This window comes from Chiloscyllium plagiosum, unplaced genomic scaffold (genome assembly GCF_037043375.1).
Source record: "Chiloscyllium plagiosum isolate Xiang-an unplaced genomic scaffold, Cpla_swu_hap1 HiC_scaffold_3, whole genome shotgun sequence".
In the NCBI taxonomy this organism is placed as follows: Eukaryota; Metazoa; Chordata; class Chondrichthyes; order Orectolobiformes; family Hemiscylliidae; genus Chiloscyllium; species Chiloscyllium plagiosum.
In genome coordinates this window covers 7,577,208-7,649,296 of record NW_028270141.1, presented here as the reverse complement: position 1 = coordinate 7,649,296, position 72,089 = coordinate 7,577,208, and the positions used below count along the sequence as shown (strand labels likewise).

The following is a 72,089-nucleotide window of genomic DNA, read 5'->3' as shown; positions in this document are numbered from 1 at the left end:
ACTCGCTCAAACCGCGCGGGGCGACAAGCAAGGAATCAGGGACTGCTGAACTCAGCAGGGTGTACCTTCTCCGATATCCTTCCTCAACTCCCCTCGCGGCTGGAGTGTTGATCCCGGATGACGAGCCCCCAAGTTGTTAGAAACGAAAATCGCTTCTCAATAATCGCTCTAAACAAATTCAGGAAAACAAAGTTTTATTAACAAGTCAAGTCTGCAGAGTCGGGCACCCTTAAAGAAAAGGCGCGCTGAGGCTTACAAAGTCTCCCATTATATACAGCACAAGTCCCTCCTCTCCTTGGCTCCAACAAGCCATGAGGTACACATTCTTAAAAACATCATTATTTTTATCACAAAGTCTGCAACAAATGTCTTCAGAGTCTCTAAAGTTGTTGTTTTTCTCACCCTGTAGTCTTATCAGTCAAAGACTTATTCTTCTCTGTCTGTGCTAGCAGTCTTATCAGTCAAGGACTTATCCTTCCCTGCTGTGTGAATGGCTTCATCAATCAAGAGCCTGCTTGTTTTTACTATCGCTCACAAATTGTCAGCATTCTGCACAATTTAAACTATTCTACTTTTGAGTATATAAAATGGTTGTTAGAAAAGAAACAAAAGTTTTGTCTTTTATTATAGATCAGTCTGTGGTCCAGGCACATCTTAAAGTTTAAACCAAAATTACCTCTCACACTACCCTAACACAATTGATCTTTTGGAAACCAACATACCCCTCGTTGCATTAGAGCCAGTCTCAATACCAGAAACTTGGCTGTTCGTGCTACTTTCCCCTGAGAATCCATCACCCCCTACATTCTCCCAAACAGCATACCTGTCTGAAATGGATATATCCACGAAAGACTCCTGCACTAGCTGCCTACCTCTCTTACCTATCCTGAAGGTAACCCATCTATGTGACTGTATCTGAGACTTTCCCCCCTTCCTATAACTGCCATCCATCACATACTGTTGCTGTTGCAATTTCCTCATTGTTTCTAACTGTCTCTCCAACCGATCCATTCAATCTGATAAGATTTGCAGCCAACAGCATTTGTGGCAGATATAATCCGCAGTAACCCTTAAACTCTCGTTAAACTCCCATATCTGACAAGAAGTACATATCACTCTATTAAAGGTCATTGTTGCTCCTTCACAATCTACAAACCCAGAAAATAACACCATCTTATTCCTCTACAAACACTGCCCCGGGTTAAATTAATAGTTATGGCTTATATTTTAAGTTTAATCAAGAGACATATCTCCAAAAACATATAATCAAGAAAGAACCCACTCTACTTGCTACTGCAGATTCTCTGTAGGCCACACTTAGAACAACAATTAACTTATCTGATTCTGTGCTGTGAACTTCACCCAACAGTTCCTCCAAGATCAATTCTGAATTTCACTGTTAATTTTCCCAGATGCACTCCGATGTCCAACGATACATGAATTCAAACAGCAAAGGCAGTAACTGTGCACGCTTTCTCTCTCTCTCCTGCAATGACCTCACCATGTGCTTCCTTTGTCCCTTTTAAAACTGCAGATGTTTTGGCATTTTTTTCTTTTTTTTTTCTTCCTCTTCAATAAAGAAACACAACATTAATTCAAATGTATCCACTGAAATGCATATATTCATGTGTTAAATTTCATCTCACATGCCACTTGGACTGTGGAATAGTTGGGTATTTAGAGGAAAATGATGACACCTCAGAAGAGGTTTTCTTGGCAGGAAAATCACAAATTATGGTTAATTCATGGTCACTACTGGGACATCCACAGTTTGCTGCAATAATAGGATGAATTCAAACAGAAAGGGAGCAGTCTAACAAGCAGCAGAAACACTGTTGGGCAAGAAGACCTGTTAGTGTGTTATATGCTCCACATAATTCCAATTAATTAACTGACCTTAAGTTGAAATAGGTTCAAACTGTATCTATTTGTTGGGTGTTAGTTCCTGTTAGGTTAATGATGTGTACAAGTTTGGCAAAAATGGAAGATTTGGGTTACAGTAAAAATTCAAGTAGAATAGCTTTGGATGGTTGCTGTTAATTCAAAATTAAGTTTGCAAATCAGTACAAAATGCACTTTGTTTAAAATTCATCTTTATTTATAGAGAGTGATTTATATGATAATGGATAGTTTAAACATTAATTTACACTTCAATGTTGTTTTGTGTGGGTGAGTGAAAAAGAATTCAACCTTTGCAAAAATCCCAGGTGAATCATTCTCAGTTTGTTTTGTGAGTAACCAGATTACCTGCATGTTACTTGAATCAGAATGAATTCGCGGATTATGATTTACTTGGGCAACGTTGAAAAGAAAGTGAATGTTTATCTTAAAGCAAGTTAATGGGGCAAAAAAAACTAAATACAGGGGCTTTTGAAAGGAATCCTGACAGGAACCACTGATACTACAGGACATATGAAAATCATAAAACAAAGAAGTGGGTGTTGTTCAAAATATATAGCTCTCACTTTCTCCCAGTTGTTCAAAATACGCTGATCTTGTTATGCAATACAATGAGCAGCAATACCATAAAGTTAATGCCTTTTCTTTCAATGATTTTAATATGTTGTTATCCTATTTCGAGTGCTCACCTCATAGACCGTAGACCATAGACATTGAAGCAGAAACAGATCATTCAACCAATGCGAATTCTCAGCCATTCAATGAGATCTTGGCTGATCTGATAGTCCTCAGTTCCAATTTCCTGCCTCTTCCCCATAACTCATGATTCCCCTACTGATTAAAAACCTGTCCAACTCAAAGCCTTAAATATTCTTAATGACCCAACATCTACAGCCCTCTGCAGTAAATAATGGCACAGATTTGCTACCCTTTGAGAGAAGAAGTTTCTCATCTCTGTCTTAAGTGGGTGACCCCTTACTCTGAGATTGTGATCACTGGTCCTGGACTCGCCCACATGGGGAAGCTTCCTCTATATATTGATCCTGTCAAGCCCCGTAAGGATTTTGTATGTTTCATTCAGGACAACTCTCATTCTTCTAAACACCAATATAAGGAAATCCCTCCATACTCCCATTCACGATCTTATCTTTCAACCAAACCATTCTTCTAAACTTCAATGGAAATGCTCAGCTTGTTCCACCTAACCTCATAATATTCCTAACCATTACAGATGACTACAACTGCTCAAACACATTGGCATCCTTTCTTGAATAAGCAGACCAAAACTGCCCCCAGTTGCTCATCTCAAATGCCTGGATTCAATCTCCACCTCAGCCTTCTCTCCACTGGTCACAGCTTCTCTCAGTCTCTCTGTACAAACTGCAAACCTTTGGGGAGAGAGAACAGAGATTTACAATGATTGGATTGTTGTCAGATACAGTTTTTCGATGTTTACACCATCTAAAAGGTGTATTATTATGGAAAGGACATGATGGATTTCCTCTCTGCCTTTGAAATGATTTTCAGGCACTCTCTGTGATCTTACTCAAGAGATATATGTTATATTTAATATAATTAAATATAATTATATTTATGTCTGAGCCTTGACATTGAATCAAGGATACAGAAATGTCACTAAGTCTTGAAAAAGTTTTGAGTCACAAAGTCAAAACCATGCTTGACTGTGTCATAAACAAATGTCAACTGAGAAACATTTGGAATAATGTTTGGCTTTGTCCTCAGTCATGCACTTTCTGTAAAGTTGATTAAGGGACTGCATACAATTTCTTTCATTTTAAAGCAAGAATGTTGAAGCTATCCTGTCAGAAATCTGTTAATTCACCACAAACACCAAGGACCTTCTGGGCTAAACTATTCATTGCAAAAATACATTGAACTCACCAAACAAGTTGAAGGTGCATTTGTATATTCTACATGGCTTCATAATTTGAAACCATAAAATGATACAAGCCAAAGGAATCCATTCAGCTTATTGTGTCAGAGAGTCATAGTCATAGAGATGTACAGCTCAGAAACAGACCCTTCGGTCCAACTCTTCCATGCCAACCAGATATACTGACCTAATCTAGTCCCATTTGACAGCATTTGGCCCATATCCCTCCAAAACCTTCCTATTCATATACCCATCCAGATGCCTTTTAAATGTTGCAATTGTACCAGCCTCCACCACTTCCTCTGGCAGCTCATTCAATACACATACCATCCTCTGCGTGAAAAAGTTGCCACTTAGGTCTCTTTTATATCTTTCCACTCTCACCCTAAACCTATGCCCTCTAATTCTGGACTCCCCCACCCCAGGGAAAAGACTTTGTCTATTTATCCTACCCATGCCCCTCATGATTTTATAAATCTCTATATGGCCACCCTTAGCCTCTGATGCTCCAGCCCCAGCCTATTCAGCCTCTCCCTGTAGCTCAAGTCCTCCAACCCTGGCAACATCCTTGTAAATCTTTTCTGAACCCTTTCAAGTTTCATGACATCCTTCTGAATAGGAGGGAGTCAAGAATTGCACACAATATTTCAAAAATCGTCTAACCAATGTCCTGTACAGCTGCAACACAACCTCCCAAATTCTGTACTCAAAGCTCTGACCAATATAGGAAAACATACCTTCTTCACTATCCTGTGTAGCTGCGACTCCATTTTCAAGGAACTATGAACCTGCACTCTAAGGTCTCCTTATTCAGCAACACTCCCCAGGACCTTACTATTAAATGTTTAAGTGCTCCCCTGATTTATCTTTCCAAAATGCAGCATCTCACATTTATCTAAATTAAGTTCCATCTGCCACTCCTCAGCCCATTGGCCCATTTGATCAAGATCCCATTGTACTCTGAGGTAACCTTCTTTGCTGTCCACTACAGCTCCAATTTTGGTTTCATCTGCTTTCCTAACTATACCACCTATGTTCACATCCAAATTATTTACATAAATGGTGAAAAGCAGTAGACCCAGCACCGATCCTTGTGGCACACCACTGGTCACAGGCCTCCAGTCTGAAAAGCAACCCTTCACCACCACCCTCTGTATTCTACCTTTGAGCCAATTCTGTCTCCAAATGGCTAGTTTTCCCTGTGTTCCATGTGACCTAACCTTGTTATTCAGTCTACCATGAGGAACCTTTTGGAATGCGATACTGAAGTCCATATTAATCACATCCACCGCTCTGTCCTTATCAATCCTCTTTGTTACTTCTTCAAAAAGCTCAATCAGGCCGTAAGACATGATTTCCCACATGCAAAGCCATGTTGATTATCCGTAATCAGTGTTTGCCTTTCCAAATACACGGAAATCTTGTCCCTCAGGATTTCTTCCAACAACTTGTCCACCACTAATATCAGTGTCACCAGTCTATAGTTCCCTAGCTTTTCCTCACCATCTTTCTTAATTAATGGCACCACGGTAGCCAACCTCCAGTCTTCCAGCACCTCACCTGTGACTATTGATGATACAAATATCTCAGCAAAGGGCCCAGCAATCACTTCCCTAGCTTCCCACAGAGTTCTAGGGTACAGCTGGCCAGGTCCTGGGGATTTATCCAACCTCATGTGTTTTAAGACAGTATCAGTGATGTCCCTTTTAAAAAAAGGCTATGCAATAGTGCTACACCCCTGTTCGTTTCCCTTGGCTCTGCAAATCTTTCCCTTTTTAAATGTTTGTCCAATTGCCATTTCAAAATCTAAGGTTGAATCTGCAAAGTTTGTAGTGGACATTGGTTACGTCACTTTTAAAATATTGTGTTAAGTTCTGGTCTCCCTGTTATAGGGAAGATGTTGTAAAACTTGAAAAGGTTCAGAAAACATCTTACAAGGATGCTGTCACTGTTGGTGCATTTGAGTTAAAGGGAGAGGCTGAACAGGCTAGGGCTATTTTCCCTGGAGGGACATGAATAAGGTGAATAACCAAAGTGTTTTTCCTGAGGTAGGGGAGTCCAAAACTAGAGTACATTGGTTTGAAGTGTGAGGGGGAAACATTTAAAAGGACCTAAGGGGCAACGTTTCTACGCAGAGGCTGGGGTGTGTGTATGGAATGAGCTGCCAGAGGAAGTTGTGGAGGCTGATACAATTACAGCATTTAAAAGGCATCAAATGAATACACGGAGTTGAAAGTTTCAGAGGGATATGGGCTAAATGCTGACAAATGGGACCAGATTAATTTAGGATATCTAGTTGGCATGGATGAGTTGGACTGAAAGGTCTGTTTCCATGCTTTACATCTCTCTGACTCTATGACTCTATGAAAAACATGCAACAGCACACTGCACTTGAGTCAATTAATGAATCAATAACAGATATAACTTGGAGTGTAAAACAGATCAGTGAACAAATAGGTTTGACAGATTCAAGAATGTTCTGAGGTGCTTTAGGTGACTGAGAAAGGTCAAGGTCAAGCAGAATACTGGATTTTTCCTTCGTTGCAGTAACTGTGACAGAGATCATATCAAGCAAATCATGAAACGGGCAAGTGAACGTGTTGTCTTCACCAATAATGCATTTGCTGAGCATAAATGAGAGACTCCAAACAAACAACAAATCTGCAGGTGGAGTTATAATGAAGACCTGCTGGCACAGGTTGAGGATGTGGTTGATACAACTCCATGGAAGCCACCAATGAGAAAAGTGAACAATTGTCCAATATTTCAGAATGCTACAAACAATAAATTGTCTGGTTCAGGTATTCAAGATCCTTCACTCTAGACATATCTACAGATCTCAAACGATCAAGAAGAGAATTAAAGACAGTGGTCTTCACCCAACAACTAGTCTTCCAAGTCCGAAGAGAATATGTTCCAGGAGTACAATGAAACCTCCAGGTAACCTGAATTTGTAAAGTAAAATTCTTGGGTAAGCTGGGGTAGTGGTCAAGGATAATAATATAAAAGAATGTATAAAAAGAGGAAAAGCATGATGGAAGATGTTGTGTATGTGATTGAAAGGGGTAATACTGAGGGATGGTATATGCATTATCCGCTACGATGACGCCATATGGAACTTGTCAGCAGAACAACTTAGGATCTCGAAGGTGTGAGACCTAACATCTGGTCCTCATTAAAGTCAGCTTAACAATGTTTACTATGTCAACATAACATGTAACTAGTTGTGAACATGTAATAAATTTAATCTTGACAATAAGGCTCTCTGATAGTTGACCAGGAAATAGATTTCCTCTTCCAGACCAAACAAAGCAGGCCTTGTAGTTTCTTACATTTAAAGTAACCTCCATCACGAGCAGCAGCTGTTTAGCGCAGAGAGCTGGCATACCCATACAACAGGAAGGTCAATAATTAGCAAGTTCTCCCGAGTCCTCAACCACTGTCACTAAAAAAGCAGATATATGGTCATTATTCTAATTGTTGTTTCAGAGATCTTTTCATCTACGGTACAGACTGATTTCCACATTCCCTACATTGCAACAATTTCTTCATCTTAGACGTTTTAAGTTGGCTGTAAGGAGCTGGTGAAAGATCCTGTATAAAGGAAAAAAGAAAAGGCATGTATGGTATGATATCTTATTTTCATATCATTACAGTTATGTGGAAATTCAGTGGACTACTCTTTGCCACTTAATTATAGAGTTGCAGCCAATTTTGCATCTAATTGCTGTCATTGATAAAAATATCTCTGCAAGAGGCCCCACAACCTCTCCCTCAGCTTCCCAAAATGTTCAGGGATACACCTGAATTGAATGGAATTGAATTGATTTGAATTAATTTTATTGTCACATGTACTCAAATGAGTACAGTGAAAAGTCTATAAGTCGACCGCTTTTAGCACCATCTTGGGAGAAAGGTACCTAGGTGCAACTTCTTCAGTTACAGATTAGTTTCAGTCTAACAATGTCACCAACACAGTGCCATCTTAGGTACAGAGTACCCAGGTACAGTCCTTAGTTACAGAATAGAGAAATGAAGAAAAAAAGTTACATTCCAGCTATACACAGTATAACCAAAGAACACTTGATCAGCTCATGTGGATTTATGTACCTTTATGCATTTTAAAACTGAAAATGTGTTGCTGGAAAAGCGCAGCAGGTCAGGCAGCATCCAAGGAGCAGGAGAATCGACGTTTCGGGCATGAGTCCTTCTTCAGGAATGAGGAAAGTGTGCCAAGCAGGCTAAGATAAAAGGTAGGGAGGAGGGAGTTGGTGGAGAGGCATTGGAAATGCGATAGGTGGAAGGAGGTTAAGGTGAGGGTGATAGGGTGGGAGGATGTGTAATCTAGGTAGCTGTGGGAGTCGGTCGGTTTATAGTAAATGTCCATGTTGATTCAGTCGCCCGAGATAGAAATGGAGAGGTCTAGGAAGGGGAGGGAGGAGTCTGAGACGGTCCAGGTAAATTTGAGGTCGGGGTGGAAGGTGTTGGTAAAGTGGATGAACTGTTCAACCTCCTCGTGGGAGCACGAGACAGCACCGATACAGTCATCGATGTAGCGGAGGAAAAGGTGGGGAGTGGTGCCAGTGTAGCTGTGGAAGATGGACTGTTCCACATATCCTAGGAAGAGGCAGGCTTAGCTGAGGCCCATGTGGGTGCCCCGTCTACTCCTTTGGTTTGGAGGAAGTGGGAGGACTGGAAAGAGAGGTTGTTCAGAGTGAGGACCATATTCCCAATTCTTTCGTCTCCGCCGCATCTGCTCCCAGGAAGACCAGTTCCAATACCGAACAACCCAGATGGCCTCCTTCTTCAAAGACCGTAATTTCCCCCCAGACGTGATCAACGATGCTCTCCACCGCATCTCCTCCATTTACCACTCCTCTGCCCTTGAGCCCTGTCCCTCCAATCGCCACCAGGACAGAACCCCACTGGTCCTCACCTACCACCCCACCAACCTCCATATACATCGTATCATCCGTCATCATTTCTGCAATCTCCAAACGGACCCCACCACCAGGGATATATTTCCCTCCCCTATCAGGGTTCCGAAAAGACCACTCCCTCCATGACTCCCTCGTCAGGTCCACACCCCCCACCAACCCAACCTCCACTCCCGGCACCTTCCCCTGCAACCGCAAGAAATGCAAAACTTGCGCCCACATCTCCCCCCTTACTTCCCTCCAAGGCCCCAAGGGATCCTTCCATATCCGCCACAAATTCACCTGCACCTCCACACACATGATTTACTGCACCATCTGCACCCGATGTGGCCTCCCCTATCTTGGGGAGACAGACCGCCTACTTGAAGAACGTTTCAGAGAACACCTCTGGGACACCCGGACCAATCAACCAAACCACCCCGTGGCACAACACTTCAACACCCCCTCCCACTCCACCAAGGACATGCAGGTCCTTGGACTCCTCCATCGCCAGACCATAGCAACATGACGGCTGGAGGAAGAGCGCCTCATCTTCCGCCTAGGAACCCTCCAATCACAAGGGATGAATGCAGATTTCTCCAGTTTCCTCATTTCCCCTCCCCCCACCTTGTCTCAGTCCCCACCCTCAAACTCAGCACCACCTTCCTAACCTGCAATCTTCTTCCTGACCTCTCCGCCCCCACCCCCACTCTGGCCTATCACCCTCACCTTAACCTCCTTCCACCTATCGCATTTCCAATGCCTCTCCACCAACTCCCTCCTCCCTACCTTTTATCTTAGCCTGCTTGGCACACTTTCCTCATTCCTGAAGAAGGGCTCATGCCCGAAACGTCGATTCTCCTGTTCCTTGAATGCTGCCTGACCTGCTGCGCTTTTCCAGCAACACATTTTCAGCTCTGATCTCCAGCATCTGCAGTCCTCACTTTCTCCTGCATTTTAAAACTTCCAGCACCTCCTCTTCTATCATGTGAAGACATCACTATTTATTTCTCCAATTCAGCTAGCTTCCATGTTTTTCTCCATGGTAAATACTGAGGGGAAATAGTCATTTAGTATCTCTCCCATTTCCTGTGGTTCCACACATTGATGGCCATGTTGATCTTTAAGAGGCTCCATTCCCTCCCTACTTACTCTTTTCCCTTTAATGTACTTGTAGGATCTCAGGAAAATTATCATGAATGCACATACTGTTTCATGGAAATTCTTTTGAAGTTAACAAATAAAATAGACAGGGCTAGAATTTTAACAACGTTCCATTAATGTGCTTGGGGATCATGGTGTGTCATTATCTGACACCTGATTGAAGTAATATATGCTGCCTGTCCACCTACATGATTGTAGCATGTTGCACAGTGCTGCTCAAAGCTGAGTACTTCAAGCCTATGCTTCTTAAAGGGAGCTGCATATGCGGACTGCAGCAGTGACTGGAAGCTAATTGTGAGCAGGGTAAAGTCAGAGTGATGGAGCAAGAGATCAGACAGAAGACTCATATGGTCACTGATTCAGCCAATGTGGCATAAAATTGAAGGTACATTAATTTTGACAGTGCTGTCTTGGTCTTGCTCTTTGGCTTTAAGTTCAGTTGGAGGGACTGGCACAGGTGACTGAAACCAGTAAAACCAGAACAAATTGTGTTGAGGAGGGACAAGGACAAATGCTCTTTTCTCCTCCTCCACCCTCTGTCACCTCTGTTCCATCTTTAGAGCTCCGATGACTGAGAGCAAACTGTTTGCTCGAGGTCCTTGAAATTCACTCATTCCTTCCAAAATTTCAGCATCCCTCCTGTTGGACTAAAGAGGCTCCTTTTATCTCCCTCAGGGATGCACTAATTCCATTAGCTCTGCAACAGTGAAAGACAGGCAGAGCGGCCTCAATTAAACACTGAACTCTGATGCCTTAAAATAGCACTTGCAAGGAAGTGTAGAGGAGGGCGAGCAGGGAGCGATGGGTGAGTTCCTCATGCAGATCTTTTCATTTTCAGTTGCAAATTTCAGACAATGTTAACAGGTTCTGTAAAGTCTAAAATGACAGGGGAGGTGTCAAGTCAATATGAGATACTGACTACCTATCTGTAAAGTGTTAAAAATCACACAACACCAGGTTATAGTCCAACAGGTTTAATTGGAAGCACACCAGCTTTTGAAGCGTCGCTCCTTCATCAGGTTCTCCAAATCATATCTGTAAAATGCGCAGCATGTTTGTGCAAGTGGCTTTAAACACTGTGGTCATCCTGTGCCATGCTAGCAGTCACTGGGAGCAAGGTCCCATCATTCTGTTCACTTTTGGACTCCACTAATGCTGAACCCAGTGAAAATACAGAAACATATTTTACAATAGCCCACAATGCTTTAATACATCAGAGTTAAAGGTAAATTTAATTCTCCAGCTCTTATTTTCTATTTTGATATGAATCTAATCTCTGATTTATACTGCAACAAAATTGGCTGTCAGTGTTTTCCCATGCAGAATTACCTGGCTATATTTGTACATAATTATTACATTCCTCAGAAATCTTTTGCATGCTCTAACATAGTTGACTTAGCTCCGTAATAAGAAACCTGGTCATTTGCTGGAGTTGAACATCTGAGAAGTTCAATTGTAGTTTAGAAAAATCCTGCCACAAAAATAGAGCCATTACAAAGAGTGGATTCATGCTGATTATTGCCTGATGGCCTGTGCAATTTACGAGATGTATTTTACAGCAGTTTGAAAGAATCAATTTAAAAACAACACAAAAGGATCTTTTCTCTTAACATCCTGAATAAAAATGCTCTTTGCCGTATCAGTTTTACAGTATCGGAGCTATCAAGGTCCAACAATCTGTTCTGTAAGTTATGACCAAGAAGCATATTAGAGAAGGAAACTATTCAAATCACAAGAGCATGTTTGAGTGAAAAAAACTTGTCTTTCTATGACATTAATTTTATTCCAATGTGGAGCAACTTTTCACTGTTGATTTTCATTAAGTACTTAGATAATTCTGAAGTGATACATACTAGTGTACAGAATTTACCACTGCCTTCAATAATGTTCACTCTTTGTATGATGTTCATTTTGACTATCAAATCCTGACTTTCATGTTTCCCAAACAGAGCCTTGCACAACTTATTCCAATTAATACATTGTTCTGAGATTGTGACAAAAAAGTGCATTTTTTTACAATGAGGAATACTTCATCTTAATGAACCTATTTAGAGCAGCTATGTTATGGTAAAATTGAGAGAATTCTTCTCTTAACCTTCTAGCTACCCAGTTGTTACTGAATATTGAATTTTTGAGCCTTCAATAGATATTACAAAAATATCAATTAATGCTGTTGGATTCCTTGAGAGGACCATTTACTTCTCTTTCTAATTGTCCCTGAAAGTAAACAAGTCTAATTTGTTAGTTCTACTGTTTGTTAAGAGAATGTTAAGAAATGATTGAATGTAATTTCTACCTAAATCTCTAAGACCAGATTCTCAAAGGAGCAACTATTTTTAATGTTCTTCAGAGCTGACATCACAATGACAGGCACATAAAGTCATACAAAACAGCCAAAAGGACAGCACACTTGCCCCTTTTCTGTTGCTTGTAATGTAAGATAGTGACAAATTTACAACAGTATGTAACTGAGTGAGTTAAATATATGATGCTAAGTAACTAGTTCGATCAAAAATAAACAAATAATATGCCAGAAGTACAAAGTGGATCTGTTATCAACAATAAAAGCAGCAATATCCACAACTTGCCTTTATATAGCAGCTTCAATGAGATAAACCATTCCAAGAGACTTCGCAGGAACATTATCAAACAAAATTTGACACTGAACCAGATAAGGAGATAAAAGGGCAGATCAGACGAATTGGGTGCAGGATGTTTTGAGCTATATCCACCATCTTAGTCCAAGAGGGAGCTATTAAGGAATGCATTAAAGGACGAAAGCAAGGTGGAGACTTGTACGGAAAGAACTGTCGTACTGAGGGTCTTAGCAGGCATTGGCATGGTTACCAACAGTGGAGTGATTAATAGTAGGATGCCCCAGAAGTCAGTATTGGAAGAGCAATGTTATCTCAGAAGATTGTAATGCTGAAGATACAACAATTCTTTGGAAGAAGATGGCTGGCATAGACCAGAGTTCCTGAGAAGGACACTGTGAAGGATCCCTACCTAGAATTATGCTGTTCATTTTATACTGCATTTCCAATATATGACGTACAAGGATGTGACGCGTTGATCCTCGTACTGCCGGGTTTTATGATATTTCATCCTGCTGTATTACTTCTGGAATATTGCATACAATTCTGGTATCCCTCCTATAGGAAGGATGTTGTGAAACATGAAAGGGTTCAGAAATGATTTATAAGGATGTGGCCAGGGTTGGAGGATTTGAGCTACAGGGAAAGGGTGAAAAAGGCTGGGGCTGTATTTCCTGGAGTGTGGCAGACTGAGGGGTGACCTTATAGAGGTTTATAAAATCATGAGGGGCATGGATAGGGTAAATAGACAAGGTCAATTCCCTGGTGTGATGGAGTCCCAAAACTGGAGGGCATAGGGTTCAGGTGAGAGGGGAAAGGTTTTAAAAAAGACCTAAGGAGCAACTTTTTCACACAGAGTGAGGTGCATGTATGGAATGAGCTGCCAGAGGAAGTGGTGGAAGCTGGTACAATTACAGCATTTAACAGGCATCTGGGTGAATATATGATTAGGAAGGGGTTAGGGGGATATGAGCCAAATGCTGGTAAATGGGACTAGATTAGGTTAGAATATCTGGTCGGCATGGACAAGTTACACTGCAGGGTCTGTTTCCATGCTGTACTTCTTTATGACTTTGATTCTATGGTTCTCTGCTCAGATGTTGAGCATTTCCAGCAGTTTCTGTTTTATTTCACCTTCCCAGCGTCTGCTATATTTTGTTGTCATATTAGGGACATGTGTTACAAAGGGATGGTTTGCGACAGAGATTTTCTTGGTCTGTCTCCTGCATTATTGAGCTTTCGCCTAACCTGAATAAACCAAGGCGCTTGGTGTGCTTTATGGAGAGTTGCTCTGCAGGTTTCGGTAAAGTACATCCAGCTGCCTGGAGCAGTGATCTGCTCATTAGGCACCATTGTTCTTATTGTCTGTCATCAAGATGCTGTGGCACTTTGGGTGTGGTGGATCCTGGAGTCAATTCCATTGTGGTTTTTAAACTAATTGCAAGTTATGCAAGAAAAGGAACAGAAATTAATGTTCCCACAATAATTCTTTCAACCCAAGATTCTATTTCATCAGAATAGAAAGATATTGACATTGTAGACCAGGGCTGATTGCCTCATACCTTGAATTTCCTGCTGGAAAACATGAACCACAGAAGAGTAATTCTCTTGGAAGCGTAGGTCCTTTTTCTCCTTTAACTTGACTTAGATTGAAGGCTGCTTCTGCAGTTCAATGCAATCATGTTTGTAGCGAATAACATCTATGTAAAAAGTATTTTTTTTTCCAAAGATAATGCCCAGAATGTTTTCAGCACTGCTACAATGGTAGGAAATTCAGGAACACCAGAAGGAATGGAAAGTTGGACAAGGCTTATAATTGTTGGATGTCGCCTCCCCCTCCCCCTGAAAAGCTTCCAGAGCAATCAATCAATTCCGAGCCCAGACAAAGCTCTTAAGGTTCGAAAAAGCAAGGTTGGAGAGAGAATTCTCCCACATTCGAATGCCTATGGATTCCATCTCCTTTTAATGCAGTAGTCCAGATGACAGGAAGAATACTGCATTGAGGTCAGTCTCAGGGGAACGTAGCACAAATAGCCAAGTTTCTGGTATTGAGACTGGCTCTAATACAACGAGGGGTACGTCAGCTTCCGAGAGATCAATTGTGTTAGGGGATTCTGTAGTCCGAGGTACAGACAGATGTTTCTGTGGCCAGCAGCGAAGAATCAGAATGGTGTGTTGTTTCCCTGGTGCCAGGATCAAGGATGTCTCAGAGAGGGTGCAGAATGTTCTCAAGGGAGAGAGGGGCCAGCAAGAGGTCATTGTCCACATTGGAACCAACGATATAGGAAGGGAAAAGGTTGAGACTCTGAAGGGAGATTACAGAGAGTTAGGTAGAAATTTGAAAAGGAGGTCCTCAAGGGTAATAATATCTGGATTACTCCCAGTGCTACAAGCAAGTGAGGGCAGGAATAGGAGGATTGAGCAGGTGAATACATGGCTGAGGAGCTGGTGTATGGGAGAAGGATTCACATTTTTGGATCTTTGAAATCTTTTTTGGGGTAGGAGTGACCTGTACAAGAAGGACGAATTGCACCTAAATTGGAAGGGGACTAATATACTGGCAGGGAAATTTGCTAGAGCTGCTTGGGAGGATTTAAACTAGTAAGGTGGGGGGGGTGGGACCCAGGGAAGTAGTGAGGAAAGAGATCGATCTGAGACTGGTACAGTTGAGAACAGAAGTGAGTCAAACAGTCAGGGCAGGCAGGGACAAGGTAGGGCTAATAAATTAAACTGCATTTATTTCAATGCAAGGGCCTAACAGGGAAGGCAGATGAACTCAGGGCATGGTTAGGAACATGGGACTGGGACATCATAGCAATTATGGAAACATGGCTCAGGGATGGGCAGGACTGGCAGCTGAATGTTCCAGGATGCAAATGCTACAGGAAGGATAGAAAGGGAGGCAAAAGAGGAGGGGGAGTGGCATTTTTGATAAGGGATAGCATTACAGCTGTGCAGAGGGAGGATATTCCCGGAAAAACATCCAGGGAAGTTATTTGGGTGAAACTGAGAAATAAGAAAGGGATGATCACCTTATTGGGATTGTATTGTAGACCCCCCCAATAGTCAGAGGGAAATTGAGAAACAAACTTGTAAGGAGATCTCAGCTATCTGCAAGAATAATAGGGTGGTTATGGTAGGGGATTTTAACTTTCCAAACATCGACTGGGACTGCCATAGTGTTAAAGGTTTAGATGGAAAGGAATTTGTCAAGTGTGTACAAGACAATTTTCTGATTCAGTATGTGGATGTACCTACTAGAGAAGGTGCATAACTTGACCTACTCTTGGGAAATAAGGCAGGGCAGGTGACTGAGGTGAGGGAGCACTTTGGGGCCAGTGACCATAATTCTATTCGTTTTAAAATAGTGATGGAAAAGGATAGACCAGATCTAAAAGTTGAAGTTGTAAATTGGAGAAAGGCCAATTTTGACGGTATTAGGCAAGAACTTTCAAAAGCCGATTGTTCGCAGGTAACAGGACAGCTGGAAAATGGGAAGCCTTCAGAAATGAGATAACAAGAATCCAGAGAAAGTATATTCCTGTCAGGGTGAAAGGGAAGGCTGTAGCTATAAGGAATACTGGATGACTAAAGAAATTGAGGATTTGGTTAAGAAAAAGAAGGAAGGATATGTCAGGTATAAACAGGATAGATCGAGTGAATCCTTAGAAGAGTATAAAGAAAGTAGGAGTATACTTAAGAGGGAAATCAGGAGGGCAAAACGGGGACATGAGATAGCTTTGGCAAATAGAATTAAGGAGAATCCAAAGGGTTTTTACAAATATATTAAGGACAAAAGGGTAACTAGGGAGAAAATAGGGCCCCTCATAGATCAGCAAGGCGGCCTTTGTGTGGAGCCACAGAAAATGGAGGAGATGCTAAATGAATATTTTGCATCAGTATTTACTGTGGAAAAGCATATGGAAGATATAGACTGTAGGGAAATAAATGGTGACATCTTGCAAAAATGTCCAGATTGCAGAGGAGGAAGTGCTGGATGTCTTGAAACGGTTAAAGGTGGATAAATCCCCAGGACCTGATCAGGTGTACCTGAGAACTCTGTGGGAAGCTAGTGAAGTGATTGCTGGACCTCTTGCTGAGATATTTGTATCATTGATAGTCACAGGTGAGGTGCCGGAAGACTGGAGGGTGGCAAACATGAAGCCACTGTTTAAGAAGGGTGGTAAGGATAAGCCAGGGAACTATAGACCAGTGAGCCTGATGTTGGTGGTGGGCAAGTTGTTGGAGGGAATCCTGAGGGACAGGATCTACATGTATTTGGAAAGGCAAGGACTTATTCGGGATAGTCAGCATGGCTTTGTACGTGGGGAATCATGTCTCACAAACTTGATTGAGTTTTTCGATGAAGTAACAAAGAGGATTGATGAAGGCAGAGCAGTAGATGTGATCTATATGGACTTCAGAAAGGCATTTGACAAGGGAGACTGATTAGCAAGGTTAGATCTCATGGAATACAGGAGAACTAACCATTTGGATACAGACTGGCTCAAAGGTAGAAGACAGAGGGTGGTGGTGGAGGGTTGTTTTTCAGACTGGAGGCCTGTGACCAGTGGAGTGCCACAAGGATCAATGCTTGGCCCTCTACGTTTTGTCACTTACATAAATGATTTGGATACGAGCATAAGAGGTACAGTTAGTAAGTTTGCAGATGACACCAAACTTGGAGGTGTAGTGTACAGCGAAGAGGGTTACCTCAGATTACAACAGAATCTAGACCAGATGGGCCAATGGGCTGAGAAGTGGCAGATGGAGTTTAATTCAGATAAATGCGAGGTGCTGCATTTTGGGAAAGCAAATCTCAGCAGGACTTATACACTTAATGGTAAGGACCTTGGAGTGCAGGTTCATAGTTCCTTGAAAGTGGAGTCACATGTAGATAGGATAGTGAAGAAGGCATTTAGTATGCGTTCCTTTATTGGTCAGAGTATTGAGTACAGGAGTTGGGAGGTCATGCTGCGGCTGTACAGGACATTGGTTAGGCCACTGTTGGAATATTGCGTGCAATTCTGGTCTCCTTTCTGTCGGAAAGATGTTGTGAAACTTGAAAGGGTTCAGAAAAGATTTCCAAGGATGTTACCAGGGTTGGAGGATTTGAGCTACAGGGAGAGGCTGAACAGGCTGGGGCTGTTTTCCCTGGAGCGTCGGAGGCTGAGGGGTGACCTTATAGCTGTTTACAAAATTATGAGGGGCATGGATAGGATAAATAGGCAAAGTCTTTTCCCTGGGGTCGAGGAGTCCAGAAGTAGAGGCCATAGGTTTAGGGTGAGAGGGGAAAAATATAAAAGAGACCTAAGGGGCAACTTTTTCATGCAGAGGGTGGTATGTGTATTGAATGAGCTGCCAGAGGATGTGGTGGAGCTGCCAGAGGATGTGGTGGAGGCTCGTAAAATTGCAACATTTAAGAGGCATTTGGATGGGTATATGAATAGGAAGGGTTTGGAGGGATATGGGCCAGGTTCTGGCAGGTGGGACTAGATTGGGTTGGGATATCTGGTCGGCATGGACGGGTTTGACCGAAGGGTCTGTTTCCATGCTGTACATCTCTATGACTCTATGACTCTAGAACATGACTCCATAATGAAGGGGTTGGAGATGTCACTTACACCTGCTTGTAATGTTAATGGGGTAGTATAGCCTAATGACCATGGCATTGTAACAGCAAATCAGTGAGTTCAAATCCTACGGTGCATTGAAATGAAACTGAATTCAATTCATCTAATAATCTGTTCCTAGTTCAACGACTGCTACATTTCACCAACACTATTCAAGAGCATGAACCTGTCTTACATACAACTCCAGATCCACACATAATTCACTCTGTGAAATAACCTACCAACCGATTCATTTCTAAAACAAATTCTACCAAACAGGACATTAGAAAAACATTGGATGGATCCAATTGATCACAAAAGTTTCCTGAAAAATCAGCTGAATTTGCAGCACCTTCCTTATTTATTTATTAATAGAGACTGACACCCAAGTTGTGGAATGTCCTAAATATTAGGCAGGCAATGGTCATACTCATACAATCATATATTCTAAACAATACTAACTAACAGTGTCTTGTGTTTGGCATAGAATGACCATAAGATCATAGAGCATTGGAGCATTGGAGCAGAAGCTGACTAATCAGTCCATCAAGTTTGCTCAGTCATAAAATGAGATCATTGCTGCTCTGATGGTCCTCAAATCCACTTCCCTGCTTTTCTCCCCATGACCCTTGTCTCCTGTACTGATTAGAACTCTTTCGATCTCAATCTTAAATATACTCAATGACCCAGCCTCAACAACCCTCCGTGGTAAAGAATTCCATAGATTCACAACATGCTAAGAGAATGTCTGAGAGGAGGAATTCCTCCTTATCTGTGTCCTAAATGTATGACCTATTATTCTGGGATTGTGCCCTCTGGTCCTAGACTCTTCCACAAAGGGAAACAACCTTTCCACATCTGTTCCGTCAAGCCCTCTAAGAATCTTATGTAGTTCAATAAGGTCTTCTCTCTTTCTTCTATTTTCTGATGAGTTCAGAATCATCGGCGGCACAGTGGTTAGCACTGCTGCTTCACAGCGCCAGAGACTTGGGTTCAATTCCCACCTCAGGCGACTGTCTGTGTGGAATTTGCACATTCTCCCCGTGTCTGCGTGGGTTTCCTCCAGGTGTTCCGGTTTCCTCCCACAGTCTAAAAATGTGCAGATTAGGTGATTTAGCTGTGCTAAATTGCCCGTAGTGTTGGGTGAAATGTAGGGTCTGGGTGGGTTGCACTTTGGCGGGTCAGTGTGGACTTGTTGGGCCAAAAGGCCTGTTTCGACACTGTAAGTAATCTACTCAACCTCCTCTCATAAGGAACTTCTTCTACACCTAGCATCAGCCCAGTGAACCTTCTCTGGACTGTTCCCAATGTCAGTACATCTTTCCTTAGATAAAGGTCCCAAAAATGTTTGCAGTATTCCAGCTGTGATCTGACTAGAGCTTGTGCAGTTCTTGCAAAGCCTCTCTACTTCTATTATTCCCATTGAAATAAGTGCCAACATTCCTCATGCTGTCTCTACTAACCATTGAACTTGGATGTTGGCTTTTTATGATGAGGATACCCAAATCCCTCTGTGCAACAGCTTTCTGCAGTCTTTTTCCATTTAAATAATATTCAGCTCCTTCATTCTTCCTGCCAATATTCATGAACTCCCATTTCCCTGATAATAGATTAAGTTGCTGTCCATAATATTTTTCTAAGAAAATAGCAAGGTAATAAAAGCTGACTCTTTCTGTAAGTTTGAACTAAAAACTGCAAGGATTTGTAAACCTGAGACAAAAAAAATGTTGATATGCTGGGTAGGAGCTTGTAAAAGACTTTGAAATGGCTGACCTGAATCTTCAATTTATTGTCCAGTTGACAATCTATTTCCCGATTGCTCGTTAAGTTTATAAATATTTTGAATCAACCTGTTCAGACATTTCGTGACAACATTGAATCCAGACTTCCAGACGTAGGGATAGTTCCATTATTCGCAGTAGCCCTTAGATAAGATCATATTCTTCAGACACGTTATGATACAATTCAAGGACAAATGGGGCCTAAAAGTTTATAAATATTCTCTGGTAAACCTGTTCCAAAATGGTACTATATACCTCTGGAACTTGACTCTAGGCCTTTTAGTCTGAGACAAAAACAGAAATTGCTGGAAAAGCTCAGCAGGTCTGGCAGCATCTGTCGAGAAAAATCAGAGTTAACGTTTCAGGACCAGTGACCTTCCTCAGAACAGATTCAAAGATGAAGAAATTCCTCCTCATCTCTGTCCTAAATGCACCTCTCTCCTCCTGGTCAGGAGGTAGGGAATAATTATTTTTAATTAAATATGTTAGGAAATATTTACAGGGCAGATGGGACTTACACCTTGTTCTTCTGGCTCAGAAAAAGGGACATTACCACTCTGCCACAAGGGCCCTTGGCTAAGATTATGTTTTGAAAGCAGTATCACAAGTACCAAAATACGGCAAGTAAGGCAATGTGAAGTGTTAAGTTTTGTCTCAATATCATTGACAATGATGAGGTTTTTATTGAAAGCTTAGAAAGAATGAGGAGAAAGAAGAATAGATCAGATTGTGTTTAAGATTTACACTTTTATGAATGAGGCAAAAGTGAGGACTGCAGATGGTGGAGATCAGAGTCTAGATTAGAGTGGTGCTAGAAAAAACACAGCAGGTCAGGATTCCTGATGAAGGGCTTTTGCCTGAAATATCAATTTTCCTGCTCTTCGGATGCTGCCTGACCTGCTGTGCTTTTCCAGCACCACTCTAATCTAGACTTTTATGAATGAGTCTGATCGGCAAGTTAATAAGAGCATTTGGCAATGCTGACCCAACATAGGGAAGAAAACATCAAAATTATTGCCAGATCTAAAAGATTGTTTGGATGGGGTGAAATGCTACAAATAAATTAAAGACAGCAGACCATTTATAGACTTTTATGAATGAATGTTGTTCAGCTCATGCATTCCTCCAAAAAATGTATCTATCCAAGTACAAGCAGAAGGCTTCAGATTACATTACAGTGTGGAAACAGGCCCTTCGGCCCAACAAGTCCACACCGACCCGCTGAAGCGCAACCCACCCATACCCCTACATTTACCTCTTACCTAACATTACGGGCAATTTAGCATGGCCAATTCACCTGACCTACACATCTTTGGACTGTGAGAGGAAACCGGAGCGCCCGGAGGAAACCCACGCAGACACGGGGAGAATGTGCAAACTCCACACAGTCGGTCGCCTGAGGCGGGAATTGAACCTAGGTCTCTGGCGCTGTGAGGCAACAGTGCTAACCACTGTGCCACCATGCCCCTTCGAATTAAAAGGTTATATAAAAGGTTAAACACCTGAAAAAGGAGAGCACAGTGAGGACTGGAACATGCATTAACAGAAGAGGAGATTTCCATTGTCATTAATGAACAGTCACGTACAACTTTTTCTTCACTGTTCATGAAGAAGAAATGGGCTCCAGGGTATTTGGCTGCAAGAGCTTCAGGTTTCTCAACAAATAACTAAGACAATTAATAATTGAATTTTCAACAGGGTGGCATATTACTGCAAGTGCTCAGCTTTCAAGATTTTGGAAGTAAATATATTAAAATATTGTTTTTGGTGTATATTGTCCTCCCACAATAACAGTACAGAGGGACAGTCATAGAGTCATAGAGTTGTACACCACAGAAATAGACCCTTCAGTCCAACTTATTTGTGCCGCCCAGATGTCCTAAATAAATCTACTCCCATTTGCGAGCATTTGGCCCAATTCCCTCTAAACTCTTCCTATCCGTGTATCCATCCAGATGTCTTTTAAATTTTGTGATTGACCAGCCTCTACTACTTCCCCTGGCAGCTCTGGCCAAAATTTGATAACTTTTTGTCCAGCGTCCTCACTCAGACACAATTATAGAATCATTAGGATGTATATTTAATGAGAATAAGAATCTTAACTTTGCATTGCAAAAAAGAAAACAGTACATTTTGTGTATAAATTAAGCTAAATGAACAGTAGATGGAATTTTCCCAACCCTTAGTGAAAAATTTGGGAAATTTGATGAAACTGAAAAATCTGATTGCCGCTGTCGATTTTGATGCATTCCCATCTCATCAATAGCTAATGTTGTCTTATTTCGTTGCAGCTCATAGCTCTCTAAAACATCGTGAGAAAGGGAACTCTTGTGATGCAAAGCAAGTGTCCTTACCTCTGAGGCAAGAGACCGGGATACAAGTCCTGCCTGTTCTGCATGTGAGTCATAATGTTTCGAGCACATTGATTACAAATAACCAAGCTGTGAAATACTGGCTGGCCAATTTAAATGTCAGTCCCTTTACCCTGGCTGGTGCAGCTCTCTCCTTGCTTCACCAGAAATCAGTGTTGACATTCATTTCCGGAACATTCGGAGGGTGCTCTGTGGGCGGTGACTACCTCCATTCTTTATCCACATGTGTAGGTATTAGCAAAGCTCCAGTCACACTATATCATCATTACCAATCTCAGGTAATCTGAGAAGACACTTCAGAATTTTATTACCTCAGTTTAGAACTCACACCTTACCTCGCTATGCTTTTGCCAGTTTTCTGTGTGTACCTCATCCATCTGCGCAGGGTGCATTTTATTGATCTTAATTTGCTTTTTTGATGCCCACTGACTTTGTAATTGGATGAACACAGCATCTCTGGCTTGTCTTGTGTTGTGTTCTAACACAATTCAATAAGAACAGACTCACTGCTTCTCAGAGCTGCCTTGCTTTTAGTGTTGCCAAAAAGACAGGCAGCTTATCACTAACAGTCAGGGGTGTGGTCATCTCACTCTACAGCACTGTGCTACATCAATGTCCCAACAACATGTGTCAACAACGTATTCAGCAAATACACTGCATTTGTTTAAACCAAATGGTCATATGTGGTATGAAACATGGTACAGCATGAAACAGGTCCTTCTGTTCAACTCATCCATGCTGACCAGAAATCCTAAATTAATCTAGTCCCATTTGCCACCATTTAACCCGTATTCCTCTAAACCCTTCCTTTTCATATCTCCAACCAGATGCCTTTTAAATGTTGTAATTGTACCAGCCTTCACCACTTCCTCTGGCAGCTCTTTACACACACGCACCCACCCAATGCATGAAAAAGTTGCCCCTTTGGTCCCTTTTAAATCTTTCCCCTCGCACCCTAAACCTATGCCCTTTAGTTCTGGATTTCATTAAATCAGGGAAACGACATTGTCTATTTACCCTATCCATGCCCCTCATGATTTTATAAACCTTTGTAAGGTCATCCCACTAAAGGGGACCAAGTCCTTAATGGAGTTAAGAGTCACTCAGAAGGTACTGTTGTAGTCAATCAAGGACATTGTCCAGTCTCAGTCCAGAGATTTGGCCATGGTGAGTCCTGCAGCAATGTCAAACAGTAGCAGGGTCACAGGCAAGTCACAGGATATCTGAAGATATCAGTGCAATTGCTGGTCCATGCTTAGTTGGTGCCATATACACAGGTCTGTCCTTAGGGTGTGTCCTGGTCATTCCTGGTAGTTTGGGCAGTAAATGTCCAGGCATCATGCCAGTCCGTGATGTGTTGGGAAAAGGAAGAAACCAAAGTGTAGAATGAGTTGTTCGTCTATGATGGTGAGATAATAAGGACAGTTGGCGGGGGGGGGGGGAACTCCAAAAATAAGAATAGGATGTTACACAGTGATAAAAGGTGTGCGATGTATACATTAAATCACTGTTTTTAAGAGTTCTGATTTGCACTAGTGGCATATGGATGTTGATTTAATTTTGTGAAGGCATTTCAAGATTAGGTAGCTCAGCCTTTTCCAGAACCATGACTTTAAATCAATTTGTCCCAGAGATCAGGTGACTGCAAGCCTCCGGGAGCATTATTGGAGGTTCGTGTGGGGGATTATGACCGAGGAGAGAATCTAAGAGAATCTGGAGTGAGCAATTTTCTTTCAATTTACTTCAAACACTTTTGGGTACAGTTCAAAGGAAACCTGTCTGAAGTTAGACATGTGGTCAAAGAAAAAGAAAGCCTTCTGAGGAAACAGAGCTGACAGAGTGGCATTGTAGACAGATCTCACATCTGTAAACATGGGCACTTTGAATCCTCACTTGTCTGATTGAAGTCATTTTAACTGTCAGACCAAGTAAAGTGCAGACCATTTATATATTCCAAGGAGGATAGAAGTTATACTGGTGGAGCATTGCTTAGCTCCTAAAACATCCTAGATAGTTTCAGGTTTCACAATCCTTTAAAATCTTGCGAAAAATGTCTGCAGGCATGAACTAGTGCTCTGCTGAGGAGATTCTGATAGCAGTCTTAATGCTTTTTATAGGTCTTTTCCATTCATGCTCCACACTCTACAAAAAAAAAAGGATGCTGGAAATCAGAAACAAAAGCAAAAACAAGAATTGCTGGAGAAACTCAGCAGGTCTGGTAGCATCTGTGGAGAGAAAGCTGAGTTAACCTTTCAGGTTCACACTTCCTGTTTGTGTTTCTGTTCCACACTTAGTTCACTTTGTGTGTGTGAGTAAGTGCTCCTTGTGGCTGCACACTACTCAGCGTGAGAACGTTGAGTCTACCAAGGTTTCTTACAGAGACCACACACTCATTTAACAAAAGCAGAAACAGCTGGAGAAACTCAGTGGGCCTGGCAGCATCTGTGGGGTGAAAGCAGAGTCAACATTTCAGAACCAGTGACCTTTCCTCAGAATGCACTCATTTGGAGAGGGGTGATATCCAATACCTCATTAACTCTAACTCCGAACACATTGTTCTTGCTGTTTGTGATGGAAAAGAGTTTGTAAGCCCTAAATGTGGAAACTTAGACATTGAAGTGAACTGTGTTAGAGCGTTACATGCTCGTTTAACAGTGTATATGAATTCATTGATCCTGAAGGCTGAACCGTGATGGGTGAGTGAGAAGGGTCTACCTCAGGATGACTCTCAGACTGATAGTGGTGATGGCAGAACTCACTGCACAGCTCTCAAATCCCTGACCATGAAGGAAGTCTGGGAAGCTACTTTCCACAATGCTGGAACCCTGTGTGAATGAGTGTTAATCTTTCCCTAATGTCTGACAGAATGTTGTCGTTTTTGAAGTGGGAGCAGCAGATGTTGTGAAGCGTCGAAATAGCTGATAATGAGAGCTTTGATTGCACAACAGGAAAAGCATAGAAGAAGTAACAAAGAAGTTGCTTTTGTTTCTGTATGTGAACAGGGACTGCTTGGCCATGCGACAAAAGAAAATCTCCATTCAGTAAAAAATATGTCCACCCAATTTCTATTCACCTGGAAGTGGGATCCAATTAACTTCTGAAACAAAAACAGAAATAGCAGGAGAAATTCAGCCGATCTAGCAGCATCTGTGGAGAGAAAGCAGAGTTAATGTTCCCGGTCCAGGAAGCCTCGTTCAGAGCAGCTGTTAAAGATGGTACAGTAGATGGTGAAATCAGGGAGCGTGGGGCAAGGGTATAAAGGAATGAGTGAATAGGAGAAGGCAGAGCCCAGAGAGAGAGAGAGAGATAAAAAAATCAAAAGAACTGGGAATGCTGGAAATCAGAAACAAAAACAGAAACAGAAATTGCTGGAAAAGCTCAGCAGGCCTGGCAGCATCTGTGGAGTGCGTTAACATTTCAGGTCCAGTGACACTTCTTCAGTTCTGAATAAGCAATTTCTGTTTTTGTAGAGAGAAAGATAGAATAGATAATGGCAAGCTCGGGAGAAAGATGAGCTGATAATGGGGACCATTCTAGGAAGTTCTATGTGGTTTGTTGTGCTCAACAGAAGTTCATGGTGAATATGATGCTCCTCCCATTCATTGTCCTTACTTTCCTCTTTGGAAGACAACTGCCACTCTCCCAAGTCCTCAGCCTCCGTGACAACCCAGCTTTACCTGTTCCAGGTGTGCTGAGCACAGCGTTGCCAGGATTATGCAATGCATTCTTCCTGGAGAATGCAGCAAGACCCCACCAGATCAATCCAAGCAATTGACCCTTATGCTTGAGGAGTCCTAGTCTCTTTTCCATTATCACCCTGGTTGAACATTGGGAAGAAATATCAGAAATCTAGGTATCGTACCAACTTTCACAATACATAACCCTGATCTCTAACATGGGATAACGTTGATTGCAGATAACTTGGATATTGATTGATTGGAAGCCTTTTGTGTGTTATAATATGGTGCTAATGCCTTTGACCATCCTCAAGTTGTCCAAGTCATTTGTCTGGATTCATTCAGGAAGGAAATGCAATACTTTCTCACGTTTTCTATTCCTGAGTGGTCATATCAAACACAAGTAAGGCTTTAACACAGGCTGCTCTAGAGTTGGACACGGAATCCTCCTGGGAGGAAGGCAATGAAATGCCTCCAGATGGACATCTGCAATATTACTCCTCACACAGATGTATGCGTCACAAACTGTCTTGCACAAATACCTCAAGCTGTTGTAACATTGAAAGGGGAACTACTTCATGGTCATTCCCACCCACAGCATGAACAAAACACAACTCTGAATGTAAAGGCCATTTTAAGGGTCCTGATAAAATTACTCTTCCTTTTGGAAAGAAAGCAGCTCTGCACCTTCTTGCAGCTGTGATATTTTCAAAATGTGCTTGGGAATTAGAGAATGCAATGGCACACTGAGATTGGCTTGTAATCACTTCTGCTTTCATAAAGCTTAGTGAGAGGCTGAACAGGCTGGGGCTGTTTTTCCTGGAGTGTTGGAAGCTGAGGGGTGACCTTACGGAGGTTTATAAAATCATGAGGAGCATGGACAAGGTGAATAGCCAAGGTCATTCCCCCAGGATGGGTGAGTTCAAAACTAGAGGGTATGGGTGTAAGGTGAGAGGGGAAAGAATTTAAAGGGATCTAGGGGGCAAATGTTCACACAGAGGTGGTGCATCTATAGAAGGAGCTGCGAGAGGAAGTGGAGGAGGCTGGTACAATTACAACATTTAAAAGACATCCGGGTGGGTATATGAATAGGAAGGGTTTGGAGAGATATGGGCCAAATGCTGGCAAGTGGGACTAGATTAATTTTGGATATCTGGTTGGCATGGGAGAGTTGGACCAAAGGTTCTGTTTCCCTGCTATACATCTCAATGATGCTGTGACCTGTGGTCATGAACAATGACATTGCCATGAACTTTGTGTTCATAATTTGTAAAATGCCTTGTTGGTCACTCCATGAGCTGCATGAAGAGAGTACTTCGACACCAGATGTGTGTCACTATTGAATCAAGGGATGCCTGATTAGCGCAGGTGCTCCTCGAATGGCCTCACAGCACAAGCAATTGTACCTCACTCCCACAGAGAAAACAAAACAAACTTACTCCATCAAAGTGAGTATGCGGGCAGCTATTTCTCATCCTCATAATGCGAGCTGTAGTCCGTCAGGTAACTACTCTGACTTTCAAGTCAGGAATTGACATCATCTAGTTTCTGGTACATGTAATTCTGCTACAATGCGATAGTTGTGTTCTTGTGCGACCCTGCGCTATATAAAATTGTGCAAATAAAACACTTAAAGTGTTGGCAATGCAATTGCATTAAGAGCCAACGTATGTTTTAAAAAATTGTGCTTTACAAGCAGCATTCCCTATTCGTCAATCGCATTATAGCCAATTTGCGTTGATGGAACGCACGTTATAGGAGAATGACCTGTACTGGTAGAACCATGAACTGCAGAGAAATGGGATGCGATTAATAATGCGATGTTAATATGTGCAAATAGGTCTTTCCATTTACTGGTGAGATTTTTAATCTCATTTTTAATCTCAAGGGGAGAAAAAAAAATCTCTATTTCTCAATGTTGAAAATCTGATCTTCTCACTCTCACCATGTTCTTTCTAATTCTTCACTTTTGCCCACGCTGCTCAAGAGCTGGGAAAATTCTATCCTTTAACTCTGTCTCTCTCCACAGACGCTGCTCGACTTGCTGGGTTTTCTAGTTTTTGTGAAGTTATTATTTTGGAAATCCAGCACCCACCTGCTGGTGAAGTACAATTATTTTAATAACCAGTTCGACGTATTATGACACATCTCCAGGGCAGGTCGCTCAGTAGAAACCCTAGCACTGTACCAGGAAACCTCTAGAATACAGATGCTTTTGAAAAAAAATATTTGTTCATGGGATATGAACATCACTGGTTAGGCCAGCATTTATTACCCATCCCTTATTGTTCAGAGTGCAGTTAAGAGTCAACAACACTGCAGTAGGTCTGCAGTCACTTGCAGATCAGACCAGGTAAGGACAGCAGATTTCCTGCCTTGAAGAACATGAGTGAGCCAGATGGGTTGTTACACTGATCAATGGTTGCTATTGGGCAGTTATATATTCTAGATTTTCATTTAATTGCAATTTCACCATTTGTCAAGGTGTGACTCAAACTCATGTCCCCAGGATATGAGCCTTGTGTTCTGAATTACTAAGCCCCAGTGGCCTTTCCATTAGACCAACACCTCCCCCAACGCAGACTATGTCTATGACAAATACTTGATATTGCAAGATTAAATCATGGCTCTTGCTAAAGTACCACACCTCCTGATTACACATTCTTGGGACATTGCATTGTTGTTGGCATCACCCAACCCTGAGTTAGTCCTGGCGAAGAATCTGCTGTGACTGGTAAAGTCAGCTGAGCTGTCTAAAGGGAGTGCTACAATCTTGCTTAAATCAGAGAGATAACATGGAAACTAAGTCAAGAGGCGTTGCTTGCTGATGACTAATGTCTGAAGAAGGAGTAGCAAGATACAATTGCAGATCGATTAATGTCTTGAAAATATTTTTAAACCACAGTACATTGAAAGATAGGAATAGGAATAGGCCATTCAACCCCCTTATGCCTCTTCTGCCATTGAACTGTATAGTTGTTGAGTTGTATCTTAATTCCATTGACTTTAATTGATACTGTAACATTGAATTCTTTTATGTAACAGATATTTATTAATCTCCTTATTAATCAACCCCCTTATGCCTCTTCTGCCATTGAACTGTATAGTTGTTGAGTTGTATCTTAATTCCATTGACTTTAATTGATACTGTAACATTGAATTCTTTTATGTAACAGATATTTATTAATCTCCGCTTTGAAATTGTCAACTGATACTGTTTCAGCTGCCTTTAGCCGGAGATAGTTCAATATTTCTCTTAGATATTGCCCAAAGAAACGCTTCCTGATTTCATCCCTGAATAACCCTGCTCTAATTTTACTGTTATATTCCTTTTCTAGATGAATCAACCCCTTCAAATCTTTGATCATCTTAAACTCACTGAAGGAAGTACCACTATTCTCAATTATGGGGGAGCCCAGCATTCCATTTGTCATCAAGAAATGGGTGAAGGCACTGGATAGTACAAAGGTTATGGGCTCTGACAACATTTAGCACTGAATATTTGTGTGGCCGTAACTATGCTGTTCCAGTAGAGTTATAGTGATGACATCTACCTGACAGTATGGAAATTTGCTACAGGGAGAGCTAGCCATTTGGATACAGAACTAGCTCAAAGGGAGAAGACAAAGGGTGGTGGTGGAGGGTTGATTTTCAGACTGGAGGCCTGTGACCAGTGGAGTGCCACAAGGATCGGTGTTGGGTCCTCTACTTTTTGTCATTTACATAAATGACAAAGAAGCATAAGAAGTACAGTTAGTAAGTTTGCAGATGACACCAAAATTGGAGGTGTAGTGGACAGCGAAGAGGGTTACCTCAGATTACAACAGGATCTTGACCAGATGGGCCAATGGGCTGAGAAATGGCAGATGGAGTTTAATTCAGATAAATGCGAGGTGCTGCATTTTGGGAAAGCAAATCTTAGCAGGACTTGTACACTTAATGGTAAGGTCCTTGGGAATGTTGCTGAACAAAGAGACCTTGGAGTGCAGATTCATAGCTCCTTTAAAGTGGAGTCGCAGGTAGATAGGATAGTGAAGAAGGCGTTTGGTATGCTTTCCTTTATTGATCAGAGTATTGAGTACAGGAGTTGGGAGGACATGTTGCGACTGTACAGGACATTGACTAGGCCACTGTTGGAATATTGCTTGCAATTCTGGTCTCCTTCCTATCGGAAAGATGTTGTGAAACTTGAAAGGGTTCAGAAAAGATTTACAAGGATGTTGCCAGGGTTGGAGGATTTGAGCTATAGGAAGAGGATGAACAGGCTAGGAATGTTTTCCCTGGCGTGTCGGAGGCTGACTGGTGACCTTATAGCTGTTTATAAAATTATGAGGGGCATGGATAGGGTAACTAGGCAAAGTCTTTTCCCTGGGGTCCAGAACTACAGGGTATAGATTTAAGGTGAAAGGGGAAAGATATGTGGGCGGCACGGTGGCACAGTGGTTAGCACTGCTGCCTCGCAGCGCCAGAGACTCGGGTTCAATTCCCGACTCAGGCGACTGACTGTGTGGAGTTTGCACGTTCTCCCCGTGTCTGCGTGGGTTTCCTCCGGGGGCTCCGGTTTCCTCCCACAGTCCAAAGATGTGCAAGTCAGGTGAATTGGCCATGCTAAATTGCCCGTAGTGTTAGGTAAAGGGGTAATTGTAGGGGTATGGGTGGGTTACGCTTCGGCGGGTCGGTGTGGACTTGTTGGGCCGAAGGGCCTGTTTCCACACTGTAAGTAATCTAATATAAAGAGACCTAAGGGGCAACGTTTTCACGCAGAGGGTGGTACGTGTATGAAATGAGCTGCCAGAGGATGTGGTGGAGGCTGGTACAATTACAACATTTAAGAGGCATTTGGATGGGTATATGAATGGGAAGGGTTTGGAGGGATATGGGCCAGGTGCTGGCAGGTGGGACCAGATTGAGTTGGGATATCTGGTCGGCATGGATGGGTTGGACTGAAGGGTCTGTTTCCATGCTGTACATCTCTATGACTCTAGGGTTCTGTGAACGCAGAAAAAAATCCAACCTCGCCAATCACTGCCCCATTATTCTGCTTTTGATCATTAGTAAAGTGATGAAAGCTGTCATCAATAAGTAGCAATAACCTGCTCGCTAACGCTCATTTAGGCTTCATTCAGGGCCACTCTGCTCCTGACTTCACTGAGCCTTGGCTCAGACACGAAAGAGCTGAATTCCATAGGTGACCTGAGAGTGCCTGCTCTTGACATCAAAGCAACATTTGATCAAGTGTGGCATCAAGGAATCCTTAAAAAAAAAGATTCAATGGGAATCAGGGAGTAAATTCTTTGCTGGTTGGTGTCATTCCTAACACCAAGAAAGATGGCTATGTTTGTTGGAGTCAGTCATCTCAGCTCCAGGACATCTCTGCAGGAGTTCCTCAGGATAGTGTCCCAGGCCCAATCATCTTCAGCTGCTTCATCAATGCCTTCCCTGCATCATAAGGCATGTTCACTGATGATTGCACAATGTTCAGCACCATTCACATTTCCTCAGATACTGAAGCAGTCAATGTTCATGTGCAGCAAGACCTGTACGATATCCAGGTTTGCGCTGACAAGTTGCAAGGGAACATTTACATGACACAAATGCCATCTCCAATAATAAAAAATCAAACCATCACCCCTTTATCTTCAATAGCATTACTATCACTAAATCCTACTAGCAACATCACTGGGGGTTTTCACTGACCAGAAATTGAACTGGATGAGTGTTACAAATGCTTTGGCTACAAGAGCAGGTGAGAGGTTGGGAATGCTGCAAAAATATTTCACCTTTCGACTCTCTAAAGCCTGTCCACCATCTGCAAGGCGCAAGTCAGGAGTGTGATAGAATACTTCCCACTTATCTGGATGTGTGCAGCTCCAAAAGCACTCAGAAAACTCAGCAACCCAGGACAAAACAATTCATCTGATTGGCACCTCATCCACTCACTCCATCACTGATGCTCAGTAACAGCAGTATGTACCATTTACAAAATGCCAAGCTGAAATTCTCCAAAGATCCATAGGCAACAGACCCGAAATCCACAATGACTATCATTTAGAAAGGATGATAAATAAATGGGAACACAATGATCTCAAATTTCCCTCCAAACCATTTGTTAATCTGATTTAGAAACATGTCACTATCCCTTCAGTGTTGCAGTGTCAAAATCATGGAACACCTGCACTAGCAGCACTGTAAATGTACCAGCATTAAATAAACTGCAGTGGTTCAAGAGCGCAGCTCGCCACAATTGCATCAAGGTCAACTAAGGACGGCAATCAATTTTGGACGAGCCACTAAAGCCCACATCCCATGAATTTATAACAAAAACTAAATTTAATTAGATCGAACATTCATGATCTACGTACAAAGAAATGCAAGTCTGGTCTATGCTATTTGCCATCATAATACAACTCTTTAGCACCGGTATGATTGTGGTGAATGTCATTTTGGGAAGGAGATCTTCCATCCATACCTGGCCTGAACTACATGTGACACCAGACCTATGGTGGTCGATTCTTAACTGTTTTCTGCAAGCCATGCAGTTCAAGGCCAACTACAAATGGACAACTAATACTGGCCTTGTTGGGGACACCTCCATTCCTTGAAAGACTAATTTAAAAAACAAATTCCTCTGCATTGCCTAGAAGACTAATACCTCCCCCCAGATTGGGTGTTGTGGCCAAGACTGAATGCAATATCCTAGGTATGGTTTAAGCACACGTCTGTACAACTGCAGCTCAACTTCCACTCCAGCCTATTCTGGTGGATTGAGGTAAAGGATAGCATTCCATCAGCCTTTTCAATTCTTTCTTGTATCTGTAGACTTCATATAAATGATTTTGTAACATGGACCATAAGATCTCTCTGCTTATCTCAGCGGACTACATTCTCATTTTTCTGAAAATACTTTGGTCCATCTTTCTTGAGGTGTCTCCCCAGTCAGCAATGATAATGACAATAATTGTGCACAGAGGCAGTGTCCCATACAATGTTTTAGTCTGCAAAACATTTGGTGAATTGGTGAGATGGCAGATTGTAAGACTGCAGTTGATGGGTGCTCCATTGGATGTATAAGTGATCTTTCTACTTCTTGCAGGATAGACAAAGGACCATACTGGATGATAGCATTCATTTTTAGTGGTAACTTCCAGTACCTATAAGAATCGAAGAATATTAGAAACATGAAAAGAGCATGCTAATTGACTGAGTGCATTAATATACACAGAATTATCATCCCCAACTAAGATGATAAATCCAAAATTGAATGTTTAAGCCAAATTCATCTCACAGCTTACGTTTGACATCCCATGATTAGAGTAAGTTTTAATGCATGTGAGCTCTTCTATCAGAAACAAAGAAAGTATGGTTTTAAGATTATGGGTGTAGCCTAGTAAATGTGCTAACAACATGCGAGTTATGACACTGTCTAGACTGACTCTTGTTTACCATCATCCAGTATTTCCAACCACAAAACAGTGCGAAGGCAAAAAAATCAGACATCATGATTGCGTACAATATTTATCAGAATTTATATTTCACTGAGAACAGAATACATCATCTATGAATTTGTCTTTCTCATGAACCGCAATCCCATCCAAAACAATTCTTGATTCATCATGGACAGAGACAGGCCATTTCTTAGTCAGCATGAACTGTGCCTTGACATAAAAACATTACGATCACAAGGAATCACTGTGCCTTGGTCAAATTATCATTTGGTCAACTCTTAATATAATTACAATATACACTTTCCTACCCCTTCTAATTTGAGATTAGTTTTTTAACTTTTAGTGTTGAAATTTTGAATAATTTTTTATCTGTTAATTTTAAAAATCCACAAAGAAAACAAAGCCAACTTCCAGAAATTGAGCAGTATTTTTATCACTAAAATTTTCAAGCCGTTTCTACATCTGTGAACCTTTTGTCTGGTATTGTTTGTCTGAAGTTTTCAACCCTCGTTTGAATGCATTGCAACAACACCACTAAAGATGGAGGAAACTTTATTTCCAAAAGCATTGCTGATTTGCATTAAATAGGGCTGCATTAAGAATTCCTGAGGCCAATAAAAAGTAAAAATGCTGAAAAACACTCAGCAGTCCATTTGTGAAGAGAGAATCAGAGTTGAGCCGGATTTTTGTGAAGGAGTCAGGAAGTGAATGGCTCACCACCATTAAAGTTGAGAGTGTGGTGCTGGAAAAGCACAGCAGGTCAGGCAGCATCGGAGGAGCAGGAAAATCGAAGTTTCAGGCAAAAGCCCTTCATCAGGAATGAGGCTGTGAGCTGACGGGGTGGAGAGATAAATGGGAGGGGGAGAGATAAATGGAGGGGGAGAGATAAATGGGAGGGGGTGAGATAACTGGGAAGGGGGTGGGACTGGGGGGAAGGTAGCTGAGAGTGCGATGGGTAGATAAAGGTGGGGGTAATGGTGATAGGTCGGAGAGAAGGGTGGAGCCGATAGGTGGGAAGGAAGATGGACAGGTAGGACAGGTCATGAGGGCGATGCTGTGTTGAAAGGTTGGAACTGGGATAAGGTAGTCCTGATGAAGGGCTTATATCCAAAGCTTTGATACTCCTGCTCCTCAGATGCTGCCTGACCTATGGATCTTTTTCCAGTGCCACATTCTATCAACTCTTTGGATATGAAGGCCAGCATTCCCTCATTAGCCTTCTTGGCTTTTTTCTGCTCCTTTTTACAGCATTTTAAAGAACTATGTACCCAAAATCCTGCTGGACAACCAATATATTTAACTTTGTGCCTTCTAAAAAACACCTTGATCTATTTTTTCTCATTTCAAAATGATTAAACGCACACTTGTATGTATTAAAATCCACCTGCTGCAGCTTTGTCCATTCATCTAATCTATCAATATCTTTCTTGTAATTTTATGCTATTGTTAATACTGTCTACAACTGGATGTAGGTTTGCTCGCTGAGCTGGAAGGTTCATTTTCAGATGTTTCGTCACCATATTAGGTAACACCTTCAGTGAGCCTCCGGATGAAGCATTGCTGATGATTCTTGCTTTCTATTTATATGTTTGGGTTTCTTTGGGTTGTTGATATCATTTCCTGTAGTGACATCATTTCCTGTTCTTTTTCTCAATGGGGTGGTAAATCGGGTTCAAGTCAATGTGTTTCTTGATAGAGTTCTGGTTGGAATACCATGCTTCTAGGAATTCTCATGTGTGCTACTGTTTGGCTTGTCCTAGGATGGATGTATTGTCCCAGTTGAAGTGGTGTCCTTCCTCGTCTGTATGTAAGGATATTAGTGAGAAAGGGTCATATTGTTTTGTGGCTAGTTGGTATTCATATATCCTGGTGACTAGTTTTCTGCCTGTTTGTTCAATGTAGTGTTTGTTACAGTCCTTGCATGGTATTTTATAAATGACATTAGTTTTGCTTGTTGTCTGTATAGGGTCTTTCAAGTTCATTAGCTGCTGTTGTAGTGTGTTGGTGGGTTTGTGGACTACCCTAAAGCCAAGGAGTCTGAGTAGTCTGGCAGTCATTTCCGAGGTGTCTTTGATGTAGGGGAGAGTGGCTAGGATTTCTGGACGTGTTTCGTCTGCTTGTTTGGGTTTTTTGCTGAGAAGTCTGTGGACTGTGTTCTTTGGGTGCCCATTCTTTTTGAATACACTGTATAGGTGATTTACCTCTGCTCTGCGTAGTTCCTCTGCGCTGCAATGTGCGTTGGTTCATTGGAATAATGTTCTAATGCAGCTTTGTTTGTGGGTGTTGGGATGATTGCTTCTGTAGGAGAAAGTGAGGTCTGCAGATGCTGGAGATCAAAGTTGAAACTTTATTGCTGGAACAGCACAGCAGGTCAGGCAGCATCCAGGGAACAGGAGACTCGACGTTTCGGGCACAGGCCCTTCTTCAGGAAGAAGATTCCTGAAGAAGGGCCTGTGCCCGAAACGTCGAGTCTCCTGTTCCCTGGATGCTGCCTGACCTGCTGTGCTGTTCCAGCAATAAAGTTTCAACTATGATTGCTTCTGTAGTTCAGTATTTGGTCAGTATGTGTTGTTTTCCTGTAGATGCTGGTTTAGAGTTCCCCATTGGCTGTTCGCTCTACTGCGACATCTAGGAATGGCAGTTTGTTGTTGTTTTCCTCCTCTTTAGTGAGTTTTATGCCATTAAGGGTATTATTGATGGTCTTGAAGGTTTCCTCTAATTTGTTTTGTTTAGTCATCCATGTAACAGACCCAAAGTTTGGGTTGGATGGTTAGCAGAGCTATTTGTTGTCCTGAAAGTTGGGCAGTTTGCTGCGAACAATGATCTGTTTGAGGTATGGTGGTTGTTTAAAGGTGAGAAGTGGAGGCGTGGGGAAGGTCTTGGCGAGGTGCTCATCTTCATTGATAATGTGTTACATGCTGCGAAGAACATGGTGTAGTTTTTCAGCTCCTGGGAAGCCAGGAGACAAAAAATGGTACCCTCTTGGTTGCAGCTCATGTCTGTCTCCTGAGGAGGCCATTACTGTTTCTCACTGTGGCACCTCGGAACTGGCTGTCAATGAATTGAGCATCGTATCCTGTTCTTATGAGGGCATCCCTGAGTACTTCCAAGTTCATTTCTCAGTTAGCATTGAACAGATCAGGAAGGTTTTCACTTTTGATTCAACTACAGGAAAATCAGACACAAGGCAAGCAATTTGATACAATAGGCAATTTTACTTATATATTTTGGATCAGAAGCTTTTTGAATTAGATTAGATTTAGATTACTTACAATGTGGAAACAGGCCCTTCGGCCCAACAAGTCCACACCGACCCGCCGAAGCGCAACCCACCCATACCCCTACATTTACCCCTTACCTAACACTACAGGCAATTTTGCATGGCCAATTCACCTGATCTGCACATCTTTGGACTGTGGGAGGAAACCGGAGGAAACCCACGCAGACACGGGGAGAACATGCAAACTCCACACAGTCAGTCGCCTGAGGTGGGAATTGAACCCGGGTCTCTGGCGCTGTGAGGCAGCAGTGCTAACCACTGTGCCACCGTGCCGCCCCACGGCACAGTGACGGCTTTTATGCCCCATGGCTTTTATGCTTAAAATATTCAGTGATGGAAAGAATTGGTGATTGTGTAATTTTACATCCTGGATTGTAAAGATATCGTCATTCCTTCACTGTCACTGGGTCAAAATCCTGGAATTCCCTCCCTAAGGGCATTATGCGTCAACCTACAGCAGATAGACAGTAGCAGTTAAAGCAGGCAGCTCGCCACCACCTTTTCAAGGGCAACTAGGGACAGGAAAGACATGCCAGCCAGCCAGTGATGCCCACAACCCACGAGTAATTAAAAAAACAATGTAAGCACATCGTTAAGCCACAGTGCAGGAAATGTAACCTTGTCTAGCCTAAGGGTCCAGGGTGCTGCAAGGCCAGTCATTTTCTGCTGGAATTTAAGGTTATGGACACGTGACTTCTGAATTCTGTTCACAGGACCTCAAATGTGACCTTCTTGCTTGACTGTAAATCCAGGCATCAGTACAGCCTTGGTTTCAACCTGCAAATGAAAAGGGGAAGTGATTAAAACAAGAAACTTAACACTGTAAACAAACATCTACTGATACTCTTAAATCTTGAAAACTGAACCAGCAGCCACAACAATTTAAGAGAGAACTGCTTGCTTATCACCACTCTGAAAACAGAGGTTCTTTATCTTACTTTTCACTTTTAATTTGACTTTAATTTTAAGATTATAGCCCCATGTTCTTGAGTCCCACCAGAGGAAACAGTTTCTCTGCATCAACTCTGTCGAATCTTTTACGGCATTTTAAGCACCTAGATTAAAACTGCATTAAATTAAAGTAAAAATACCTTCCAACCCTTTAAATTCAAAAGAATAAAATCCAACTTAATGCAAACTGTCCTCATAATTTAACACATTAAACACTGATATTATTCTGGTTCAATCATTGTTGCTCACTCCATTAGATCGATTAAATCTTCCTGAATTGCAGTGTCCAACACTGAATACTGTACATTAGATAATGCCTGAGCAAGGTTCGATACAACTGAAACATCACTTTCTGCACTTCGTTTTCCCCTGGAAGTAAGAGGTTATAGATTTGAAATCGCCCCTTTTAATTACTGGCTGTGCTAGTTCATTGGCATTAATTAATTTTGTACGTGGACACCAAAAGCCATTAGGGAAATACTCCTTGTCTTTCCAGGATAAAAATGAAGTACGCAAGCTGTCCTACACTGAATGCTACCTGACATTGTTTTGTCCACTTATGCAAAATCTTGAATTATGGAGCGCAGAGGTCATTTGTTCCATCACATTCACATCAGCTCCATGATAAGCTGTTTGATCGATCATTGTTAATCTGCTACCCTTTCTTCGCCACACTGCAAATGTTTCACCTTCAATTAGTATTCACTTGATTCCCTTTTGAAAGTTGTTCTTGAATCTTCTTCAATCACCTTTGCTTAAGAACTTGATTAAAAACAATGTTTTCTTCATCTACCCTACCCACTGATTCATTTTTGCCTATTATCATAAATCTATGTTAACATTTTGGGTCAAAAATGACTTTTTATCAGAATCCCTGATTCTGATCAACTTTGTTTCTCTCCACAAATACTGCCTGATCTGCTGAGTATTTCCAACCATTGTTTGATTTTCTTTCAGTTTTACAGCTTCTGCAATATTTTGATCTTGCACCATAACTCTGTGTCCTCTGACAACTTAATCTGTTCCTGATGCATTTTTTCCTTGTTTCCTCCACCAGAAACATCATGATTTGAATACCTTTAACAATGCTCACTTTGACCTTCTCAGGTCTTCGGACATTAGCCACAATCCTATTGATTGGTTGAGCAGGATAAAGGGCTGAATGGCCTCCTCCTGTTCCCATTTCTTAAGATCTAACACCGGGCTTTTTTAATTTCCTCCAGGTAACTAAAGTTCCACATCCTAGAGTCATCCTAATAAAATTCCTTCCAACTCTTCAATGTTGCACTACATTCTTCCTGAAGTGTTGTTCCTAGGATTGGATCCAATACTGTAGGCTGTTACCTAACAGGTGGACCCTACAATAGTTTAACGTTATTTCCTTCCATTACCATGGGTTACCATTATAACAAAAATAGTGGATGATCCGAGAAATCACAAACTCTGACCGCAAATATAACACTTCCTATTTTCCTGGGGAGGGAAGGGGGATTTTGTGCATCACAAAAGCAGCTGTAATTTAAACCTTCAGCTTCTCCACTAAAATCAGATATTTAGCCCAAGAATGTGTACAGTAGACCTTGTAAAAATGCAAGTCAGAAATTTGTTCAATTCCTTGGGTGGGCAGGACATTCCTCTGGAGAGTTAAGGTACCCTTTGGATGAGTCCTGAAACAGCTTTGGTGGTAGCCGAGTGTCCTTTGGATGAAGTAAGCTGTCCTTTGGAATTGTTAAAAGTGGCAATGAATGTGCTTAAGAAGTGCATGCCCTCATTAACATTCAGGTTCACTGGAACTGTCAACAGGCCTATCAAAGTCAACTGCCAAGACTGTGAACAGCAACTGAGAATTCAATCTGTCAGACGTGTCAAGAGAACATGTGAAAATGTGTTGAAGAACTGTCAAAGTGATTTATCAAAGGACGCTATCAAGATGTCAAAACATTTAAAAGACATGGAGTTTTAAATTTTGAATGAAAGCACAAATTATTTTAAATTATTCTTGTCCAAAGATTGTTTACTATTTTCATCATTAGTTTACTGCTGCAGACTGATTTCTCAATCTTCTATTATTGCAGCAGGGTGCCAGCCATTTCACAGTTTGATTGACGGCTCCAGGTGGTTATAGACTACTTCAAGTGAGAATACAAATTCAAATGCTTAATATTTTAAGGAATTGTGTGTTGGAATGAAATGTTTGTTCTTATAAGGCATCATGTAGAAGGAATGCACATGTTGTAGATTAATTTTGACAAATGTGGGGTTTTTTTCAATGTATTGGCCTTCCATAGGCATTTCAAATGTTATTTTATAGATTTTTATTTAACTGCAATCTGCCTAGGTCCTGAGGTCTGTCTGGGATGAATGCTTGGGAGCTTGCGTGATAGGTGTAACGCAAAATGGTGGCATGGGGTGGGCATGGTTTGGCATGAGTCATCATTAAGTTGTCAGACAGCTATAGAGCATGCAGGCTGGGTACAGGATATAGGTTGTCTTGGAGAGTACAGATGTAAACATACCTACAAACCAATGGAGCAAGAGCAAACCAATTAATTAGAAGCAGGAGGTAGGCCATTTAGCGCTTCAGGCCTACTGTGCCATTCAATAAAATCATGGCTGACTGATTGTAACCACCGACTGTCATACCTGGCTACCCCAGATAACCCTTCACTGCCTTGCTTAACAAGAATCATCTACTGCTGCTTCAAAGCTGTTCAAGGACTCTGTTTCCATCACCTTTCACTAAGAGAGCTCCGAGGAGAAAGTGAGGTCTGCAGACGCTGGAGATCAAAGCTGAAACTTTATTGCTGGAACAGCACAGCAGGTCAGGCAGCATCTAGGGAACAGAAGATTCGACGTTTCGGGCACATGCCCTTCTTCAGGAAGAGAGCTCCAAAGACTCACAACCCTGTGACAGAATTATTTTCATGTTATCTCTGTTCAAATGGGTGATTACTGATTTTCAAACAGTGATTCCTGGTTCTAGCTTCTCCCAGAAGAGAACATAGAACAAAGAAAATTACAGCACAGGAACAGATCCTTTGGCTGTTTGAATCCAGATCCTCTATCCAAACCTGCTGCCTATTTTCTAAGGCCTTGTATCCCTCTGCTCCCTGCCCATTCATGTATCTGCCTAGATACATCTTAAGTGACACTATCATGCCTGTCTCTTCCAGCTCCGCTGGCAACGTATTCCAGGTACCCACCACCCTCTGCCTAAAGAACTTTCCACACATATCTCCCCTAAACCTTTCCCCTCTCCCTTTGAACTCATGGCCCCTAGTATTGAGTCCCCCACTCTTGGAAAAAGCTTCTTGCTATCCACCCTGTCTCTACCTCTCATGATTTTGTTGACCTCAATCAGGTCCCCCCTCAACCTTCATCTTTCTAATGAAAATAATCCTAATCTACTCAACCTCTCTTTGTAGCTAGCACCCTCCATATCAGGCAACATCCCAGTGAACCTCCTCTGCATCCTCTCCAAAGCATCCTCATCCTTTTGGTAATGTGGTGACCAGAACTGTATGCAGTATTCCAAATGTGGCCGAACCGAAGTCCTATAGAACCGTAACATAACTGCCAACTCTTGTACTCAATACCCCATCCAATGAAGGAAAGCATGCCGTAAGCCTTCTTGACCACTCTATTGATCTGCCTTGACCTGCCATTGGACCTGAACACCCAAATCTCTCTGTACATCAATTTTCCCCAGGAATTTTCCATTTACTATATAGTTCGCTCTTGAATTGGATCTTCCAAAACACATTACCTCACATTTGCCCAGATTGAACTCCATCTGCCATTTCTCTGCCCATCTCTCCAATCTATCTATATTCTGCTGCATTCTCTGACAGTTCCCTTCACTATCTGCTACTCCACCAGTCTTAGTGTCATCTACAAACTTGCTAATCAGACCACCCATACCTTCCTCCAGATCATTTATTTCTATCACAAACAACAGTGGTCCCAACACGGAACACCATTGGTCACAGTTCTCCATTTTGAGAAACTCCCTTCTACTACTACTCTCTCTCTCCTGTTGCCCAGCCAGTTCTCTATCCATCTAGCTAGTACTCCCTGGACCCCATGCGACTTTTTAGAAAGTCTACCATTGGGAACCTTATCAAACACCTTATTGCTGTTCATGTACATGACATCTACAGCTCTTCCCTCATCAATCAACTTTGTCACCTCTTCAAAGAAAATAAACCATCCTCTCCACAAATACTTTGTCAAGAATGCTCAACATCTAATATGTTTTAATCCTGCTCTTCTAGCTTACAACCCTAGCTTAGGCAATAAACAACATAACATAGGAACAAAGGTAGGCCATTCAACTCATCAAGTCTGCCATACCATTCAATACAATCATGATTTATCTGATAATCTTCTACTCCATTTTCTTGCCTTTTCTCCATAACCCTTGGTTTCCTTAATGATTAAACACTTATCTATCAAAAAAGAACTTAATTCAAACTTTATAGCTTGTTGTGGTGAGATTTGAAACCATATCCACCCAACAAGTCGCAAAGTTACTCGTCAAATGATGTTATCACTATGACAACACCGCCTGATTTGTTGAACATTTCCTGATGAGATAACTGCCCACTGGAGGTGTTATTCACATAAACTTTCTGCATTTCCATCCTTCTTCTGGTGATTGTGATTTTCCTCAGGTCCTCCTTCCCTTCGATTTCTTCATTTATCATTGCTTCTTCGGACGTTAGATATATCTTCTATAGAGAAGAATGATGCAAAATACCTGTTCAATGCATCTCCTATTTTCACACTTGCCGTTACTAATTCTTCAGTTTTCCTTTCCATAGGATGAATACCCACTTTGTTAACTCTTTTCTTCTTTAAATATTTATCAGGAGCTCTTACTGAGTTATGTTTCTGGCGAGCTTTCTGTCACACTCTAATACTTCTCAGTTTATCATTCTTTTCTTGTTTTTTATGCTGTCCAGTTTTCTAAACACCACTTGTCTGTACACAATTGTATATTTTTTCTTTTCATTTGATACAATCTTCCACATTTCTAGTTAAACTTGACCTGTGAGTCTGTCCTTCAATTTTCTCTTATTATCAGGATATACCTATTCTGTATACTCTGAGATATCATCTTATCCTTTAACTTAATTTGCTAATTTACATTATTCAATTCCACTTTTATGGCCTCATAATTGTCCTTAATTGCATCTTTAAAATAATTGTTTCCACTTTTTACTCAGAGAGTTGTAGGGGTGTGGAATGCCCTGCCTGCAACAGTAGTCAACTCGTCAACTTCAAGGGCATTTAAATGGTCATTGGATAGGCATATGGATATGAATGGAATAGAGTAGGTTAGATGGGCTTCAGGTTGGTTTCACAGGTTGGCGCAACATCGAGTATGTGCAAAGGCTGAGGGATAGGGGGATATTTCAAGTTTTTTGGGGGGACTTTTTAAGAATACAAATATTAACAAAGTGAGTATTGATCCAATAGAAAGGAAAACTGAAGAATTAAGAATGGAGAATGTGAAAATGGGAGATGCATTGAACATGTATTTTGCATCACTCTTCTGTACAGAGGATATGTGTAACATCCCAAGAAGCAATGATAAATGAAGAAATAGAAGGGAGGGAGGAACTCAGGGAAATCACCATCATCATAGGAAGGATGTAAAGGCATCGGTGTCAGTTCAGAGAAGGTTGATGAGACTAATACCTCAAATATTGCCTGCATCCCTACACTGGAGGTCTGACCTTCAGGCAGCAAATTTATCAACATCATATCCACGGTGCTAGAAATTCTCCCACATCTGTGCACCTAACTCACGGACAAATATCGCAGCTTATGTTCCTATTTATAAAGCCAAGGATCCTGTATGCCTGAAGTATACTGAATATGTTGGAGCAAATTACTGCAGATACTGGAATCTGAACTGGAAACAACAAATGCTAGAGATCACAGCTGGTTAGGCAACATTTAAGGAGAGACAGCAAGCTAATGTTTCAAGTCTAGATAACTCTTCATCAGAGTCATCCAGTCTCAAAACATTAGCTTACTTTCTCTCCATTGGATGCTACACTGAATGTGTCCTTTGGTTATTTCACGTTTCTAACTATATAACTTAATTCTTCACCCAGAGAGTGGTAGGCTTGTAGAATTCATTATCACAAAGAGCAGTCAAAGCCAGAACATTGTATGATTTCAAGAAGGCGATGGATATAGGTCTTGAGGCTAAAGGAATCAAAGGATGGAGGGGACAAACAGGAATAGCTATTGAGTGGATGATCAGCCATGATTATAATGAATGATGGAGAAGGCTCAAAGGGCTGAATGGTCTACTCCAGTTCTAGTTTTCTATATTTCTCTTAAATTAGTGCCATCCACAATTTTGTGCTCCTTAACCTATCACACAGTGAAAGGTTGAGGTACTAGTTCAAATCTTTGCATGTGGGACACAACATATCACATTCCATGAGAATTTGCTGCCTTGATCACTTGCCTTTTCTGGTCAGACCACGTCTTGAGTATTGTGCATAGTTTTGGGTCCCATATCACAGGGAGGTTGTACAGGCCCTGGAGAGTGTTCAGAGCAGGTTCACAAGAATGTCCCCAGGAATGAAATAGCTTAACATACGAGGAACATTTGAGGAGTCTAGGCCCATACTGGGCCATCAGACTTTAGAAGGATGAAATACTGAATAGCCTAGATAGAGTCGACATTGGGAAGATGTTTTCATTGGTAGGAGAGACTAGGACCAGAGGGCACAGCCTTAGAGTAAAGGGAAGACTTTTAGAACAGAAATAATGAGAAACTTCTTCAGCCAGAGAGTGATGAATTCATGGAATTCATTCCCACAGAAGGCTGTGGAGGCCAGGTCATTGAGTATATTTAAGACTGAGATAGATAGGTTCTTAAGTATCAAGGGGATTAAGAGTTACAGGGAAAAAGCGGGAGAAGGGGTTGAGAAACGTATCAGCCATGATTGAAAGGCAGAGCAGACTCGATGGACGGAATGGACTCATTTCTGCTCCTGTGTCTTACGGTCTTACGGTCTTCAAGTCAATGACCACCCACATGTCCCAAAGTCAGTTTCAATCAGTAATAATATATTTTTATGGTAGTTTGCTAAGAAACCTTTATTCGGAACTTGTTCAAATGTTTTTTGAAAGTCATCATGGGCAGAGACTGCAGATGTGTAGATATCAACCTGCCAAGTTAACTTTGTTTCTCTCGTCAAAGATGCTGCTTGACCTGCTGAAATTTCAAGCGTTTTCTGCTGGTACTTCTGCTTTCTGAAATCTGCAGTATTTTGTTTTGGTATCCATAATACTCTGTCACTCATCGCATTAGTAACCTCTACAAAACATTCAACTGGAATAGTCAGACTTGACTTACCTTTCAAAAATTCACACTGACTCACTCTGATCAGCTTATACTTGTCCAACTCACTCTCGAACATTCTTGATGTGGAGGTGCCAGTGTTGGGACTGAAGTTAGACGACACCAGGTTATAGTCCAACAGGTTTATTTGAAATCACAAGCTTCTGGAGTGTAGCACCTTCGCCTGACTCTGACCTTAAACATTCCTACACTTGATGTTGAAGGCTTAGGAAAAGAAAACATTAAAACCCACATTAACTTTGTACAAAAGGGTTGATTCGAAAAGCAATAAAACAGGGAAACTATAAGCACAAGAAAGTTAAATAAAAGATTCACATTTATTCAGAAATGTTCAGGAAAGATTGCTTTGAACAGCTCATACTTAAATACAAAGTGCAATATAAATACTTTCCTGCATCTATGGTTTCTACAGAACTGATTCCCGTGAAACAATTCTTGATTATATATGTTGGTAAGTGCTACAAGTAAATTTTCAGTGTAACTATTCAGCTATACTTACATCAGCCTTTATATAAACCGACACAATTAACATGACTTTCATAATATTTCATCAGAATTTTAGTTCATATTGACAAATATCACAGTGAGAAGTGGTCATTTCTTGGGTTGTGCTGAATATCTGATGTAAGCATGAGTCAAGTAAGATTCGCCTCATCAAACACGAACAGCTTCTCTTTATCCTCAAAGAATGAAAGAGTCATTGTTACAAAACCACTTTTCTGCTGAACTGTTTCCCGTAGGAATTTTATCCAAAAGCATAAACTGCTGGTCTCATCGAGAGATGGGAGTTGACTTATGAAGCATGCCCTTGCTCACAGATTTTAAACAGTCCAAATGCTTCTGCTATCTTAAAGAATCCTTCAATATCTTTTTCAAGATGTATCCTTGAAACAGTAGCTGAAGGGACCGCATACGGTGGATCAAGGATTAGCACTAGGGACCTGGGTTGAATTCCAGCCTCAGGCGATGGTCTGTGTGATGTTTGCCTATTCTCCCCGTGTCTGCGTGGGTTTCCTCAGGGTGCTCCGGTTTCTTCCCACAATCCAAAGTTGCGCAGGTTAGGTGGATTGGCCATGCTAAATTGCCCATTGTGTCCATGGATGTGCGGGTTAGGTGAATTAGCCATGGGAAATGAAGTGCTACAGGGATAGTGTAGGGGAGTGGGTCTGGGGGGGTCGCTCTTCAGAGGGTCAGTGTGGACTCAATGGGCCAAATGGTCTCCTTCCACACTGTAGGGAATCTATGATTTTACCTCAGAAGTGTCATAATTCAGGGCATCACATTGCTAAAGTGTCACATATTTTAGAACAAGAAAATCCCACTTATCTCAGATAACATCGTTTATCTGTTACATTTTCAAATATAGAGTCATACAGATGTACAGCATCTTCGGTCCAACCCGTCCATGCCGACCAGATATCCCAACCCAATCTAGTCCCATCTGCCAGCACCCGGCCCATATCCCTCCAAACCCTTCCTATTCATATACTCATCCAAATGCTTTTTAAATGTTGCAATTGTACCAGCCTCCACCACTTTTTCTGGTAGCCCATTCCATACACGTACCACCCTCTGTGAAAAAGTTGTCCCTTAGGTCTGTTTTATATCTTTCCCCTCTCACCCTAAACCTGTGCCCTGTAGTTCTGGACTCCCCGACCCCAGGGAAAAGACTTTGTCTATTTATCCTATCCATGCCCCACATGATTTTGTAAACCTCTATAAGGTCACCCCTCAGCCGGACCCAGCACCGATCCTTGTGGCACTCCACTGGTCACAGGCCTCCAGTCTGAAAAATAGCCTTCCACCACCACCCTCTGTCTTCTATCTTTGAACCAATTTGGGGACAAAGTAAACATTAAGCAAAACAAGTAAGGAGCAAAAATAATTAATCAAGGACCTCAATTTGTTTCCAAGTTACCATTCATGAATTGCACTCTGACCACAAAAATCAATCATTGTCAATTAAATCATTCTAATAATATTTTCATTCCCTTTTGGCTCTATTTTCCTTATTTATCAACCATAAAATTAGCAACAGCTAACCAGCATCCATAATAAACTTACAGCTTGTGGCTGACACATGAGCAAAATAAGTACATGTTAGATTACCCCAGCGTAATTCCCCTTCACCTTCTCCCTTGTCTGTCTAGGTCGGACAGGCCACAGGTTGGGGATGTGCTGTCCAAGAAGCATAATCAAATGACATACAGTATTGGAATGATCATGGAAAGGGAATAAATATTAGTTGTTTTTGTTTCTGAAATATTGTTAGCAATCCCTACACATCTACCACACTGTAACATCCTGAAGACTTTCCGTACACATCATTCCCTTGGGATCAATAGATGTGGAGCTGGAAAAGCACAGCAGGTCAGACAACATCTGAGGAGTAGGGAAGTCAACGTTTCTTGCTCCTCGGATGCTGTCTGACCTGTTCTGCTTTTCCAGTTCCACATCGCTTGACTCTAGCTTCCAGCATCTGTAGTCCTTACTGTCTCCAATTCCTTTGGGATCTTCCCTTCACCCTTTCAATATTGATTGCCTGGCAGTGTTAGATTCAGATTGTTGTGATATCTGCAGTGAGATTCCTGCATTCTCACTCCATATTAAGGTTTTTCAGTTCTGGTCATTTTCTGTTCTCTACCTGAAGTTTCTGTTAATATAAACATTTGTGTTGATAAATGCTACCAAAGCTTAATCAGCAATAATTTATAAACAGTTTCACTACACTCTGAAACAGTTTGAACAGACATCACCTGATCGTTTGGTCTCCCACTTAGGAGGGAAAAAAGAAAGTTGAATATACAATGGATGAAATTACACAGAACATTACTGTGTTTGACCAGGGCTTTCTTAGTATCCTGAATGTGATAGAAACAAGAGTAGAGAGATTCAAATAGAGATGAATTAGATGGAATGATTTTGATGGAAAAGAAGGAAGTTGAGCTGATGAGAAATTTTAAACATTTAATGTAGGTGTCAACAGTGATGTTGGAAGGACTGAGCAAGGGGCCAAAGTTTAAAATGGAACAAGAAGTTTGGGGTCGTCGATGTTTTCTAAGAATAATAGGAGATCTTTACTTCAAAGAAAGAGATATTTATAAAGTAGTCGGTTAATTGATGCTTTTGTGAACCAGTGTACAGCATAACACTTCAACATTTCACCAGAGCGAATCTCCTTTCACAAGTAGCTCCAGAATTTGACTGATCCATCAGTGCATGTGACAATCAAAGAATATATTTCACCAGAGGAAAAATGGAATTAATGCACAATCTGTTCAGGTATAATAACATTAACAAAGTCTTGCCTGCCTGTCCTCTTATGCTCAAAACATGGTGTCACGCAGAGGAAGGCACTAAATTACAATTACTTTAAAAAATACAATGAATCAACAGAACCAGAATCATTCAAAATTGATTAAAAATGAAATGAAAAATTCAACATCATAACTAAGGCTGAGTAAACATTAATTAATCATGGGACATAAATCTGCTAAAGACATTACGCTAGTCTTTATAATAACTAATAGCTTCAAACATGAAAACATTATTACAAATCAGATTCAAGTGTCTGCATGTTATTCAGAGTGACTATGAAATTAAACAAAACTTCTATTCCGTAATTAACTTTAGTTGTATAATAAACCTTTTATGACAGATTTGCTTAATACACCAGCGAAATAATTACCTGATGTTGCAATCCTCTCTGAACTGTAAAAACAATCTGAATGTGACTGTAGTGCCATTTAGTAACTAGGATACATAGATGTTTCATGATTTTTTTTTACTCCTAGTGAAAGCATTCAACCACACAAAAACAGAATACCTCTATTTCAGAAAAGGAAAAACTGTGGATGCTGGAAAACAGAAATTAAATTACACTCTGATTGCCCCATTCTTGGCAAATGTTTCTAAAAGGAGATAGGCCATTGTTAAGACTAAATGTTAGCTTCTCCCTTTTACTGTCTGCAGTAAGGCTGTCTCATTCCTTTTCTCTTTTCTTTGTGATCTGTGTTGCCGTTCTTGACATAGCTAGCTTTGATGCAATTGCACATGAAGGTGAAATGTGAAATATGAAAGGTTCGAAATGTTCAATACACCCATTGGGGTTTTCAAAGAGAAAATAGAGGCAATGGCAAAGACCCTAGGAATGCACTGGAATTTGTTACAGGCAACAGCTCCTAGGATTAAAATGTCGTCCAGATAGACTGCCATTCTGGGTATGCCTTGGAGAATATTCACCCTTTGAAAGATGGTGCCAGCTGAAGATACCTCAAAGGACAAGTGGGTGTATTCATACATTCCTTTGTGAGTATTTATCGTAATATAATTCCTGGATGACCCGTTCAGCCCCCAATGGAGGTAGGCATGTTTCATATTCGCTGGAAATGTGTTGCTGGAAAAGCGCAGCAGGTCAGGCAGCATCCAGGGAACAGGAGAATCGACGTTTCGGGCATAAGCCCTTCTTCAGGAATGCCCGAAACGTCGATTCTCCTGTTCCCTGGATGCTGCCTGACCTGCTGCGCTTTTCCAGCAACACATTTCCAGCTCTGATCTCCAGCATCTGCAGACCTCACTTTCTCCTCAAATGTTTCATATTCAATTTAGAAAGTAATGTTAAAGGATCCCCCCCCCCCATCAGAATTCCTAAAAGTTTGTTCCGTAATGATAGATACAGCAGCACTTGTACTTACCTCCATATTTAGGGGGTAACCATTTACCTGAACTTTTATCTTTCTTGGGGTCCCTTTGGGAGCTGTAGTGTAAATTAGCTGTATCAATTCCTCATCCTCAGACTGATTTATTTGTGAATCCCTGTCTTGAGGTGATGTCACTCTTCAGCTTGAGCAGTACACGTTTTGTCAGTTTCAGTCACTTTGTCTGGGCCGATCCTACAACCACAAATGCAGCATGGATATTCTTGCTCCTCATAATGTTGAGGAAAAACTTCCCGTCCAGTTTTGGAACTTTGTAGCCTCCAACCCCAATTGTCATCCTTGGCAACCAATGGGAGCTATGAGTATGATCCGCTGGGTCTTGGTTATGTGGGATGGGGTAGCCCAAGGCTGAGGACAGTATCGCCTATTGGCCCTGAAGCCTTTTTCCATATTTTTGTGGGAAAGAGCCAGTTCTGTGAATTTTTTGAGGACCAGATCTGGTTCAACCAGTGGCTTCCTTTTGGTCACAAGATTATTAATTTCTGCAAACGAAGCGATCCTTTAACATTTCTTGAAGTGCTGACCTACACTCAGTGTTCTGACAATTTCTGCATTTCATCAAGAAATCAGTAACTGGTTCCCCAGGAAGTCTATTTGCTGTGTTAAACCTGTAATGCTGCAATATAACAAATGGTTTGAGTTCACAGTGATCCACCATCGGGGCTGCTGGGTAGGCTGAAAGTTGGGACCCCACAAATGGTCAGGAGAATGACTTTCTGTCAGTGATTCTCTTCTGTCCTGTAGCTTATTCTTTTGATCTTTGGAGGGGGCCAATCCTCCACACCCTCATCATAAGCTTTCACTTTCCCAAAGAGTGACACTTCCATTATTTCTTTGTCACGGTCTTGCCAGGTCCTTTGAAAGGCAAGGTTGTCTGATACGTTTTTCCACTCTCATTGTCAATGTAATAACTCAGCATGCACGACTGGAAAGGAAAATAATTTATTGCTGAACACCAAAATAGCGTACCTACTTATGGTGTTCAGCCCAGCCTGGGATAGACAGTTCTGCAGACCCATCCTTGAGTCAACTTTATAAGGTGCACAGATGAGGCATGATTACTGAGTTTGCAGATGACACCAAAACTGGTGGCTTGGTAGATAGTGAAAAAGATTTTCTAAGATTACAAAGGGATCTTGATTAAATGTGTCAATAGGCTGAGAAATGGCGGATGGAGTTCAATTTGGATAAATGCAAGCTATTGCATTTTGACACAACAAACAGGGCAGGTTTTATACAATTCATGGTTAGGGCCTTTGTAATGTTGGAAAACAGAAGAATCTAGGAGTTCAAGTACATGATTCTTTGAAGTTTGCCTCACACAGACAGGGTGATTAAAAAGGCGTTTAGCACATTTGCATTCCTTTGCATGTAGGAGTTGGGATGTCATGTTGAGGTTGTACAGGACATTGGTGAGGCCTCTTCTGGAGAACTGTGTCCAATTCTGGTCACCCTTTTAAAGTAAGGATATTATTAAACTGGAGAGGGTTCAAAGGGATTTACCAGGATGTTGCCGGGCATGAAGGATTGAGTTATAAAGAAAGGCTGGAGAGGCTGGGACTCTTTTTACTGGAGTGTTGGAAGTTGAGGGGTAACCTTATAGAGGTTTATAAAATCAGATGTGGCATAAATAGGGTTATAGGATGAATGGCAGGTGTTTTTTCCCCTCGAATAGCGGATTTCTAGACTTGAGGACAAATTTTTAAGGTGAGAGGGGAGATATTTAAAAAAAGAGATGAGAGGCAAGATTTTTCCACACCGGGTAGTTCATGTGGAATGAACTTGCTGAGGAAGTGGTGAATATCGACACAGTTACAACGTTTAGAAGACTCTTAGAGAAGTACATGAGTAGGAAAAGGTTAGAGGGATATGGGCTGGGTGGGACTAGTTTGGTTTGGGATTATTTTTGGCATGGACTGATAGGACCGAAGGGTCTGTTTCCACGCTGTATGACTCTATGATTCTGTAGGAACTTTGTTCAGACTGTAAAAAAAAGTTATCTCCATCAAATGGCTGTAAATATTGCTGGAATTCCTCCTAATTAACACTACATTGACAATCCATCCTGTAAGTGTCACAGCTTTTGTGGGGAACAGTGAAGTATTAAACCTGTTCAACATGAATGCTCCAAGGGTTCTTGTGGTGTGGTATTAGTGTCCCTATCTCTGAGCCAGGAGGCTGGCTTCAAGCTGAAACTTCTCTAGAGGTGTGTAATAATATTTCTGAATAGGTTAGCCATGAAAATGCCAATGAGTGCTCCAGCTAACCTTGGAACACTTGTGATAACACTGGATGCATGCAATAAACCTGCAGTAACGATATCCCTAAAATTCAATAAAAAGTTGTGTGTGCTGGTCCTTGTTTCTATATAACTCTGAAGATATTTTTGCCTAATCTTACACATAAGGGATATCACAGCAAACACAGAGAGAGAGAGATAGAGAGAGAGAGAGAAGGGAATCATACTTTCAGTCTTAATGCAAACTAGAATTGAAAAGTTAACTGATCCATTGTTCCATCTGGTACCTTCATCTGTTCTGAACTAAGTTCTACTAATGCTTCTTTGAAGGCAATAAATATGATTTAAAATGAAATAAACTTAAAATGAAATAGGCTTGTGACCCACATATACATATGGACCAGGTCACAGCACTTTACAGAAAATAAATCAGTAAGTGGTATGAGCAGTTTAATTATTCAGCTGCAGCTGTCTTTGTTCTTTTTGAATCCCCTCAGCTAGAGGCTGTAACTCACATTGCTGCATTAGCAAATGTTTGGTTCTTCATTCAAGTAGACACTTTTCAGGCATGAGACGAAACTCTAAGTATCAAGAGCCTATTAAGACATGGGACCTTACAATAGAGTACAATCCTCTCTCCACTTGACATACGTTCATCTGCATTCAAGCAGAATTCATTCAGTGTCGAGAGTGTGGTGGCTGGAAAAGCACAGCAGGTCAGGCAGCATCCGAGGAGCAGGAGAATCGACGTTTCGGGCGTAAACCCTTCATCTGGAGTGAATCAAAACTTCCTGATGAAAGGCTTATGCCTGAAACTCCTGTCGATTCTCTTGCTCCTCGGATGCTGCCTGACTTGCTGTGCCTTTCCAGCATCACACTCTCAACTCTGATTTCCAGTATCTGCGTTCCCCACTTTCTCCTGGAATTCATTCAATGTTAAATACAAAACTTTCCTCATTCTTTAATTCTTACATGGGTGTTGCTGGTAAGGTTGACCATCATAATTGTCCTTAAGCTGATTGGCTCTCGAGCACATTTTGGAGTGCAGTTAAGAGCCAAGTATATGTCCGTAGGGTTGGATTCAGATAAGGACAGTAGAGTTCTAAATGACATTACTGAACCAGATCAACTTTTATGATAATCAACAGTAGTTACATGAGATTGAAAAAAAATCCTACACAAGAGACAGTTAGCTAAGGTAGAAATCCACAGAATTGAGGGCAAGTTACTGACATGGACAGGAAATTGGCTGGGTAGCACGAAACAGATTTGGAATAATGAGTAAATATTCAAGTTGACAGGGCGTGATATATGGTGTCCCACAGGGATCTGTGTTGGGATCTCAATAATTCACAATTTTCATTAACAACTTGGGTAAAGTCTAAAGTCTAAATCCAAATTTGCTGACAACAAAAAAAAAGGCAGCATTGTAGACTATGTTGGCAACAGCATAATCTTACAATAGGAGATGGGAGTGATGAATTTTGAGGGCTATAAAGATAATTCTGGAGAATGGGACTAACTCTTTTGGGAACCAGTACAGCCATGATGGACCGAATGGCCTCATTCGGTACTTTGATTCTATATTGATAAAATAGTTGAAATGGGCAAAGCTGTGACAGATAGATTTTAAGATAAGCAAGTGTGTGGTTATCCAGTTTGGACTGAAAAAGGATTTATCGGGGTTTTTATTTAGATGGCATAAAGTTAAACACAGTGGACGACCAATGAGATTTGAGAGTTCAGGTGCAAAGGTCTTTCAAATACCATGTACAGGAGCAGAACATGGTCAAGTAGGCTAATGGAATGCTGATCTTCATATCTGAAGAGCTGGAATTGTGACGCACATGTTATGTTACGGTTGTACAAAACCCTAGTAAGACCCTATTCAGAGTATGATGAGCAGATCTGGGCACTACATCTTATGATGATGTGTTGGCCCTGGAGGGAGTTGAAACTTTATTGCTGGAACAGCACAGCAGGTCAGGCAGCATCCAGGGAACAGGAGATTCGACGTTTCGGGCACAGGCCCTTCTTCAGTGCTGTTCCAGCAATAAAGTTTCAACTTTGATCTCCAGCATCTGCAGACCTCACTTTCTCCAGGAGGGAGTTCATTGTTAGGATTATACCCGGACTTCAGGGCTTAAGTTGTGAATTATCAGACAAATTAGGACATTATTCTCTAGAATTTAGAAAGGTAAGAGATGATTTAATCAAGGTTTTCAGGATATTAACAGGGAAAGGCATGTTAGATAAAAATAAACCATTCCTACTGGTTGTAGTTTCTAAAACCAGGGGCCACGGTCTAAGAATTAGGGTCAGGCCATTCAGGAGCGATGTTAGAAAGCACTTCTACACACAAAGAGGAGCGGATGTTTGGAACTCTCTTTCTCAAACAGTGGTTGATGCTAATTCAGTTGTTAAATTAAAATCTGAGCCGGACAAATTTTTATTAAGCAAGGGTATTAAGGGATATGAGCCCGAGATAGATATATGGAATTAGACCACGGATGAGCCATAATCTCACTGAATGGCAGTGCAGGCTCAAGTGGCTGAATGGCCTGCGCCTGTTCCTATGTTCCTTGGTAACATGGGCAATGATGTTGGGAAAATATGGCGTGATCAGAAAAATGAAATTCTTGACATCAAGAAAGAGCAGTCTAATTCTTTAACCAAGTTTTGAATGGCAAAATGAGAATCTGGCCACAGAGTTTATTTGCATGCATTTACAAGTAATTAGTACCTAATCTTGCCTCATTGATATGCAGTTTCCTGTTCTCCCACATCTTGAATAGAAATGAATTTCTGACATGAAAGTCAAAGTCAGTATCTGGTAGCTTCAGCTCACCACTTGCTCCTCCAGTACTCTACCTTAGATAGCATTCCCAGAGCAGTGATAGACAAGCAGGAGGCTGGAATAACATAGCTGCCTGGCCTGCTGTGTTCTTCCAGCCTCCTGCTTGTCTACCTTGGATTCCAGCATCTGCAGTTTTTTCTAACTCTAACCCAGTGTAATGGTGGCAGATTCCATGGACACACCCTATCAACTGATATTGGTATTGGACACGGCCAACATCACTATGGTGCATTTCTGACTTATTAGAAGACAGTTCCCCACTTTAATGCTGTACTTTGGAGCACACCAGCACTGTTCATTAACACTCTGCTGCCAGAACACTTTCTGCACAGGGACAAGCATGGACGGACCATGGACCCCTTGGCAGTCACTGATTTTGTACCTAAATGAATACTCACAGCATCTGTGTCCTGTCTTCTACTTTGTTCAGAACTTAAAGGTTCATAGTCCTTCTGCCTTGCTTTCCTAATAGCACTGGCACAAATCCAGGAAATTTGTCATGGTTGTTGGCCGCATTCCTGTTGAAGAGCTTTTGCCCGAAACGTCGATTTTCCTGCTCCTCAGATGCTGACTGACCTGCTGTGCTTTTCAAGCACCACTCTAATCTAGACTCTGATTTCCAGCATCTGCAGTACCCACTTTTGCCGTGTTGGCCGCAATCAGTCAAGGAGGTAGGTGTGTTGCTGCACAGCACCATATATCAATGTCACAGTTGCACACTGAAATGTGCTTGACCCAAGTGCCCTGTCTCCACACCTCAGTCAAATCAAGGAGAATGTCAGTCAAGGGGTGTTGGCACTGTCAGCACAGTTCGTTCTCATTCCAGGGACATGGAATTCAGTCCGGGATCCGTCGTTCAGCACGCAGGGTCTGTCTGTACACGTAGGTCCAGGTTTTGGGCTATTGTCCATCCCAGGGATTTGCACAATGAAAATCAAGACAGTGTGTTCACCTAAGGCTTCCTCTGTGGTAGTGAAGCTGGAGAAGTCAGTTATGGGGATTGGATGCAGCATGCTGGGATATGGCGGATGGGTGCAATAATTGCAAAAGGAAATCAACTCAATATATCCAGTCGGGTAAGCAATAGTGCATTGAATTCCCTCCTTAACGGCATTATGGATCAACCCACAGCGGGTGGACTGCAGCAGTTCAAGAAGGAAGCTCATCTCCACCTTCTCAAGGGCAACTAGGGATGGACAATAGCTGCTGGACCAGCCAAAAATGCCCACATCCCACAAATGAATTAAAAGAAATTAGAGGAGATGGGTTCCTGCAGGAAGGGGTGTTATCAATGGTCACTGTCCTGATGTTCATTGTTGCTCAGCTGTACGCTTGGTTCAAGATGTAACAGGCCAATGTGAAGCTGGAAAAACACAGCAGGTCAGACAGCTTGGAAGGAGCAGAAAAGTCAACATTTCGGGTCAGGACCCTTCATCAGGATAATGTTGGCTGATGATGTATGTGATCAAGCTGGGCTGGAAACGTGTAGGAGCTCAGTACTGAGAGGATTGATAGGGAGTGCAAGGAAAAAAGGAACATGGAGACCTTTTGATTACCAGGCTGACTCTGTAACTCATTTTGTCAAACATGATCCTCCAGGATCCTCATACGAATCAAAAAACATGCACAGAAATGGAAAACAGCTGCAACCACAATGAGAGCGGGCAGAGGAAGAACACTTTGGTAGCAATATGAGGCCCTTCTAAGGGGAAATTACATTAATCAGACACTTCCCCAGAGGAGATTGACGATATCAGTAATCATAGCATCCTGCATATGAAAAGAGGGACTCTTCTGTCTCCACCTCAGAACCTGGAGGTCTGGGTTCAAGTCCCATATACTCCAGAAGTTTGTCATAACATCTCTGAACAGGTTGACTAGAAAATACCACCTGCATGTGAAATGCACATAGTGTCCAACTATATGGGACATGTATCTGCTCACAAACATTCTTGACCATCATTGGTTATTGCAAACTGAATGTCGCCACCTTGTTGAAGCAGAAGTAATTGTACGTGATTGTGGGCTACAATCCAAAATCGCATAGGCTGCAACAACAGAAGTTGCTGGAAAAGCTCAACAGGTTTGGCTCACCGTGCAATAGTATGAATAAATGTTATAGAGCCATGGTATGTAAATAATGAGGGAAAATGCAGAGAATAGTGTGAGCAAACTCACCAGAGCTCACAGACAGAAACAATCCTGACACTCCCCAAAATTGACACTAAATCGATTTCTGGTCAAATTTAGCCCACTGTCACCATTAGATGAATTGTTACCCATCAAAGAGAACCTGAGATAAGGGCAGAAGTCACAAGACAACAGGTTTATTTGAAATCATGAGTTTTTGGAGTGCTGCGCCTTTGTCACGATGACGGAGTAACACTCCAAATGTTTGTGATTTTAAATAAACCTACTGGACTATAACCTGGTGTCATGTGATTTCTGACCTTATGGTGTTAAAGACACTACGGAAATGCGAGTTGTTGTTATTGCTCAACCCGTTTAAGAATGAACAAGTTGTAAAGAAAACACTGTGAAATCAAGAGTTAAAACCTTCCAGGGGACTGTCCTACTTTCACTGATTACAATAAACCAATTACTTCCTGAACTCCTTTGCAGCATATTTTTCTTGTGATTACTTTGCTTTTGTGTACAATAAACAAAATAAAATTCTTTGTTTGATTGGTGTTTTGAAATGAGCCAAAAGTATTGTGCCTAAAACACCAGTTTTAATATTAAAAGTTACCTAATACCTCTGTTTCCACTTTGCACTCTAACATCTACAACACAGAGAGGAAGAGTGCTTCATGTACTGTTGGGAACTTTTCTACTTAATAAAACAAAACGCAGCAAAAGAAGAATAACTTATTCAGCATCATTGATAACCGAAAGTGGAAGAAAGCTGCTTATATTTCATGACAGTTAGCCCTCCCTAATTTGATCAGATAAACTTGTGTGAGTAGCAGAAATAAACATTGAAATTATTCAGCAGATAAAGAAAAAAGAGATCCTGTGTATCAGGATAGCAACCTTTAAAAATGACACACACACTCTGTCTGCTTTGACATTATTTTTAAATACATCAATTTTATTAATGTAACTATACATAAATTAAAGGGAGAATGTCTACCTTTCATCAAAGATGAACATAAATAGGCTTTGATGGAAATGATGTTTTTATTTTGATTTATATTTTTATGATAGCTGATGAGCTGGACAACGGTGGATATTACTCATAAATTATTTAAACAAATGGCTTTTGATTTTTTAGTAATGTTCATCAAAGTCCTGCTTTTTGCATGTCTGCCCTGGATGTAATACTTACTGTATACCTTTCCTCCCATTGCAAATCTAATATTTTATGTTTCATAATGAAGAAAAAAAATTACTTCCCAGGACAAAACTGCACATGCATCATATACAGCACATGAATATTTTGCCATGCTTATCATTTACAAAAATCATCAACCATTGCAACTTCAAATTAAGATAAAGTTACTTTAATAGAACATCACACTAAAGTGTTCATAGAATCCCTATAGCGAGAAAGCAGTCCATTTGGCCAACCAAGTCCAAACCTCCCTTCCGAAGAGCAAACCACCAAGACCCATACCCTTACCCTATCACCCTGTATTGCCAATAGCTAATCCATTTAGCCTGCACATCTCTGGACATTATGGGCAATTTAGACTGGCCAATCCACCAAACCTGCATATTTAAGGACAGTGGGAAGAAATGGGAGCACCTGGCAGAAACTTACGCAGAGACGGGAAGAATGCGCAAGCTCCACACAGACAGTCGCCTGAGGGTGGAATCAAACCCAGGTCCCTGGTGCTGTGAGACAGTACTAACCACTGAGCCACCATGCCACCCATGGTGTTTTCATTTACCGTCACACAACAAAAGAAGCAATTTATTCTCAGTCCAGAAGCCCAGCTGCTATAACCTAATTCCATCACAGAAATCATGCATTGACTTTTCATCCATTGTCTGTCCTTCTCTCAATGTCATGTAGTCTATCTTTGATTGCTTTTTGCTCTTGTTTGATTTCCAGTCTGCAAAATGTTTCCTGTTGATGATTGGACCTCCAAATCCTCAGTCTACTCGCCATTTTGGGCATTATTTAGATGTTCTGTGATGCCTTGAAAATATAAGCCATATCTAACTTTAATTTCAACTTTAATAACTTTAATGAATATAAAAATGAATGGAATATTTTGTGCCAAACACTAAATAAGAAATCTTAAAGATAAACTGATATGGACATCAAAGAAAATAATAATAAGTATTGATAATAGTTTGCCTATTAATTTAATCACATGTTCAATATTTTTGCCCACATAGCATACAAAATAAAGTCAATTGAGTTTGTTTTTGCCGTTGTGTGATCACCCTTTGTGTTTTTGCTGACAGCTCACAATGGTGTGCTGGTGGCCAGTAGGAATTTGATTTCTCCTGCATTTCCATTCTATGATGCAGAAACCATCAGTGACATTCAAATTTATTACGTTTAATAATATGACAATGCAATATCACATTACAAAATCTCCTATTGTCAGAATTTTATGACACCAGAGCCTTTGAATTTAATGAAATGATTAAAGTTTAAATCTCTATTATATTTCTTCGAAGAAGGATTGTATTAAGTTATGAAGAAATGAAAGAGAGGTCCCAATGAACTGTAATTTATCACAGCTGGACGGCATATCATCTTCCAAAATCCACCATGTTATATCCATGCATCTGGAAAACTACAAAAGCTGATTAAATAGATTTATTGGAAATGCAGTTGACAGTTCACTGCAATCTTTCCTTACCAAATTCCAGACAGATGTTCCTTCTGAGCTGATTAAGCCAGAATGGAACACCTTTATGTCCATTATATGCAAATCAAAAACATAAATATTACAATATACACCAAAGGCTTTTTGGACAGTGAATAAGAAAGTTGATATGGCACTTAAACTGCTGATATTAACAGACAACTTTCTATTCTCAATGAACACAATCACATTCAGAAAAAGCACAGTCCATGTGTGCCTGGGACATGAAATAGAAATGAATACATTGGTGGTGTTCTAAAAATCAAGTCAATGGCACATTGTGAGAATAGAATAGAGAGTACTTATCTATCTTTTACTTTAGCTGAAAATGTGTTGCTGGAAAAGCGCAGCAGGTCAGGCAGCATCCAGGGAACAGGAGAATCGACGTTTCGGGCATAAGCCCTTCTTCAGGAAGTAAAGTAAAGTATCTTTTACTTTATTATGTTTGGCTGGATATCGGCAACAGAGGTCCAAAACAGATGTTCTACTTCTACTGAGTTTAATGATTAACCAAAGAAAAATCATCAAAGAAAATTTGAGAAGAGAAACAACTCAGTGGTGCCCAAGACTGTCCTTCACACTAAAGGACGTAGACTAAAATGCTGTTCCCAGTATCCTGTTCAATTGTTCCTAATGAAACTTACTCTTCAGGAATGTCAACTTTTTTTTTCTTTATCATCCTCACAGGATGTGGGCATCACTGGCCGAGCCAGTGTTTATTGTCCAAAGGTCAGTTAAGAATTAACAACATTGCTGTGGGTCTGGAGTCACATGTAGGCCAGACCAGGTAAAGATGGCAGTTTCCTTCCCTAAAGGACATTTATGAACCAGATGGGTTTTTTCCAACAATGGATTCACAGTCAACATTAGATTCTTAATTCCAGACTTTTATGGAATTGAAGTTCGATGATCTGCTATGGTGGGATTTGAACCCATGTGTCCAAAGCATTACCGAGATTACTGGATTTATAGTCCAATTATAACACCACTAAGCTATTGCCTCTGCTTGAATACACAAAGGGATTATTATCACATTACTGACATCCTTGGACAACATAGCAGTTTAGTGGTTAGCAATGCTGCCTCACAGTGACAGAGACCTGCGTTCAATTCCACATGTGGGTGACTGTGTGCAGTTTGCACATTCTCCCCGTGTCTGCGTGGGTTTCCTCGAGGTGTTCTGGTTTCCTCCAGAGTCCAAAGATGTGCAGATTAGGTGGATTGGCCATGCTGAATTGTCCGTAGTGCTCGGGCTAGGTTAGGTAAATTAGCCATAAGAAATGCAAGGTTACACGGATATTGTAGGGGGCTGGGCCTGGTTGGGATGCTCTTAAGGGAGTTGGTACAGATGTGATGGGTCAAGTAGCCTGCTTCCATACTGTAAGGATGCTATGATCCTCCACACTTCCACTATTGGCTATTGGCTGACTCAAAGAGTCATACAGATGTACAGCAAGAAAACAAAACCTTCAGTCCAACTCATCCATGCCAACCAGCTATCCTAACCTAACTAGTCCCATTTAGAGTCATAGAGATGTACAGCATGGAAACAGACCCTTCAGTCCAACCCGTCCATGCCGACCAGATATCCCAGCCCAATCTAGTTCCACCTACCAGCACCCAGCACATATCCCTCCAAACCCTTCCTATTCATATACCCATCCAGGCGCCTTCCAAATGTTGCAATTGTACCAGCCTCCACCACATCCTCTGGCAGCTCATTCCATACATGTACCACCCTCTGTATGAAGAAGTTGCCCCTTAGGTCTCTTTTATATCTTTCCTCTTTCACCCTAAATCTATGCCCTCCAGTTCTGGACTCACCCACCCATGGAAAAGACTTTATCTATTTATTCTGTCCACGCCCCTCATGATTTTGTAAACCTCTATAAGGTCACCCCTCAGCTTCTGATGCTCCAGGGAAAACAGCCCCAGCCTGTTCAATCTCTCCCTACAACTCAAATCCTCCAACCCTGGCAACATCCTTGGAAATCTTTTCTGAACCCTTTCAAGTTTCACAACATCTTTCCAATAGGATGGAGACCAGAATTGCATGCAATATTCCAACAGTGGCCTAACCAGTGTTCTGTACAGCCGCAACATGACCTCCCAACTCTGACCAATAAAGGAAAGCATATCAAACACCTTCTTCACTAACGTACCTACCTGCGACTCCACTTTCAAGGAGATATGAACCTGCACTCCAAGGTCTATTTGTTCAGCAACACTCCCTAGGACCTTATCATTAAGTCCTGCTATGATTTGCTTTCCCAAAATGCAGCACATCACATTTATCTGAATTAAACTCCATCTGCCACTCCTCCGCCTACTGGCCCATCCGATCAAGATTGCGTTGTAACCTGAGGTAACTCTCTTCGCTGTCCACTGCGCCTCCAATTTTGGCGTTATCTGAAAACTTACTAACTAAAGGTCCTATGTTCATATCCAAATCATTTATATAAATGACAAAAAGAAGTGGACCCAGCTCCGATCCTTGTGGCACTCCACTGGTCACAGGCCTCCAGTTTGAAAAACAACCCTCCACCACCACCCTCTGTCTTCTACCTTTGAACCAGTTCTGTATCCAAATGGCTAGTTCTCCCTGTATTCAGTGAAATCTAACCTCGCTAATCAGTCTCCCATGGGGAACCTTGTCGAACACCTTACTGAAGTCCATAGATCATATCTACCACTCTGCCCTCATCAATCCTCTTTGTTACTTCTTCAAAAAACTTCATCAAGTTTGTGAGACATGAATTCCCACGCACAAAGCCATGTTGACTATCCCTAATCAGTCCTTGCCTTTCTAAATACATGTACATCCTGTCCCTCAGGATTCCCTCCAACAATTTGCCCAGTACCGACATCAGGCTCACTGGTCTATAGTTCCCTCGATTGTCCTTACCTCCTTCCTTAAACAGTGGCACCACATTAGCAAACCTCCAGTTTTCCGGCACCTCATCTGTGACTACCAATGATAGAAATATCTCAGCAAGAGGCCCAGCAATCACTTCCTTAGGTTCACACAGAGTTATAGGGTACACCTGATCAGGTCATGGGGATTTATCCATCTTTATGCGTTTAAAGACATCCAGCACTGCCAGCATTTGACTCATATCGCTCTAAACCTTTCCTATTCATATACCCATCCAGATGCCTTTTAAATGCTGTAATTGTATCAGTCTCCGCCACTTCCTCTGGCAGCTCATTGCATACATGCACCACTCTCTGTGTGAAAAAGGTGCCCCTGAGGTCCCTTTTATATTTTTTCCCTCTCACCCTTAACCTATGCTCTTTAGTTCTGGACTCCCCACCCTAGGGAAAAGACCTTGCCTATTTATCCTATCCATGCCCCCTCAAGATTTTATAAACCTCTATAAGGTCACCCCTTATCCTCCGAAGCTCCAGGGAAAACAACCCTAGCCTATTCATACTCAGCAAAGATCCACTGTCCCTCAGGAGAACATATTTTTAGCAAGGATGCAGCAAATCCAAAAAGAGAAGGGCAGATCTGGACGTATTTCAGGAGATGAAGCTGAACAGTTAGAAGAGGTTTCCGTGAGAGAGTATTTTAATGGCGGTGATCATCATTCAGTTTGAATTAGAGTTGCTGCGGAAGTACATTATGATTGACCAATAGTAAAAGCCTTATATTCAGAAAAAGACCAATCTTATCAAGCTATGATGTGATTCAGCAAAAAAGGACTGTAACGACTGTGAAGATAAAATACTGTCAGAACAGTGGAAGACAGTAAAGGAGGTTACAGAGGCGGTTTGGAACAAATTTGTTCCAGTAAAGGTAAAGGCAGTACCTTTACGCCTACTAAATACACTTCTGCCCCACTCAATGTTAAGAAGAATATAGAGATAAGATAATGAAAAAATGAGGAAGCTTAAGCACACATCAACAGCTCAATACTGCAGAAAACTGAGAAAAATATAAACTGTTGAAATTGAAAAGAAAATCTGAAAATAAAACAGAGGGCATGAAAAAATACTAGCTAATGAAAGCAAGGAAAAGCAGTAGATGTTTAAAAAATATAAAGAGCAGGAGGATAAGTAAAGTAAGGCTACAGCCAATTAGAGACTACAAAAACTGCATGGAGACATGGACGTAGTTTGTAATAATACTTTTATTTAATTTTCACGGAAATGAGGGGAAAAGCAGACACTGTGGTTAAGAGAGTATGGAATATCAGTATTTAGAATTTATTGTCATGTGCACTTTTAAAAGAAAAATACAATGAAAAGTGTTTTTTTTTAAAATTAGATTCCCTACAGTGTGGAAACAGGCCCTTCGACCCAACCAGTCCACACCAACCCTCCGAAGGGTAACCCACCCAGACCCATTTCCCTCTGCCTAACGCACCTAACTCTATGGGCAACTTAGCATGGCCAATTCACCCTGACCGGTACATCTTTGGATTGTGGGAAGAAACTCGAGCACCAGGAGGAAACTCATGCAGATACAGGGAGAATGTGCAAACTCCACACAGTCACCTGAGGCTGGAATCAAATCTGGGACCCTGGTGCTGTGAGGCTGCAGTGCTAACCACTGAGCTAATGAAAGCAAGGAAAAGCAGTAGATTCTTTACAGCCAATTAGAGACTACAAAAACTGCATGATGACACAGACGTGGTTTGTAACGAATACTTTTATTTAATTTTCACGGAAATGAGGGGAAAAGCAGACACTGTGGTTAAAAGAGTATGGAATATCAGAATTTAGAATTTATTGTGACGTGTACTTTTACAAGAAAAATATAATGAAGAGTGTTATTATGTCGGATAAACATAGAAAAGATTAGGTCTTTAGCATCCTTGAAAGTGGATAAATTGCCAAGCTGACTTAAAATTTATCCCAGGCTGGTCAGTGAAGTAAAGGAAGAAATGGTTTTTCAATTCTGCCTTGCAATATACTTGCTACCAGAGGATTATTAACATTAGTGTTGTTTTAAGGAAGAGAGTAAGGGACCTAAATAGAGGGGCTAGAAAGGATCTATCTCTGTTAGCATGGAGGGCAGTAACCAAAGACATGTTCGGAGAGTAATTGGTTGAAGAATTATAAAGGAGTTGAGGAATAATCATTTTCACACAGAAGTGGATGGTCTGGAACTTCACTTTCAGTTTAAAAACATAGAGGAAGCTTTATTCTCTAACAAACCCAGTGCTATCCTGGGAGTGTTTGATGTGGACAGCGTAGAGAGCTTTACTTCCTGCTTCAAAGTGTAGAGGAGGTTTTACACTGTATCTAACCCCATGTTCACCTTCCCTAGAAGTGTTTGATGAGGACAGAGAACAGAAAGCTTCACCTCCCATTTGGAAGAGAGGTTGGATAGGCTGAGACTTTTTTCACTGGAGTGTAGGAGGTTGAAGGGTGACCTCATAGAGGTTTATAAAATCATGAGCAGCATAGCTAAGGTGAGTAGCAAAGGTCTTTTCCATAGGATTGGGGAGTTCAAAACTGGATGGCATAATTTTTAAGGTGAGAGGAGAAAGAATTAAAAGGGACCTGAGGCGCTACGTTTTCACACAGAGGGTGGCTTGTATGTGGAATGAACTGTGAGAGGAAGTGGTGGATGCAGGTACAGTTGCAACATTTAGGAGATATTTGGACAGGTACAAGAATAAGACAGATTTTGAGGGATATGGGCCAAACACAGGCAATTGGGACTAGATTAATTTGGGTGACTTGGTAGGCTTGGACAAGTTGGATCAAACTTTCCATGCTGTTTGACTACATGGCTCTTAAATCTGCTTAATTTAGCAAGCTTACATTGAGCTTCATTAGAACATTGAAGCAGCCCAAGGAACAAAACATGAACATGAGAGAAAGATGACATATTAGAATGGAAAGCGACTGGTAGGTCAGGGTCACTCTGTGTGGACTGAACAGTGGTGCCCTTCAGAGTGGTCACTTAATCTGCAGCTGGTCTCACCAAATGTAGAGGACACCAGATTGTGAGCAGTGAATACACTTGACTAGATTGTAAGACGTATTGCTTTACCTGGAGGGAATGTTTGGGCTCCTGGAAGGAGAAAATAAAACAACAAACATTACACTTCCAGTGATTGCCTGGGAAAGTGCTAGGAAAGAGAGTTGGGGATGGCACAGTGGCTGCCACACAGCACCAGGGACCCAGGTTCAATTTCAGCCTTGGGCAACTGTCTATGTGGAGTTTGCACATTCTCCCTGTGTCTGCGTGGGCTTCCACTGGGTGCTCCAGTTTCCTACCACAATCCAAAGATATGCAGATCAGGTGAATTGGCCATGCTAAATTGCCCATAGTGTTAGGTGCATTAGTCAGAGGGAAATGGGTCTGAGTGGGTGACTCTTCAGAGGGTCGGTGTGGACTTGTTGGGCCAAATGGCCTGACCCGCACGGTAGGGAATCTATTCAGGTGTTGGGGATGATAGAAGGCACCACAAATGGAACAGTCCTGCAAGAGGGTATTAAAATTAGCCTTATAAAATTTAAATGACAAGGCATTAAACCCACTTAGCTGAACAAAAATGTTGCTGTTTTACATGGCGAAGAAAAATAATACTTTTCTGGGGAAAAGTTAGTAAAACCTTTCAAAATAAATTTGCATCCTTGCGGTTGCTGCAACTGTGATGATGACTTAGTAGTGAATCATTTCATGTAAGTGTTCCATTGTTTACTTTTAATAATAAACCAAACTTGACATTTATATGAGTGACTGTAATTAATTCTGCATGAAATTATGCCTCAGGCCAGGTGAAGTCATGTTAATTTTTAACCATTGCAACTTACCAAAGCAGAGTTGTCATTTTATTGGATAGTCTGAGCTATCTATACACAAATCTATTGAATAGTCTGAGCTATCTATGCACAAATCTATTGGATAGTCTGAGCTATCTATGCACAAATCTATGCAGTACAGAAATTTTCAAGGATGCACAGCAAGATCAAATTTCTGTTTCGTTCAAGCAAAGACCAGGTCTGGGCAATGGCGAGCAACTTAGGCAAATATGATGAGAATAACATAAACATTTTGACTGACCTTCTGCAAAGTGGGCGGCACGGTGCCTCACTGAGCCAGAGACCCGGATTCAATTCCTGACTCAGGCGACTGACTGTGTGGAGTTTGCACGTTCTCCCCGTGTCTGCGTGGGTTTCCTCCGGTTGCTCCGGTTTCCTCCCACAGTCCAAAGATGTGCAGGTCAGGTGAATTGGCCATACTAAATTGCCTGTAGTGTTAGGTAAAGGGGTAAATGTAGGGGAATGGGAGGGTTGCGCTTCAGCGGGTCGGTGTGGACTTGTTGGGCCGAAGGGCCTGTATCCACACTGTAATGTTATGTAATCTAATCTAATCTAATCTAAAAACATCTGGTAAGTGTTGATTTCAAGGTTTAATGGTGGCTTTCTCTAGAGAATTATCTCACACAGTTTCTGCTGCTCATCTAATTAATTATAGAGTCATATATCATGAAAACAGATACTTTGATCCAATCAATCCATGTCAACCATAATCTCAAAGTAAACTAGTCCAATTTGCCTGAACTTGACCCAAAGCATTTCTTACTCATGTATTCATCCAAATGTCTTTTAAATGTTCTAACTGTGCCTGCATGCAAGACTTCCTCTGGCAGTTCATTCTATGCATGAACCATTCTCTGTGTAAGAAAATGCCCCTCGTGTCTATTTTAAATCTTTCTGCTTTCATCTTAAAAATATGCTCTCTGGTTTTGAAATCCCTCATTCTAAAAAAAACACTTGCAATTCACCTTATCTATACCTCTCATGATTTTATAAACCATGGTCACCCCTCAGAATCCTATGCTCCAGTGAAAAAAGTCCCAGTCTATGCAGCCTTTTCATATAAATCAAACCTCCATTCCCAGTAAATCTTTTCTGAACATTTATCAGCCTAATAAGATCCTTCCTATACCAGGACAACCACAACTGGACACAATATTCCAAAGAGGCCTCACCAAACTCCTGAACAACCTCAACATGATGTCCTAACTCCTACTCTCAAAGGTCTGAGCAATGAAGGTAAGCATGCTAAATGCCTTCCGAGTTACCCTGAACCAGCCACAGGGCTGGCCATGCACTATCATGCTCTCACCAACCCACTCACTAGGTTTCCTACTGCCTGCACCATCTTTAAAGTCAAGCCATCCACCAGTCTAAATGCTGCTGGCCAGCATTTGCCTCTCAATGTTCCAGCAGGTGAAGAATTGGCCCTGAGTTGGCCAATAGAGACAATTTGCAGGCCCCCTCCCCATTCCCTCACTTTGCTAATAAGGACCAGGAGGTCCTTGTGAATGGAGTGTTGGAGAGAATGGACTGTTTCTTTAAGACTACCAAAGAAGACCACATCACCTGATCCCATCAGCATGGTGTGAGGTGGCCATCCAGACCAGTGTGCTGTGAATGGTCTGGAGAAATGACCAGCAGGCCAGGAAGAAGGTTAGTGACCTTCAATACTCTATAGGTGTCAACATTGTTCTTTGCTACTTCTACTCACTTTAACTCCATGATGGCACCGATCTCCCACCAGGCTCACTTTCATGATGACTCATGGCACTTTCCTTCAATGGCTGTCACCCATACCCGAAAGCTATGAACCCCATCTGCCCTCTGAACTTCCTATTCACTCAGTCAGAACACTCACTTTCCCCCATCAGCATCTACACTAAAGCTGTAACATTTACTAACACAATATCTCACACCCACCTGAAGAAACATCCTGTCTATATCTACTTTGTCAATCCCTTTAGGATCTTATATATCTCAGTTAGATCTGATTTGGAGGTACTGGTGTTGGACTGGGGTGGACAAAGTTAAAAATCACCCAGTCCAACAGGTTTATTTGGAAGCACTAGCTTTCAGAGTGCCACCTGATGAAGGAGTGGCCCTTGAAAGCTAGTGCTTCCAAATAAACCTGTTGGACAATAACCTGGTGTTGTGTGATTTTTTTTAACTCAATTACAGCCTTGGTTCAAACATGGACAAAAGAGCTGAATTACAGAGGAGAGGGGAGGTGACAGTCCTTGACACCAAGGCTATAGATTGACATCATGGCATTCTAGTAAAACGTAAATTAATGGGAATCAGGGAAATATCTCCTCTAGGTGGAGTCATACCTAATGCAAAAGATGATGGATTTAGTTGTTGGAGGACACATCTCAGCTGCAGGACACCTCTGCAGGAGTTCCTCAAGTTAGTGGCCAAGGTCCAACTATCTTCAGCTGCTTCATCAATGACTTTCCCTCTACCATAAGGTCAGAATGTTCACCAAAGATTGCACAATGATCAGCACCATTTGCGACTCCTCAGATACTGAAGCAGTCCATGTCTTAATGCAACATATTCTGGATAATATCCAAGCTTGGGATGAAAAGTGGAAAGTAACATTCGCATAACACAAATGCATGGATATGACAATCTCTAATAAGAAAGACTCAAAACTATTGCACCTTGATAATCATTGCATTACCATCTCTGAATTTTCCCTTTATCACATTCAGGGGTTACCATTGACCAGGAACTGAACTGGGATAGCCATATAAATTCAGTGATTAAAAGAGCAGATCAGGGACTTGCAATTCTGCAACAAATAACTTCTTCTTCATGAAGAATCTTGACACCATCCTGGACATAGTAGCCCACTTGATTGGCCGGCATGTCCACTCCCACCACCACTGATGCTCAGTAGCAGCAGTGTGTACTATCTACAAGATGCACTGCAGAAATTCACCAAAGATCCTCAGGCAGCACCTTGCAAACCAAAGACCATCCCATCAGAAGACAAGAGCAGCAGATACATGGGCACACCACCCCCTGGACGTTCCCCCTCTAAACTAATTGCCATTTTGACTTGGAAGTATTTAGCTGTTCCCCAGTGTCACTGGGTCAAAATCCTGGATGTGGACTGCAGTGATTCAAAAAGGCATCTCCCCACCACCTTCTCAAGGGAAACTAGGTTGGACAAAAAAATGCTGATCCTGCCAGAATTAAAAGGAAGCATACATTCTGGCAAGTACGTTACTGTCTTGTCTCTGCAGTTGTCCAAAGAAGAAACCTCCCAGATCCTTGACATTCAGAGCAATGCCAGAGAGCATGCACCTGCTCAGGTCCAAGAAAGTGAGGACCTGATGGGATTGACCGTTAATAACTTCATCAAACTGTACAATCTGATATAGGTGCCAAGGCAACTTTGTTGGAGACACTTAGGGCAAAGGGATCACACGCTGGAGGAGATGCCAATGCCATTTCCGTTGTTCTGGTTCCAGCATGTGAGCATCTGACTGTTTCCACAAGAGACTGTCACTGTCACGGAAATTCAACTATTGAAATATCTGGGTCTGATGGACATGTGCACAGATCGGAATCCTGTAGCCATTGACATTCAGCACCGATGGCAAGACAAAAGGAAGAAGGGCCATACTCTAAATGCTCCTTTAAGGAGACAGACTGGTACCAATGTAGAATGAGGCATGCGGCTTTCCATCAGGTTTTGAACCTGCTACCTTGGTGGATGTAAAAGATCCCATGCACAATTTAATGAAGGGAAAGGGACATAGCCCCACAATCCTGGCAAATATTTAATCTCTCAATCAACGTCACAAAAATGACCTATTCAGTATCACATTGATGTTTGTAGGAGCTAATATCTGTAAAATTGGCTGCTACATTTCCTATATTACAGCAGTGACAACTCAAAATCATCCCCCTTGTTAAGCACATTGAGAAGTCAGGTGTCAATGATAACGGCTATATAAATGTGAGTCACCTTTTAATTGGAGAAACCTTCAGTATAAATATGCAATATCAAAATAATATATCTATAACTATATCTTGACTATTTACAAATTTAGAGACAGTTTGAAGTAATTTAAGCATTATAGTAATACTGACTTGGCAATCTAAATCAAATAGATTAGATTAGATTACTTACAGTGTGGAAACAGGCCCTTCGGCCCAACAAGTCTACACCGACCCGCTGAAGCGCAACCCACCCATACCCCTACATTTACCCCTTTAACCTAACACTATGGGCAATTTAGCATGACCAATTCACCCTAACCTGCACATCTTTGGACTGTGGGAGGAAACCGGAGCACCCGGAGGAAACCCACGCAGACACGGGGAGAATGTGCAAACTCCACACAGTCAGTCACCTGAGGCGGGAATTGAGTCGGGAAATAGACTGGAACAAGCCTGGCTATGGAGGAATAATGCCGTTGGTTTGGCTTTGCATGCCATGTAAACCCAGTGCACTGTCAATCTGGTTGGCAGCTTGCTCCGTTGGGACTTACTAAGCACCGTTGTAGAGCTCACTTACCTTATTTAAATGTTTAGGGAGCATTGATTGTCTTCTGCCTGCTCTCCAAGCACTAACATTTCTGAGTGCTGGGACAAGCTCAAACCGTGTGCAGAGTTGTCTTCGAAACAAGACAACCGAGTTTCAGCCAGACAGGATCAGGGCCATGGAAACAGGATTCTGCCTGCCTGGGATCAAACTGGAGCTACCTCTCAAATTATAGCCAATGATCTGCACTTTCAGATACAAGTTCGTGAGGATTAGTTTCCTGTGGGACTTTGTTTGTGTGGGTGTAATGTTCAAGTTTGATAACCAATAGTTTCTGATGACTGGCTCAAGAAATGTAATTAAAAATCCTATCATATTAAGAAATTTAAACACCAGATACAGCCAGTTTTATTTTCATACCATGAGAATAAAACAGTGTTTTAATGCCAAAGTTATGCAGACAGCAGCCGTGACTTTGAATGGACATTTTGTCCTTGCGCCTGCTGTTCCTATAAAGCTAAGAAGAACAATAAAAAGCTGCATGTGTAAATATCTTTAAGATACTAAGGCACCACACAGGATTTGACACTGAAGCACATATGGAGATAGTAAGACAGATGAACAAAAACTGCTAAAAACAATAGTTTTTGATGTAGACAGCTGGAGGGGTTTAGGGTGAATTCAAAAGTTTAGAGCATTGGCACAAAGAGTTTCTTGGCACAGTGGTAGTGTTTCTATCTCTGAGCCAGAAGGCCCACACTCAAGTCACACCTACTCCAGGTGGATTAAATATCTACAGTCAATCACGATGAAGATGTGGCCATCAATGATGTAGTTGGGTTTGGCCTGGATTGTGGTTGAGATGTGTTCTCTTCCCACCTCCTCTTGATCAAGGTCCAAGTGCCCCTCTCCCCAACATTGGTATAGAGGCTTCCAATGGAGATTGCATTGTTGGGCACATCACATATGACTCACCAGCTGCTGCCTTCCACTTGCTGTTCCCACCAATCCTTTCGGGACTCTGGTCATTTGCTGTACGTGTAAATTGACGGGACTTTTCTTGGCCTTCCTGTGCTACATCACAATCTAACACCCTCCCATTTAATAACCGTCCATACATGTCTGTGGGTGATGTTACTGGGAGACAGCACATAGATAAGGAAGAGAGGGCCAAGAATACGCTTTGAGGGAAT

The 72,089-nt window shown here is 41.6% G+C and overlaps 1 long non-coding RNA gene across 2 annotated transcripts; it reads right to left on the bottom strand.

Annotated features, from left to right (window-relative positions):
• Positions 1 to 35,870: 35,870 nt before the first annotated feature.
• LOC122548612 (uncharacterized) lies at positions 35,871 to 71,055 on the bottom strand. 2 transcript variants are annotated; one of them, XR_006311268.2, is made up of 3 exons: positions 70,930 to 71,055; positions 44,970 to 45,179; positions 35,871 to 37,411 (listed from the first exon to the last, which is right to left on the bottom strand). It is a non-coding gene; the product is annotated as an uncharacterized LOC122548612 (long non-coding RNA). The 2 variants fall into 2 exon arrangements; XR_015751770.1 differs by lacking the exon at positions 70,930 to 71,055 and adding an exon at positions 59,933 to 60,023.
• Positions 71,056 to 72,089: the final 1,034 nt, after the last annotated feature.